The sequence below is a fragment of the Ambystoma mexicanum genome, chromosome 12, assembly GCF_040938575.1.
Source record: "Ambystoma mexicanum isolate Mex_15411 chromosome 12, UKY_AmexF1_1, whole genome shotgun sequence".
NCBI lineage: Eukaryota > Metazoa > Chordata > Amphibia > Caudata > Ambystomatidae > Ambystoma > Ambystoma mexicanum.
In genome coordinates this window covers 611,194,985-611,267,073 of record NC_090936.1, presented here as the reverse complement: position 1 = coordinate 611,267,073, position 72,089 = coordinate 611,194,985, and the positions used below count along the sequence as shown (strand labels likewise).

At 46.8% G+C, this 72,089-nt stretch overlaps 1 protein-coding gene across 1 annotated transcript; it reads right to left on the bottom strand.

Annotated features, from left to right (window-relative positions):
• Positions 1 to 24,062: 24,062 nt before the first annotated feature.
• On the bottom strand, positions 24,063 to 66,127 carry SELENOH (selenoprotein H). Its single transcript, XM_069630072.1, has 5 exons — positions 66,037 to 66,127; positions 42,123 to 42,194; positions 41,382 to 41,519; positions 40,864 to 40,994; positions 24,063 to 24,310 (listed from the first exon to the last, which is right to left on the bottom strand). Exons 1-4 carry the CDS (start codon positions 66,125 to 66,127, stop codon positions 40,894 to 40,896), a joined length of 402 nt encoding a protein of 133 aa, XP_069486173.1. The 3' UTR covers positions 24,063 to 24,310; positions 40,864 to 40,893.
• Positions 66,128 to 72,089: the final 5,962 nt, after the last annotated feature.

Genomic DNA, 72,089 nt, shown 5'->3' with positions numbered 1-72,089 from the left:
GATAGCCAAATGCTTCAGCAAGGTTGCGGACCTCAGAAAGACCCCAAGGGGGTTGCATCCGCCCTCTGAAAAAAGTTACTGTCCACCCACATCTATCCTTTACTTGTGCCTTGAAAAGCAGCACATGGCCACAATAAGGGAAACATAACTGCATCAGTCTACAGGATTGCAACCTCTCTTGCCACATCCTGGACTTGCTTGCCCTCTCATCTTTCCCCTCCTCAACCCCATGTTTGGCTTTCAACAATACTCTGCTTTTTTTTTTTTTTTTTTTTTTTGATTCAACTGTTTTCACAGTTTTTACAAATGGAGTGAACATGAAAAGGCTTCTTTTTTTTTTTCCCGCTTCATCGCCTGGTCGGATAGGGATTTTAGTTTTCCCGGTTGATCTCAGGTTGCTTCTTCTTTCTTCAGGTTTATATTCTGAAGGAACTGACCGACTGCAGATACTGATTTTACGTTTGCCCCTGACATCAGGATGTTCCACCAGTATTCTTCCTCTCCGCACCTGCTGTTTTTGGATAAATGTCCCATGTGTGTCACTCTTTTTGCGGCCAGTTCCGGGCATGACAGCAAAAGGTGCCTCAGGGTTTCCACTGTTTCTGGTTTGTTGCAGAATCTGCAGAGGTTGTTCAGGGCAAAACCCCTGATGAATAAGATTTCTTTCGTATGTAAGAGATTCAGCCTAGCCCTTAGAAATGTATTTCTAATTTGCTTACTAGGCCCTTGTAGTAGATAGCTCATGGGTTCGTTCTGTTTTTGTTGGTTCACTGGAAGGTCTGCAGTCAGTTTGTATTTAGCCGCTTCTTCCAGCGTTTTAATCCAATCCATTTGTTTGAATTTTTTTATTGTTCTGGTGGGGTTATTTTCCAATTCTTCCCATGAGCTTCCGATTTCATCGAGGGTTTCCGTGTTTCTTTGCTCCCAAGAGGCTAGAATGTTATTCTCTCCTTTATTGAGTTCTTCCTTTATTACCTTGAAGATCTTCTCAGAGGATAGCCTGATTTTCCTGCTCAGCATTAGAGTGTTTAGCTTAACTCTTCCTTTTAAAGAGATGACATTGATTTCTCTGCGGATTGAAGCCATCGGGGTTGAATTTGGGAGTGATAGAATTTTCCTCCAAAATAAGCCTTCCAGTTTCAGCCATATTCGCTCCGGAATGATGAGCATCGCCTCTACACCATAAGTGATGGCGGGTACCGCTTTCGCTGTGTAGAAGTTCAGCACTGGTTTTAGTGAGAATTTTCCATATTTTTTGTCCATCAATCGAGCTTGTGTCATCATGATTTTGGTCTTGGCGATCAAGGATTCCTGCATGGGAGCTTCAAAGCGGTCTGTATTGATCATGACTCCCAGATAACGGAATGATTTTACTTTCTCCAATCTCTCTCCCGCCAAAGACCATTTTGATTTTTCTTTTTGTATTGTGGTTTTTTCAAGAATCATTATTTTTGTTTTTGCTGAATTTAGAATCAGGTCGTTAACCTCAAGATATTCTGAGAGCGAGGTAAGTTTACGTTGTAGTCCTATGGCGGTTTGATCCAATAATAAAATGTCGTCAGCGTAGAGTAGTCTTCCAACCTTTTCATCTCCAATTTTGGGGGGGAATGTTCTGACAGTGAGGTCCCAGTTTTGATAGTCGCCGATGAACGCATTGTACAATGCGGGGGCAAGTGGGCACCCTTGTTTAACGCCTCTGTAAGTGCTGATCTCCTCTGAAAGTTGGCCGTTTCCGTTGAGTCTAACCCTCATAGATGTTCCGGAATACAGCTCGATGATTGGATTCAGGATTGGAGGCGGACAGTTCCGTGACCTCAGTTTTGTCCAAAGTCACTCTCTATTGACCGTATCAAATGCATGAGAGAGGTCTATAAAAGCCAGGTATATCTTTGGTCGTCCCTCTAACACCTTGGCTTTCAGAACACTCAGTAGCATTATGTTTGCCAATGTTCCGATTTTTTTTACAAATCCTGTCTGAAAGTCGTCGTGTAATTCAGAGGAGACGACCCATGTCTTGAAATTATCCAGAAGAAAAGTTCCGAATAATTTTCCAATGGTGTCCAATAAGGCGATTGGCCGATAGTTTGCTGGATTGGCTTTATCGCCTTTCTTGAAAATTGGGACCACATTTGATAGCTTCCAGGATTTCGGAATAGATTGGGAGTCGGCGCATTGTTGGAATATTCGCGATATTAGTGCTCCCCATGCTTCACTGTTATTTTTGAGGTCCACATTGGAGATTCCGTCGGGTCCAGGTGCCCGGGAGTTATTCAGTTTCCTTATTTTTTCGCAGATTTCCTTTTCGTCCTTTTCAATATCCCATTGATTTTTTTGAAACTGTATGGGTTCTTGGATGTTACCCTCTGGTAAGGCAAACATATCCGAGAAAAAGGATCTCCACTGCGTCTCTCCAATTGAATTTGCTAACGCGTTATTTGAATTGTCTCCTTTCGGGTCAATCAGTGCCCAGAAGTTTTTAGATTGTTTCCCACTTAGGATCCTTAACATGTTCTCAGAATCTTCTTGGTACAGAATTGCACGGTGTGATTTAAGCCAATTTTTGTAAGATTTTTTCGCGGATACTGCTGCCTCCTCTGTTAGTTTTGAGGGGCGAGATTTCGCTTTGCGTAAGATTCTTCTCAATTCTCTTCTTTTCTCCACCAATTGCTTGTTATATGTGTGGTGTGGCTTTTTGACTAGGGCTTGAACGTTCCTTTGTTGGTGGTAGGGGATCAGCAGGGGGTAATAGTCAGGTGTATTTAATTCCCCTGGAGCAACAGTAGTTCTTTCGTAGGTCTTTGTGATGTTTCTTATTGCTTCAGCAGTGAGTCTTAATCTAGTCCCTGCACCGTTAGTAAGAATAGACAAGGTCATTTTCTGTCTGTTTGCCTCCGATTTCCGTTCTGGGGCTGACCATATGGCCATCAGGAGGTTATGGTCACTGTTCTTGGTTCTTATGACTTCGAATACAGATGTCTTTGCGAGCAGGTTTCTGGATACGTATATGTGATCCAGAAAGGCCTTACAAGAACCTTGTTCCCAAGTTGGAATACAGTTTGCTGTGTGAGAGGTCAAGTAATGAAGGTTGTGAAGATCAAGTGCGTCCATAAGGAGTTCCCATCCTTTACCTCTCCGATCAGAGTCTCGAGTTGTCGAAGAGTCTTTGGGTACCACTGCGGAGTATGGATCCCAGTTTGGTGTAGTTTGGCCAATGTTGGGTAGTGTCAAGTTTAAGTCTCCGCATATTATGATGTGGTCTAGTGCCATCATGTTTAGGCAGGACTCTATTATTTGTCCAATGGTTTCAAGGAGTGTAGCTTCCTTCACGACTTTTGGATTCCAGTATGTATTTATCACTAAATACAATGTTGGTTTGTTCTCGTTCACCCCCTCTCCAGACTTCAGTTCTGATATCAAGGACGCTAGGATTGACGCATTCAATAGTATGGTTTGTTTAAGTTGTAGGCCACTGCAGACTCTGACTGCTGTCAGGAGGCCTGAGGTGGGCCTTCCAAATGTTCCTTGTGTGGCTGGAGAGAAGTCGATTTCGAAGCCGTCTAATGTTGGCTTCTTTAGGAGCCACGTCTCCTGTAGACAAAGGAGGTCGAATGACCCCAGTTGCACGTCTGATTTGAGTGTCAAGTGGGAGAATCCTCTTGTGTTCCATGACCCCATTTTTAATTTACTTGCGGTCTGATGAGGGTTGTCAGGATCCTCGTTGACTCCTTTCGTGGTCGATCGTGGCTATCTTCTTATTTCTAGTAAGAGGCTTTTCTGCGTCCCGAACCATCTTTTTTTTTCCGGATCTTGCCGATGGGCACGTGAATGATTGTATAGTTCACTTGTGCTGTTTCTGGAGTATGCTCGGTCCCTTGGTGACTTACAGTTCTGCAGGGATCCCTTCAGGTCACGATCTGAAACCCTGTTACTCTGTTTTTCGCTGTGTTCGCTCATGGACCCACTCAGCGTACTTTTATGCCATTGATGGGTTTTGATTGGTGTGAGCTGCATTTCCCGTCTGTCTCCGTAGTTGCCCGATTTTCTCGTCTCCCAGTTAGGGGCCCTTCCGTACTGTTTTCCAAGTGGGCTCTTCTCTTCTTGGTTCTCGATTCTATTTTCCTCGACGTTTTTATAAGGTCTGTATTGTGAGCCCCGGTGGCGTACATGATCGTCGTGGTTGGCCTCAAAAGTCTTCCTTTCGCTCCTGACTTGAGCTTTATTGCCTCGGTGAAAATTGGGCGAAGCATGATATGAAGCTCGGTCTCTTGGGGAAGTGTCTGTCTTATATGGGGGTACACGGCCTCTGATGTATGTGTGATCTCTGTCCTTTATTCCGATCGAGGTGTGGCTAGGAATCACTCTGTCTCTGTGTAATTCTTCCAAGTAGTAGCCTAGTTCTTTGAGGGCTTTGGCCTCCGCCTTGAGTTTAAGTCTTGTGCTTGTTGAAGATATGTGGATGTAGACACTGTCTATGCTGTGGGGACCCGAGAATTCAATTACGTCTAGACAGTCTGATGTTACTGATCTGAGCGCAGGGATTTGATGGAATAGGTCCAGTATTACGGTTCTGTTTAGAACCTGATTATACTTTGATTTATGGCTGGGCTGCAGGAAGAAAGAGCGCGTGTCAGTTGTTCTGTTGTTTCTCGTTAAACAGGTGCGTTTCCATTCTCTTTCACGAATTTTCGGGGGGGTCCGCCAGGCTCTTTCACTTGTTTGGCTACGCTCTATAGAGTCTCTTTTTTGTTTCGAGTGCACTCGCGTTTTCCACCTATTGGGAGAATGCTTGTTTTTCCTGTTAGTGGCTTCCTCTCCTTTTTTGGGGCTCGAATAGGGTCTATGTTTGGTTCCGGCCGAGGACGTATGTTTCACGTCTTCCGCCCTGTATGGTGCCGGGGATTTAGGCTCCAAATGTCTGATTTTCTTTGGAGGTGTGTCGTTGTCATAGCTTCGCTCAAAAGACACTGTTTTCCTTTTGGCTCCCCGGTTATTATCTGGTTTTGGTTCTTTGGCCCGCCATTGAGACGCGAGTTCCAGGGCGTCTTCCATTAGGTCGCTTTCGGTGCAGGAGGGCGATCTGTTGATGTTTTGATTGGCAATGGTTTGCTGGGGGGCTTTTGGAGTCGTCAATTTGGGGCAAATTTTGATATATTTTCTATCCGGAGACGAAAAAGATTTTTTCGAGCTCTGGGGTTGGGCCAGAGCCGATTTGAATTGCGCCGGTGATCCGCTTTTTACTTTCTTTGTTGGGGCCCGAAGCGTGGGTGGGTCAGCCAAAGAGACTCCGAGATCTTGGTCTTTCTCGTTGATGATGCAACCGTTGTTTTTCTTTTTAGTCTTGCTCGATGAGGGTTTTGCGAATTTAAGAGTGCTTTGATTTCCACTGATGTGGGTTCCATGTGCTTTCTTTGTTTGCTCAAGGTTAAGACTTAGGAGAGGTGTTTTTAAGCTCCATTTACCCGTGGTCGTGGGTACTGCTGGGGTGTTGTCGTGAGACTTCAGGCCCGGGTTGCTGGTCTTATCATCAGTGCCTGCTTTGAAGTGGAATATTTCCTCCGAAGCGAAATCCGTCTGGGACTGTAGTGCTTTCGTTTCTCGATGTTGTAGGTCCATTGTTTGAGTGCTGATGTGTTTTGCCGTCTTCCTATTTTCATGTTTTGAAGTGATGAATCCTTCTAGATACGTAAGTTTTGTTTGAGCCAGTGCCGCCAATGATACTTGGTCCTTTACAGAATCGTTCAATGATTCGTATAGTTTTGTGAATGGAGCTAAAGCTATGGTGATAGCAGACATTATCATCATTAAGTCTGGTTTTTTATTTGGTGTTTCTTTTGTTGAATTTCCCACAGTTTCGCTTTGTTTCCTGTTCCTTGGCGGAGGAGTTGACGTGCGCGGGTTAGGCGTTTGGGTTTCCGGTTGTCGACTGGTCGTAGGCGTTTTAAGCATTATCAAGTGCTCCGAATGGGCGGTGACTTGTATTTGCTTGCAAAGCGAGGGTTGCGTTGTAGGACCCATCGAGATGGAATTTGTTAGATCCAGATTTCTTGTTGGCAAACTGAGACTGTCTGATTTGGACACTGTGGGTGTTGATTCTGGTATCCCCTCGTGTAAGAAATTTTCTTTAGGCTGCTTTTCCTTGTTGAGGTTGTATGATGGAGTTGAGGGCAGCGCAGGAATGTCTGAGGCTGTGAGATCCTTGATCTTCACCGGCGGTTTCCCAAAATGCCATCTTTTGTTGGTGTGAAACTGGGGACTCGAGGTGTTGGGGTTTAGGGGGTATACGTTAAAAGTAGATTTCGATGGGATAGCAGGAGAGGTGAGTTGAGCTAATTCTACTTGGGACCCCTCCAGAAGGTCTGCGTCTGAGATCTCGCCTTTCACGTTCTGGTTTCTTTTTCCTTGTTTGCTAAAGAATTTGTCCAGAGTGCCCACTAGGGGCTTCAGGACCTCTTTGCTCCGCTTTGTGGGCGCTGGCAGCTGGTAATTCTCTATTGTCTTGTGCGAGAGGGGGTTTGTTATGGTCGTTTTGCCTGAGGTGGTTTCTTCCTCCTTCTCCTGCACTTGTTTGTGCTCTCTTGAGATTCGGACTTTTTGCGACCTTCTGTCGATAGTGAATGAGGGGTCCTTATCAAAGGGCTCCGGTGTAACTGACTGTAAGTTGATTGTCCGGAGTGCTGGGTCTTGATTTAGCGTGGGATCGTTTTCTGGATCCTCTATTGATGAGCACGAGCAGTCGTCCGACCAGACTGTTTCCAAGTTTCCCAAACTGGAGGGAGGGGTAGCTAAGTCCTCTCTTGCTACTATTGGATGAATCTCCAGTTCAATTTTTATTTTGTTGTCGCCGTTGTTGGGGGCATCTTTGTTAATCGCGTTTTTAGAGTCGTAACCCTTGTTGAGCTCGGGTGTAGTGGTGCACTCCAAGTTTTTGGATGGGACTTGTGGCGCCGCTGGATCTGGCACAGCACCCCTTCCCTCCCATCCCGGGCTCTGAAGACCCTTGCCAGCCCCTGTTGAGCCAGCCCACGGTGGGGAGGTCCCGCCCGCTGACCGCTCGCTGTGTGTTCCTTGGTCAGAGGGACCGCTCGTGGGGCGACTCACCGCACCGGGAGAGGCTTTATCCTCGTCGACTGCCTCCTTGAAGAGGACCCCGCCCCCATGGCCTGCCAGTGGCGGAGGGATCTGCCCGCGTCCCGCGGGTGGGCCCAGCTTGACCGCCTCAGCGATGATCGGGGGAGGTCGAGCCGGCGCATCCAGACTGATAGGTAGGTGCGGGTAGGGCTTTGGGGGTGGGCGATCCTCTCTGTCTTCCCTTTTGCCGGCCGCTGCGTTTGTCAGTAGAGCCGGCGCCCACAATCCATCTGTAGTGATTGTGGCGTCCGGCTGCGGCAGGGTTGCCTCCGCTGTCTCCTTGTCCAGCTCGTTATCTCCATGCAGTCGAGCTGAGGCGGCCAGACCGTCCGAGGGAAGGCTGTGAGCTATAGAGTTCATACCCTCCCCGGCTTGATTTGGATCCTCCGTCCTTAACGCACGAACCGCCACCCCCAGTCCCATCGAGGCATGTAGGTGGACCGTGCGGGAGTAGGTGGCGTCATCCTGAGACCCCACCTGAACGTCAGGTCCTGGCGGTCGAGCCGACGCTCCCAGACCGACCAGGAGTGTAGGGGAGGTCCCGGTCTGCCTATCTTTCTCCGTCAAGGCAGCTCCCTGCATCGCCGGCACTGTGTAGATGTCGGGCTTTTCCCGTCCTTCCCGCCCTTCCAGGTGAGGCTGAGTAGCTTGCGGGTGCGTTAGCGGGATAGTAGGCAAGCCGTAGGGCTCCGACTTGGGGTCCCCATTGGGTCGCACCGTTTGCTCCCCTTCCCCTTGACTTTGAAGGTTTGTCAAGTGTTTATTCATCTGTTGAGAGGGAAAGGGCAGCCTCACATCCTGTAATTTCTTGTTTCTTGGCAAATGTTCGTGAGGGCTGCGGTGTTCAAGCCCGCTATCTTCACTGCGGGTTCTCTGGCTTCTTAGCCAGTGTACTTCTACTTCTGGTATGCGAATCGCATGATTCATCTTGTCTGGACGTGAGGACCACCCCGGACTGCCACAGACTGCCTAGACTCTGCAGCCTCGACTCCGCAGCCGACTTCAAAAGTACACATACCATAATAAGGTACCCATTCAAATATATAAATCATTATGGCAATAGGTTAAGCAAAACATGTTCAATTGTAGCATTCCCCTCCCATCCGCCCCCCACCCCTCCTTGACTGAGAGGTTATCAATACCAGAATGCAATTCAGCAAGAAAATGGCCTTTGATTTTTGAAAAATGTACTTTCAAGAAGTGTAACACGTAATATGTGAACAGGTTACCCGTTTGACAAATGCAGGGTTCATATATGATGTGATGAAAATATCACAAACAGTCTACCAAAAAATGTGAAATCTGAAAATAATGTAGCCAATTTAAAACTGTTTAGATGGATTGTAATCGACCTGGAGAAGAGTATACGTTTAAGCAGCTCTGATGTTGTTACGTGACTGACATCGACATCATCATCATGACGCCAGTGTAATAAATGCGGATGAAAGCACGCAAAACGCACACAGTACGTGCATCCCAGCTACTGAGTATTTATTTTTGGTGCAACATGGGCTGCCATGCTGCACCGTCACACATATTGGCAACGAAGGTGGCTGCCAAGCCCACACAGCACGGCCACTACTGCTAGCCAGCTCTATGACGCAAGAGCCCTGAGGAGCTCAGTATGCCACAACCAGCGCTAACAGAGACAGGCCGACAGTGCGCTCCCTGCCTCAGGTAACCATGGTGGAGCGCAAACCAGCCCGCTGCCTTAAACAGGGGAAACCATTGCCGCGCAGGGGTGTCCACAGCGGCACAGCAAAACTTGCAGGGGGAAGGCGCAGGAGCGCCACCATAACCCCCAGCCCGCATCCAAGCAACACGCAGCCCAGAACAGGGCCTGCTATAAATAAAGCAGTGTGAAAGAAAAAAAAAAACTTTTGACACTGGAGAAAGAAACAAAAAATACAGAACCACTGCACATTGAGATAAGAGACCTGCTGCCGATTAACCAAAGCAAGCGGCAACAGACTGGCCTTGTGCCATTTCACCAGGCATGCTATGAAGCGTGCATACCCGTCTGATTGAAACGGTGATACAGAGCCACGGTGAAAGCGCAGGGCCACTACCACCACCGTAATGCCTAGAACCAGGCAGCTCGCAGAGTCCACACCAAGCATAAAACTGCCCCAACAGCAACACTACCCAACACACTCAAGTACCGCAGTCAACATGGTGGAAGACCACACAGTGTCACCAGCAAGGACGAACGCCCAAGGACTGCTTCCTGAGAACAACACATGGCTGTATTCGACCCAGGGGACATTCATGAAGTCCTTCAACCCATATCAGCCAGTAGCCAAGTTCAGGTGGGAGTTGTGGCTACAACAGTTTGAGCTGCGTTCAAAATCGAGGAAAGTCACAGACCTCTCCACTCTCCCCCCCCCAAGACAGGCAAACACTACTGATGAGCAACACCCTACCCAACAGGGGCACGGAGGAAGATTTGTACGACACAGCCAAAAGCAGTGTTAACTAACAAATTCAAGCCACAACTAAACCCTGATTTTGAGAGGTTTCAAATGAGAGAAGCATGCCAGCGGCCCAATTAAATGATTGATGACTTTCATAGCCACCTCAGAGAAAAGGCAGTAGGATGCAACGTTCTGGGTGAGTTCACAGTCTGCCAACAGGTCATCCACGGACTCATCAGGAAAACTGCGCCGTCATCCCACCAGAAGCCAATTTACCACTGGAATCTATACTCACCATGGGACACCAATGAGAGCGGACAGATGCGCAGGTGGCGGTAATGGTGACAATCAGTCATCTGCCATTAGACTCCAGGAACCCTGAAAAGACGGCAGCATCAGTGAATATCCTGCGGAAAGGATGTGATAAACATACCCCCAAGGCCGAGAAAGTCTGAGACCTGCATGTGGTGCGGAGGGCCCTGGCACAAAGAGGAGCCATGCCCAGCACTAGGTGTCATCTGCCACAAGTGCAGAAATATACACCACATTGGTTTGTCTCAGCTCAGCCCCCTGCAACCAACACAACAGATCCACAGGACCACCAGAAGCAGCAACTCTCACCGTGAGAGCAGGTTTGACAACAGTCACGCCAGCCAATACCCCACAAAACCACAGGGCAAGCCAGGGCGGTAGAAGCAGATGAGAGCAATGGTGACGAGTAGGATCAAACCAGAGGCGATTCGTCCTCCGAACGAACATCTCAATTCTGGAAGCCAAGGAGAGAGCGAGCGCATACGAGAACGGCCATAAAACCATGGCACAAGCAACATGCATAATCCTAGCTGATGGGACACCAAGAAAAATGAGAATTGACACAGGCGCCACAGTCAACGTGATGCCAGCATCGCGCAATGAGAGATTCTCCCCTGTCCAGCTGTATGGGTGCAAGAAGCCACTACTAGTGAGCAGTTCTTTCAAAACAGAACTGGCATACCACAGAGAAAGATGCAGTTCACACATCTACATGGTAAATGCGGGCATCTCTTCAGCTGCAAGATAGTTGAACAACTAAAGCTAATTCAGGATCCATACCCAAGGAAAAGAGCGGCTTCTAGAAAAAAACATGCAAAACTATTCCAGGGCATTGGCTGCCTCAGAAACCACACTGTCAAACTACCCATTGACCCCCAACTTGGAGAGGGTCCCATTCAACACGTGGGCAGCGGTTGAGGCAGAACTAAAGAAGCTGGAGGATCTCAACACAATAGAGAAGACAACAGGCCAGACACTGTGGGTGTCGCCCATGGTTGTGACCGCAAAACCCACACAACTGCAGGCAGTCCGCATTTGCATCAACATGCAACTGCCCAATGTTGCCATTGGGAGGGAGAGACATCACCCCACCATAGATGAACTCATTGTGCACCTAACCGGGGTAACAGCAAACTGGACATAAGGTCTGTATACCACCAGATTAGATTAAGCTGGTCAAAGAAGCGAAGTATTTACAACATTGGGCGCTTTGAAACACAATTTCTTGATGTAGAAGCACCTTACAAATGTACAATAAAAAACATTATCATTTCACCTCGGACTGCAGCGATATCGGCATCTCAATTTTGGGATCTCCTGAGCAGCAGAGGTATTTCAACACAAGATCAAGAACGTATTACAAGATCTCTCCCCAGCGTAATCAAGGTCAGTGACAATATTCTGGTCCATGGGAAAACAATGAGCAAGACTCCAGTCTACCCACACAACTCCAGCGCCTGTAGGAGTCAGGGCTAACTTTACATACAGAAAAATGCAAGTTTGGGAAGAAAGAGCTGTGGTGTGGTGTAGGCAAGCAAGCATGCCTTCCATGAACTATACACTAGCCCTGGATCAAAGAGGAATAATGACTACCCATTTGTTGCAGTGTCGTGCACCAAATTACAAATATCTTTCACATCTTGAAGTTACATTTCTGTGCATTTTGGTTTTCATGCCTCCCAGAAGGTTGCCATGCACTTGGATGGAAATTGCAAACGTCCTCAGGCACCATGCTGCCAAATGCATACAACGTGGATTGCTATTTGCCAGTGTGGTTGAGGACGCTGATCGTATGCGGGTTGAAGCTTGACTGGGTTTTACTGTTCTTCCCAACACATGGATGTACACCACTGACCATGCCCATGTTGGGGTACCTATTAAAGTCAGGTGTTCCACCAACAGTTTCTCTACCATCTTGTGTATTAAAAGTAGTGGGCGACTGGACAAGGTGTCTACCGATGCCACCAATAATGTGCAACAAAAAGCCCCTTTAAAAACTAAGAGCCAGGTCCGAGAGAAGACTGGCTGATATACAGCTATAGGTGGATTGCCAAGATCTACCCATTAATCAGAAAATCAGCTCGACCCCACTACAACACAGATAGTTGCTACTAGTGCATTAATATTAAACCGAGTGTATGGAATTACCTACGACTGATATAAGGGTAATAAAGATAATATTTGCATCAAATGTGAGTTCAAGCAACATACTCGCACCAATAGTGTCATAGATACGACAGACATTCAATCTGGGGTAAATGGTAAAAAAAAGAAACTCAGTTCAATCATCTACCAATAACACTATGGTGGTGAACTGGACTAGTAAAGATAAAGTAGGTTTACCCATTGCCCCTACTGTAACTACTCAGAACAGAGCGATTACCTGTGATTAAATGTGCTCTTCTCAACACACCATCTCCGGTAAACCATGCTACAGAGGTCGCTGGTCTCATTATTGAAGCCAGTATTGATAGTCTGTTTCTGACTGGGAATTGGCTCCATCCAGCTGCAGGACCCCCTTTCTCTCATCATACCAGGATCTCATCTTATTCTCTGTTAGGATTGTTTAGATCAAGTAGGGGTGGGTAGCTTATTTTCACAAAAGCTCTCAACATACATGCATTGGCAATCCAACCAATAGCTGGATATGAAATGTTACACATTAAACTCCAGGACAACCCACATACCACTTTTCATGTTTACATCATCTTCTTGATCATATGCCAAACTTCAAAAACGCTCTCATAGAAGAAGTTGTACCGTTCAGGACCATTACTTCAACTGTCATACTAGGAGATTTTTATTTAGGTTACTTGGATTCAGACAACAAAGAAGCGTTGGAATGTTTAGCCAACCATGAAGAACTTAATTTCGCTCAGCTAGTAAGGGGGTCCACACATGAAATGGGGCGGACTTGCCATTTGTGATGTTATCACCAAGACTGACTTTGTCCAATTGCCTATGGTCTGATCATTTTGTGCTTAGTTTCGAGTTAGTCATGCTTTTGGAAACAAAAACTCTGGTTGGCTCAACAAAGATCCTATGCCGGAACCATAACAGAATTTCCTGTCAGACCATGACCCTCATGCTTATGCCACTATACAAGGACACCTTCCTAGAAAAATCTCTGGAACAAAAGATCATACCTCTGGACATTTTTCCCCCACTTAGGTTATTCTGTGACTTGATCATTTTTGGCCTGACTGCTGACAGTCCTATTGTGAAAGATCTCAGCAGGGCTAAGCGGTGAGCTGAGAGGAACTGGCACAAGCCCAGCCTCATTGAACATAAGCAGGTGTGGGCTCTAGTACACACCCAATAAAAGGCTGCTGTTCTAGCCTCTAGGGAGATCTATAACAGCAAAATCCTCCACAGCTAATTTCCTCAGAGAATTGGTCAAGCTATTGCGTACTCTAGAGAAAGGGCATGTTGCCACTACTGTCACCCGAGTGGTGCGACTAACCTATGGATTATTTTGCAAATAAAATTTGCAAGATTTAAGTCAAATTGTCAATTTGCCAGTCTTGAAATTTCAAAACCTACTGCAAAATCCTTCATAACCGAATGGACCCCAATCCCTTTTTCCGGCCTGTGTCCACTACTGAAGTAGAAAAGATCGTTCAAGGGCTTAAAGCCACCAATTGCACAAGTGATATCTGCCATGGTAGAGTTAAAGAATGCTCGCTGTGCTTGCTGCGTGCAATCACTAATTAGACTTTTTCCACTAGTCTCATTCCAAGCTCATTGAATTATACATGCATTACACCCAGAAATAAAAAGGCCTCACTTGACCCAGATGATCCATTAAATTACCGTCCCATCATTAATGCGAGGTTCCTTTTGAAAACTATAGACACAATTGCATATTTACAGATACAGAAGTTTGTCACCTTGCACAATCTACTTGGGAAGTATCAATCAGGCCATCACCCTGTGCATAGCACAGAAACCTCCATGTTAGATAATCAAGCAGCTTGGACATACTTGATTAAGGCAAGGCTATTGATGTTTTTTGATCTTTCAGCCACCTTCATTGTCCTTGATCACAACATCCTCAGGACGCATCTTGCTTTTGACCTTAATCCGAGTCAGCAGTCATTTAACTAGATTGCCTCCTTTTTGCGAGGCAGATCTGCCTCGGTAGTGATGGGTCAGTCAGCATCTAAAGTTTATCCCATCACACAAGGTTCCACGGGTGCATGTCTATCCACCTTGTTATTTAATCTGTATATTAAGCCACTAATGGAAAGGAAAAACCTATGCCGAGAACACAACTGTTGTTCCCCTTGCCTGGAAATAAGCCTTTTGACACCTGCCCGATTAATGACATCTTCAATGTGGTCACTGGTTGGATGAAAGATAATTGGCTGTCTCAACCAGAAAACTGAACTATTACGGTTGGCAAATCAAAACATGACAAAGAAATGAATTGGGAAATGCCTATGACACTTTGGCACTAGGCTTTCACTCCATTCCAATAATGAAAGGCCAAATCGGCCATTGAATGCTCTTATCTCTGCCACAGTTCGTGCTTGCCACTATCTCTGGTTGCTCCGACAGATTACGCCTTTTATCTCAAATACCAACACTGCTACCCTTGCCAGAGCGATCATTGGCAGTAAATTAGATTACAGAAATGCCCTGTTGTCAGGTGCGCCAGCCTATGGAGTTGCCAGACTCAAGTAGTGCAAAAACTCAGCTGCAAGGTTTTAGGCAGAATTGCATGCAGTACCCTCTGGGACCACTAAACACAATCAGGACTACAGGTGTTAGCCAAACCAATCTTTGGTACAAGTCTGTACCACAGAGTTTTTGGTAGCGAGCTGAGCAGCCAGGCTTATCTCAAGAGTGAATGTGAGCAGTTCAAGTAATTATACAGAGGACATTCAATAACAGTGGTTCAAGTAAACACTTCTTGGTAAAACACGCATTAATTTATTTCACAATCATTTAGAATAAGACAACTTATTATATACCAATACACTTCAATACAAAACTCCAAGATTTAGAGACAGTTTGACCTCCTCTGAAATAGGAGCCAAATGGAAGTTCAGTTACTTAGAAGTGGGCAAAAAGGACAAAGTATGTAAAATAGATCACATTCTTGTTAGACAATGCAAATAGTTTCAGTGCACCAGAAGTTCAATTCAAGTCAATAGGCCAGGCCGAAATCAATGGGCTAGTGTTCTGTATAGGAAAGAGCAGTTCTGGTATCAAATGGTAAAGTCTTTGCAAAAGTTCTCAGAAGTAATTTAGGCAAAAAAAGAATCCTTTGTGGGGTCACAAGTTGATTAGGCCTGCAAGTTGGGAAAGTTTCACGAATTTTCACCATGAGAGTGACGTTCTCTCAATTTGGGTTGGCACAGTACCCTAGTATGAAGAACAAAATGCAGCTGAAGACGTTGGTTCCTGGCAGTTCCTGCAGATCTCACTGTTCCTGAGCCTCAGTCGCCGGGACAAGAGGGCATGACGTTGGGGGACTCCTGCACTGCACGGGATCGTCGAAAAAGCAAACGAGAGAGTCACTTTAGTTCCAGTAGCTGTAACTTCAAGCGCACGAGCTGGTATCCCTCTCCCTGGTTAATGCTAACCAGTCTTGAGAACGATATCCAGGTGGCTTACAAGTTGATTGGTCCCACCAACTCAAAGGAAGAAGTAATCCTTGAAGGGGCTTCTGTGTCGAGAAGAACTTGGCAATTCGGTCTTGCAGCAGGGCTTCACCGGGCAAACCAGCGATGCAGCAGTTGCAGCAGCCGTCCTCTTCCAGCTCTTCAGTTCTTTCGTTCCAGTGGTTGACTCTGCTTTCCAATCCAAGAGACTCGCCTTTTAAACCGTTTTCTTCCATTCATTCCAGCCTAGCTGTCACTCACCCAGCAGGGTGGCTGTCCTTGCCGGACATTCAGCCAGCCAATCACGCCAGAGTGCATTTGGGTCTCCTAGGAGACTAAGCACAGGGAATTTCGGGCACCTCTCTCACTTCTTGCCCACCCCAGCACGGTCTTCAGTCCTGAAGCCCACCAAAGGCACACAAACAAAGGGACCAAACATGGTTTGGCGTGCAGAGACAAACTCTAGAAGGACCTTTCCAAAAAGAAAGGGCAAAAAAACAAAGGGGCTTAAGGCGCCATCTTGAAAATCATGGCTCCCGTGATTGTTAGCTACCTGTGTTCACGGTCGGGAAAAATCATGGTAGTTTGTTGTAAAACCACTGCCACCAGCCTTTTCAATAGGAAAGGGTAGCATTTGACTGCTACATGAGTATTTAGATAGAGGGGATACTATGTAACCCCTCCAGCACTCCATTGTAATATGGTGTGTGATGGGTCTAGGAATTTGGAAAGAAGTCAATTTCACTTTACATTCTCTGGGAAACAGTAGTTTATCCCAGAGAAGGTATTTAAACCTTTGGGAAGTCTAAAAAGACATCCCTGTGTCACTGCACTGAGGGTGCTGTGTAACACATGAAAAGATGCCATAACACAAGAGTAAAACATACATCAAAATACATGAGTGGGGGGAAAAAAAGGCTCACTCTTTCCAGGTAAAAGTCATCAAGTCCTCAAAATCTAGCAAAGCTGCTGGGGGTCTCTAAGGTGAAGGGAATTAGCACATTTATGAGAATTCTCCCTAAAACAAGGATAGTGGCCAATGTTGCATTCCAGCTCACAGCAGCTACTTATGAACAAACACCTTCATTTCAATTTCTTGCTACTGTTCTATGGAACACACTACCTGTGTGCGTTAGATCTCACGCCACCCTCTTTTATATATAAAGTGTACGCAAATATCCAGGGCCTCCACAAGGCTTTGCCTAGCCACTGTAATTGTTGATACCATGCACAGGGGTGGGGGCAGGGGGCTTGCCAAAAAGAAAAAGCCCTCTATCAATATGAAGGCTACATGCCACTATTGCAGAGCTCTGAAAACGTTTGGATAACAATCGCTAGCTCTCCCTAACCCCCACCCCATTGCCTGTGACCATTTCGCACAGAGCCGATCCTGCACTGGTAGTACGTGATAACTGCAGGATGCCATAAGGGGTTCGAGGGCATCAAAAAAAAAAACACATCTCAGCAAAAATGGCTGCGACTACAAAATATTGCGCCAAAAAAAATGCAGTGATTTTTTGCGCCACAATCATGTAAAGGATACGGGGGGGACACCCCCGGCCCCTTAAATGCTATAATGGGGGTACACCTTCCCCAGGTTAAACCTTTTTGCTGTAATTTTTTTTAATGGCAACATTTTTGCTGCAATTTTATTACCCGATACCCCATAAGGCTCATCAATTTCATGGGTTTATGACTTTCCTGTTTGTGAAAGCTGATGGAGAAAACAATTATATGGAACACTTGAAATTACCATTACCCTTTTTGTCTCTCCCATCCAAAATAGTTAGTTAAACTGGATGGGGGGGAGGGGGCACTTATCAAGGAAGCCAAATGGATCTCGTTATCGTCTCCTGTGTATGCAGAGGGCACAGTTCCCCATTAATAGAACGTAGTCTAGAGCAGTACATAACCATATGCCTTTTTTGCACAAATGTGCAGCCACCATGGCATACCTTAGGAGTGCACCAAGGGATTAATGCTTCCATGTGCTCATGTTGACAGCCTTTGAAGTTGCTGGGGCCTCCATAGGAGGCATGCAATTGCTTTTGCAAAGACTTCGTAAGTGGAATATGTTGAGCTGCTGCTTACATTTCCGGTTGAGTCTATAAAGACTTTCTTCAAGCTCCTCTTGTATATTGACATAGAAGCCAGGTGCAGCCCTTTTGAGGAGGGCCCCATAAATGCACTCATTCTGGGTGGGCTACAGAGGCCAGGCACTCGGTGTCCTCAAGGGAATGAATGTGGAGTCCCAGTGGGTCGTCCTCATCAAATAGGACACACATGGCATCATAAACAGGCGCCTTGCGGAGGGCGGTTTCTCCAATCCCTCATCCGCTTATTTTCCCCTTCTCTAGCAGATTGACATAAGACAAGGGTTGAACAAAAGCAGTCTTGCCATGAAGCTCTCTTGTCAAATAATAATGCCCTCTTGTTCTTAGCTTCTAACCTCTTTGTGCAGTAGCCAGATGTAGGTCTTCCAGGCACTATTTTCAGCAGCACGTGTTAACACCCGTCCCTCAGCTGCTGACTTTTAAGAGCCATTTTTGCGTTGCCATTTATCAGCCCCCAATGTTTTGGTGCCAATTCGGTAAGATACAAAATGTGTTTTATGAAGGACAATTCCATGCAGAGCTCTTTATGTGTGATTAGGTCGCCTTTATGTTGGCTCTTGGACAGGGAGGGGGAATTGCTACATTTCATACATGCCAACCATCCTCATTTAATTAAAAATATGGCAATTTTGTTCCACCGAAAAAAAGTGTAAACCCAATGGGATAAATTCAAATCTCCCACTTTCCAGGACAAAATCTACCTCCCAGGCTCCAGAATGTTGTTTGGGCACTGGCTCCAGGCAGGTGCCCTTTGGTTTCATCAGCACAGATGTGGGTACTTTAGTCCCTCCAGCTTTCACACCACCAAGAGGAGCAGCCCCGAGTTTGCAGCATGGCGAGCTCTGCATAGACACCACCCGCTGGCTTGGAGCCTTAGAGGTTCCTTTTTTTTTTTTTTTTTTTAAATCAGAGCATTCCCCCCACCTGACCTACCAAGCTTTGCAGTGAGGCAGGCAGACGTGGGTGATTTATTGGTAATACAGGCAGAGTATTCTGTCTTGGAACCCCAATGCAACTCCTTTCTAATGGGAAGCAAGACATATTTCGGCCAACCCAATGTCGTCCCAGGCCAAGTGAGACCAGGTACATCACCAGTGATGAATGATTGTCCCGCCTGAACCACAGATGTGGGAAATTACCAGGGCCTGTACTGTGGTTCAAGGGTCTTAGGTGGAAGGCAGGGTTCTATCTTCAAGAGACGTGTTAGTTAGTAGACAATGTGAGCCATTTGCTAATAAAATTGCCAGAAGGAGAGCGCAGACTACAGTAAACCAGAATGATTTTGCCATCAGGTGAGGGGTGAATGCGACGTGCATATCCTTCACTGGTGGTGCGGGGGCCCCATACTGCCCATCCCCAGCAGGGGACCCACATTTTGTGTTACACCACTGATGTCCTTTAGCCACTCCTGAAGGGCACTAAACACATATGGCACTAGCCCAAATAAATATTTAAATAAAAACTAAACCAAGTCACAAAAGACAGATTAAAAAATATATGTACACATACACACGTTAAACAATTTCTGATCAGGATCATGCAAACGAATTCTTGCTTGGTTATAGAAAAGTTTACTCTTCTCTATGAAGGTGCAGATATTTGCTTTAAAAATATGCGTTCAAAAACTGCATATTGTTCCGTCAGGCTATCAAGATTGCGAAAATGAGCTATCTTCCAACATAGCAAGTTAACAGGCAGACTATTTTTGCCAGATAAACCATCCCACCACCCCATCCTGTTTCTCCATATAAGTATTATTGGTCCATCACCGATGTCACTCACGCCACCTGAATCGATTCATTGTTGGAGTTTTGCATTAACTTGTCAACCTAAACCTCTTCACTCTAATCACTGAATTCTTTTGACCTCAATATCCACCGTATCTCTTGAACTGTCTCTTCCCTCCTTATAGCACAGATCCTCCTAAGATTTCTGGAGGAGTTCGAGCCGCAAAACAATTGATTTCATGTTACTTCCCATTTGGAAAATTGCCATTCCCTAGTTAACAACACTTCCCTGTCCATGCCCCCCAACCCTCACTTCTCCACAGCTTTTCTGGGAGGACTATTATGCACATCTGATCTAGAAAGGTGGCATGGCAGTCCGGGGCGTCTAATTTCTCAACACCTAAATGCAAGGCAACATTGCACCTCCCACCCTTAGCTAGTTTATCCCTCCTACCACTTGAACCTGCATTCCGAATTCTCAAGTGCCACACTACAGCATTGGCTATCAAGTACCTAGATATTAATGAAACTACCCAAGGAATAAGTTCTTCCTAACACCAACATGAAGGCTGCAAACATAAGGAAAAACAAAAATCCCCACCTTGACAGATAAGCATATGATAATGCACCAGCCCATTTGGTGCAAACAGTTAAGCACTTAAATACCCTTCTAAGGATATCCCTTATTAGCCAAACATCCCCTTTGCAAGATATCAGACAAGTGCCACAAATATCATCACCCCCCTCCCTGCCCCCAGCAGGATATTCAATGTTGGCCAATCCAATCACCTTGCTTTCAGAAAGAACCTTTCTGCTGAACACAATCCAGACATCACGATGCTCAGCCTTTCCTCCGCTTCTCGTGATACAGGTTACTTATCACAAAACATGCGGCTACCTTTATTTCAGGCTTCACTGTTTTGCCCAATCATTCACTAATACCCACTTTCTTTAAGCCTAGGGCTTGACTAGCACAGCTACCGATACATTGCCAACACATTAAGAGCCAACATAAACCACTCCAAATTACAACAATGTACCGCCCTGTCCATCTAGCTTGCAACATTGCCAGATAAACTTCACTCATTGAAATCGGATAAAGCTAAAAACCATGTGGCTCCGACCCTTCGATTACTGGAGGCATTTGCTTGTTTCAACATTGCCACGTAATTCTTCAAAGGCTAGGCCTCAATGCACAGCGGTAACAAGGATGCACTCAACCCATTCAAATACTTCCTTCATTTCGAATTTATCTTGCACCACACAAACAAGGACTCGGCACCTTATAGGGATGCTTCGGAGTTGTACAAAGTTGCAGGAGGTGCAGCCACATTTCTCCATGTACATGTTAAAGTCTGGCCCAGTCTCCCATCACTTTCAATCCCATGCAGTGATCAACCAAAGTTACTTGTAGCTGACTCGAGCACAACGAGCACTGCAACCAGCTTTGGATCCAGGCAAGGATTGTATTTAAGAAAAACGGGTTGGCTCGGTTAAAGCAAAGCCAATCAGAAACAATGCTCAGCTTTCCTAGGTACATGAACCTCCTCGATTGCCCAGTTCACAGGAACGCTTGCAAGCCTCCCCAAACCTAAGACAGGTCAGTCTAAAATGAAGTACCCAGTTCATAAATCCATTCATGACCAGACCACAAAGGCCTCAGCTATGACCGGTTATAATCTCAGCTGAACCTAAATTCATTTCAACACATGTTCCTCATGCTGCCTCTGGGATTGGGCCTTCACCATGAATGGTGACAATCATCCGCTACCTACACCAACCAGCTCATGGCCTAACAACTCATGTTTACTTATTCAGTCTAACAGGCCTATGCTATGTCTCTCGTCAAGCACCCTGAAGGTGCCCGTTCCAGCATTGGTACTATACAAAACACCTTAAATGTATATGGCACCAAAGCCTGCAGGCGTCCAGGCACTGATCACTACAGAAGGAATAGGGCAACCTTCCAAAAAACAAAACAAAGTTTATCAAATAGCCTCTCGTTTTTAGAACATTTCTGAAAACTAGGTGATCTTTTCACATGGATTCTAGCAGTTCAGTCCATGTGTGGGCTGCTAAAACCGGGAAAGAGTGACCTCTTCCCTGGGCTCTTTTTACAGAGTCAAGTTTCAGAAGGAATGGTTTTGTGGATCGTAGGTTGGTATAATACCAACCTTTCTTTGATTATAAGGGGCAGTCCCCAAGATACAAGCGTCAGTATCTTAAAGGTTACTCTCGCCGCCCCCGGTAGCCATTGTAGCCCCTTCCTGGCTAGATACTGGATCTTTTCGTGGTAGTTGGTACACAATGCATACAGCTGCATTCTGTGATTTTTGAAGCTTTGGATGGACTTTTTGCTTGCTGCCTCTAAAACGGAATTGCAGTAGTTCAAACGTGAGAGAATAGCAGCCCCGCCAACTTGGTACAGTTCTCCTTCAAGATCATTCGTCTAATCCATCTTAAACTTCTAAGATAATAGTTTCCGCGTTAAGGTTTGCCTCCATATAGACCCTCCTCCCCCAGTTTTGACCTTAGACGCAACTGTTATCCAATTCTCGTCTATCAAGAAGTTTTCATAGGCCTGACAGCTTTTTCCTTGGTTGTCTCGAGCCATAAATCAATTAGCTCGGTTTTGGCTGCATTCAAACATAACCAGTTTGTGGACATCCAGTTGCACGTCAATAACATTGCCTCAGCTGCAGGTCTCCAATACACCTTTGATCTGCACCCCTCCAAAAACGATCTCACCAGGTTATTGCCTCCTCAGAGAGACCCCCTGTCACTCTCCACCCTTCCAGTAATATCTGATGGTCTAAGATATGAAAGACTGCTGAAAGATCTAAAAGGGTCTGCAGCCCTAATCCACTTCTTTCCAAGGTTTCCAATATTTGTGTTTGAAGAACACTCCATGCCATGAGCGCATCTAAAGAATCTAATTGATCCGGCCACGGCTGAATTTACCACGGCCGGAATGTTCGCATGACAAAGGTGCGAACTACCAAAAGTTTGCACCTTTCTCATGCGAACACACATACATATTCACACCCACAACACCCACCCACACCCAACATAAACTACTTACCTTCTTCACGCTGGTTTCCTGCGGCGCCAGTTCCATTTCACTTCTGTGATCGGGAACCAGCGCCACAGGGTCCTTTTCTTTAACGGGGCTGCAGCGGGAGGGGCTTCCTCGCAGTACCCCTTTTTTCGCAGGTGTGCTCTGGGGATGTCCCCCACAACGCCACACTCACTATACCACACAGTATAGTGAGTGGGGTGTTGCGGGGACACCCCTGCAGCTTTTTTTTTATACTTACCTATAATGCTACCACTAAAGGTTCGAACTTTTGGTGATAGCATTTTTTGGACTTTTAGTCCATGCAACCGTTTGGATGGGGTCCGTTCAACCGCATCCCATCTAAAACCAGATTGCTTCCTATGAAAGATTCCTGCCACTTCCATTTGTGTCTGAAGCCGCAACTTTGTCCACTAGTTTGAGAAGGAACAGGGTATTCGTAATTGGCTGCAGATTTGTATCCATTGGATAAAGCCCTTCTTTTTTTCCGCAAGGGAGTAACAGCCACACCTTTTATAAGTTGCAGGATGGTACTATGATACAAAGCATTGACAAATCTACAAAGAAACAGGATAAAAAGGGAAGAAGGTCTCCCAGACAATTAGTTGGATGCATATTTTTCAGATTTTTTTTAATTCAATTCCCTGCCCAGTAATCTCCTTGAAACTAACCCCATTAGCGGACATACCTTGATAAGATTACCTTTGACCAGGGCTAAACCCCCTCACCTTATCACGTTCTAAAGTGTCACAGATTTCATCTAGGCTCACCATACAGATTGCATTGGTCTCCCTCAAAGGAAATCACCTTTCAGCATCTTGCATAGTAAAATTGGGCACACCGCGTAAGATCTGCAAGTTGGTATGTATGGTATTTATAAAGCAACAATAATGGTGTGCTGTACAATGGGGACACACCCAGGGGCTACAAGTAAGATGCAGTGGTATTAGAGGAGCTGGTGTGGGTTGGGGCAAAAGCTCAAGAGGGACAAAGATGAAACACAACATTAGGGATTTGTAAGATGTTCTTTGAAGACTAGGTGGGGGTGGGGTGAAGAAGGTGATTAGCTTGAAAAGGCCAGTTAACTGGTCCCTGGTTACAGCCATCCCCTACACAGCAGTTTTTTGGTTTCCAGCCTGGCAATGTGGCTTCTGGTGGTGCACTGGCCTCTGGAGATGGGGACCTCAGCCAAGTAGTGGCATTTGTGGTTGCGACTGCTTCGTCGTTGGACAGTTTCACATATTCTATAGCAGTGTATATTAAATTTAGGATTGCAGCCTGTGTTCTATACCCTATTAATATTGTATAGCCTGCAACAGCATGCTGGGAACATAAAACAAATGCTACTACCAGATTTACGACATGTGTCCCGCTGCCACCCCTCCCCCCAACTTCTCAGGTCAATTATCTTGGCCAATACTGGCAAACCAGGTCAGCACTTCTCTTCTTACCAATATCACTTCTGTGCCATGTTCCCACACCAACACAACCATCAAATGTTCTTACTACTAAGAGCACCGGACAACCCCAGAATCACGGCCTTACTTTCCCATGACTATTGGCAGATCATTTTAGATCTTTTTTATCCTGAAAAGACTTGTGATCAGTCCACTCTATTGATCCAGTGTTGCAATTCCCCCTTCAGCTGCGATTAGATGTTTAGTGTAAAAAAACAATCGAAGAAAGGCTTACAATATTTTATTATCAAAATAAAGGCACATAATTTAATGGCATAATCTTATAGAACAGGGTTGCATGGCCCTTTGATGGGCTTTCTATTGGAGGCCAACATGCAGTGCTGTCCCAGATATCCTCTCCCGAAGTAACAGGCTGCAGGAAACATCAGAGGCACGACTGGGGATGGCACCCCATTGGTCGCTTCTCGTCATGGGCTGTCCTGACACTCATGTGAAAATACTGGTACAACCAGCTGAAAAAAAAGAGCATATACAATTGAATGAATTAGTTTCTAAATTGATTTACATAATTGTGCAACTGCTGGGGGCAAGAGAATGTCACACAAAGAACTAACAGCTAAAGGAAAGATGGACAACTGCTCCACTCACCGTAGAAGGGGATCATTCGAGACAGATCAGGTCATGCAGGTTTTCAAATAAGGTACTCAGGTTTTCAAATAAGGTACAGTTGTTAGGGGGTACAAAACCATGCAAGTTGAGACTAAATACTATGCACATTAGAACCCATGCAATGCAGTCAGTGGTGAAACTTATCAGCCAGGAAACAACCTGTAGAACAGTTCTACACTTCATGGATAAGACAGACAATACCTTTCAGTGATAAACTAAAAGCAGACCTGGATTTAGAGCTTGTGAAAGACGCTGAAGCATACAAACGTGCCTCCAGAGCACCTCCAGTATGCCCAAATCTCCATATTGCAAGTAGATCCCCACTCCCAAAGGCATATGCAAAACTGCTTTTAAACATACCCTCAACCCACATTTTGGCACTGGGAGGGGGTGGTCAGTGCAGAACAAAAAGCAAGCAATGATTTTCAGCAAGTGCAAGACCGTAGGTACTCACAGCATTTTGGCGTTTATGCAATTTTTAGCTTTGTATTCTAACAAGGTGCATAGTGCGCACATTCCAGAGAGCAGTCCTCTTCCCCCAAACGTTACCGATGAGTAATATTCTCCCCCCTCCCCAAAACAAGGGCTCTCCACAGCCGCTCCCCAAACATACAATTCAGAAAAAAAAGTTGCACCCCCCATGGATAAGGCAGGGACAGCTGTGCAGTGTCTAGGGCAGTAGCCAGTTCAGCATGTTATATGTACACATGGATGGTGACGGGAGGCTACCGCTAGTGCCCTCCCAATATCCCTTTCCAAGTGTAAGCATGCCACCTATCCACTTTCAGTTCAAGTCAAAGTCCTCTTCATACTAAGTGAATGATAAATATGGATCCCATGGATTGAACACTCAAGCCCCCCTAAAATAAAACTGCCCCTCTGGACTCACATTCCAGAATATCCACATAATGCTCTCCTCTTCCTCACCCCTCCACCCCAGCAGGATGGATCCCTCAGCCACATACAACTGCAAGACCAGTCTATTGCACCATTGTATGGTTAATCAATATAGTAAAACAGCACCACAAGCTGCATTTGACACAATAGCTCACATTATACGATAGATCGGCAAATACTAGTTATGCCCCTGCTACGGTTAAACCGGAACCGAGAAACCACAGCATTCAACAGTAAAGAGGGTGGCCTCAAAAACTGGTACAGTTCTAGTGAGACCAACCCGCTGTGTCATAATAACCCTCAACCACCAGCCACCATTGCCCGCAAGTTTCCTGAGGCAACTGATGGTGCGTGGGGTCAACTGAGGTAGCACCAACCCTCGGTACAAGAATAGGCCCCAGCACAGATGCATTGGCCACAAATCACATCAATAAAGGCATCGTTGAAGCCGCACCAATACAAGATCACGCATATCTCCAACAAAGTTGAGCAGCCAGCCATATTCTAGTGGATTTGCATACAGTTACCCATTGTCTCCAATTGCATCCTACTCCAGTGAAGATACTAGAAAGCCAGATTACCACCGAATATCCAATCCCGCCAGTCTGCCTGCTAAACAAATATATTCTCTCAATCCCAGCCTCTAAATTTCACTTCAGCACTTGGCTAGAAGAGAAAGGTTGGGATGGCAAATGAGGGGAGACTAGTTAAGGTCCAAACGAGAAGAACCTCAGCCTCAGAAACACTGCAGCACACTTAAGCCATACAGTGACAAGTTCATCCATAGAGAATACGGCATTCGTCATCATCCACACAACTACAAATCAGGCAATGGTCTTGCTGTTATTTGTACAGCCAAATCAAATGCTTACCCCTTCGCCTTACCTTCCTGCAGATCGGCCTTACTGTCAGCCCCTCCCCTGGCTACACAATGCAAGAAAGGGGGACATTTCAAAGGGGGTCAAGAAATTTCCACCAGCAGATGCCTTCTCAGGAGGGACACCAAGGCGGAGTCCCAGCTGCTCATTCTCTGGCATCCCGGGCAAATTGCACATACAAAGACAATGGCTACAGCCACCCCTTCCCCATTTTGAGCCAGGGACCTGCTCCGCTTCAGCACAGTCATGAGTAAGGCAATGTTTCTAAATTAAAGCCCACGCCCCCTAAAGCCCCGTCAGTTACCTACCAATTTCGGGTCTGCTACCAAGACAATGAAAGTGAGAAACACAAGACCTCTCCTTTTAATGATGTATTCATATCCATGATGCCGTTTTGATGCAGTTATATGCATAACAGCAAGCTATAAGTTTCAAGTGACCATATAACATTTTTTAGTTGCCAAAGTACATACAATGGTGTAAATTATAAAATGTAATTCTGGGACCTCTAGTTTTCCATTCAGGAAGTCCAAATAAAACCAAAAAGCATTTTCTTTTGGTATAACTCGTTTCTAGAAGGGTTCACACTTTACTATGCCTTTTGTAAGTAATCGCCATAAAACGGTACGTTTGTTGCCCCTGAAATTCAAAACCTAAATAGTTGCACCATGTAAAATACTTGGTGAAGTAAAATTATGGCTGAAAGTGTGAACTGGGGCCAATAATTTAATAGCACCAAATTATCTACATTGGAGCCCTTAGAAGTGATTATGTTCTAACTACTTGGAAAAAGCATCACACCTGCTGTTTTCACAGTTTCTTGGAGCGTCATGATTAGTAAGAGGGGAGAGGAGAGAGTGGGTTGCTTTGTTGCAAGGTTTATACTGTAAATCGTCGGCAGCAGTGGTCAATGTACTCTCCAGGTTGCCAGCATAAAGGTTGGAGAGACACTCAATACAACCACACAGAGCAGTATTTAAGGAGTATGGAGGGTTGCGTTGATCTACCTGTGTGGAGTTAGTGGTGTATAGGTAATTTTACTGTAGACCCGGATCTTCATGTGGTGAATGTTCCATTGTGTGTCATCTACTTTTCAGTGCTGGAGTTGTGTGACAAAATGGGTTGTTTTATGGGGTAGAATGAGGTGGTTATTCTCGTCATGTCCACTTGGTAAGACAACTAGCCCTTGTGTTAGGGAGATCATCAGTTTTATCCCTAGTGAGACCCCACCCCCAAATCCCCCCCCCCCCCCAAATCACTATCTGCTAGACCTCTTTCTTTCTCCTGGACAAGGGGAGCCCCCTCATTCATTTACTGTACTTATGGAACTCTGCATAGAATAAGGTAAAACCAAAATAGCAGTCTTGTTTTCTTCCATATCTCTGAAAGGCATCTGTGTTGCACTGCAGCACACAGCACCCTATGCACTGTGTTGCTGGGGACCCTTTGGGTTCTCTTTGGACTATCCTTAAAGTACTGTTGTAAGCATACTTTTCATTCTTCCCAAAACTTGCTAGGGGGATACCCGGTAACCCCCCCCACCCCTCCCCCCACTCAGATCCTGTGACTTTTTGTTCAGTGACAAGCCTAACGTTATGGCTGTGAACATGTTCTATCAACACGTCTGACTGGACAGCCAGCGACCCCTTTCTGGAAACTGCTGGGAGAGTTTGCAGAGGAGCGAATGGGATATCTGAACAAAAGGGGAGGTTCCTGAGGGAGCAGGTCAGTCAGTCAACCACTGACCAGAAGATCCAAAGCTGAAGATAACCAGAGACACCTGCAGACTCTTCCAGTACGCATGAAGCAACCGTTCTTATCGACAGGAGGTCCGAAGAGGACTCCTTACTTACCTTTGGCTGGTGGGACCAACCAGCCACAAGACAAAATGCAAAAGCCAAGCAAAAACACGAGCCAACCGAATTCCCCCCCCCCCCCCAAGATGATGCGACCTTACAGGGTTGTAAACTGCAACTACCAGGTGTCCTCCCACTTATTTACGTGGACAAACTGCCCAGAACCCGGTGAGTGGGATTGTGCCTAGCTCACCAGAGTGCAGGACTGCAGAAGCAAGGACGATAGCGCGATAACCATTCATGGAGCAGATCAAAGGCACCAAAACTGCAGACTGATGTGGGAGACCACAGAGATACTTGCTGAGGTGCTCTCTTGATGTGACATTCCATTCAGAGTTCTTCATGTTGGTCACCAGACCAAGGAGCCTGGAGACCAGGTTCATTGCTGCTGCACAGGAGATAATCCAGCTGAGTTTTCAACCACCCTTAAGTACTGTGGGGCTCAAGGTAGAACTTACCTCAAGCTGAAAAGTCGCTCTAGTGCGACTAGAGTGCGTTACAAGGTGTCCACCCATAACGCTGGTCCAGGCTGAACAGCTTGTGCTCTTAGGGAGAGTGTTGCAGGGTCTCTAGAATTGTGTTACCTTGCAAAAGTATTTTTATTTAAGTGAAAGTATCCTTAGGATCTTTGCCTTTTCTACAACTGCATAAGGCAGTTGATCCACTTCTACACTGACTGATGAACTCTTGATAGTTAGGGATGGGGTGTTACTAGATTACAGCAAACCCTTCTTTGTTCACAACTCTGCAGACCTGAGCAACTAGCAGCGCAAAGGACACACGGCAAACACCAAAGTAGGGGGACTGAGACAGTGCAAGATCCCATAGCAGCACCAGGAGGGCAGACACATGCCGGCACGCAGCAGCCAAAAGGGCAGCCGCCATTAAAGTGAAAGTTTGCAGCAGGCAGGTAAAGTAACAGCACACCTGAAGGCGGATTGCGGGACAAAGCATCGCCAGACCATCAGAGGTCGCCCAGTGAGGCTACCCCAGGAGCAGGCATATACACTGAAGTGCTGGTGGGCCAAACGGGGAATGCTGATCACACTGGCACGGGAGGGTCAGAGGCACAGCTGCCTGACAGAAGAAGCAGGAGGCACTCTCGAACCACACCCAGCTGGCTACGGTGTGGCGGGAGACCAGGTACAGATCACCAATCCCAACTTGGCGTTACATGATGAAGCATTACAAGATGACATTCAGGTACTATATAGCAGACAAGATAGAAGCGGTCGATCAAGTAAATAAGGTTAGTGTGGACGGTCGGAAATAAATTGGAAAGCTTAAAAAAAAAAAAAAAAGTTGCACAGAAGGAGAGAGGGGGAAATGATCCATGCCATTGAAGAAAGAGGCAGGAAAGTGCGTAGAACAAATGCAGTATTTGCTGAATTCTACGAGAAACTATTGCCAGGAAGAGGAGAGGCCTCCCCCAAATTGTGTTACCACGCCTAGACCCAGAAAGGGCAGAAATAGGAAATGCTCCACTTGCAATAGAAGAACTGCAGGAGGCTATTAGGGCACTTCAAGCCACCCGGTGCGGATGGGCTGCCTGGGGAATTAATACAGAATACTTGTAAGAGCTGGCGCCTAAACTACTAGAACTTTATGAAGAGGCCTATGAGAGAGGAGGCTTGCAAGAGAGCCTGCAGGGATCCATTATTGTACTGGTTCTGAAGCCTGGGAAGCCCCCCTCCCAGTATGGCTAATAGAAACCACAACGTAGATTGCAAAATCCTTACTGCGGTCCTGGCCCCACCATGATCAGACAGGCTATGTACCGAGTAGGAACACGCCCTGTACCCTGAGAAGACTTAACCACTTGAATGACAGTACTAATTCAATGGACGAGAGGTGCGCTGTGGCATCTCTGGACACTGTAAAGGCGTTCGATTCCATCAGGTGGGCCTGGCTGTATGAGACGCTGGGCCAATAGGCAAAGGGCTGGGCTTCCTGGGATGGGTATGGCTGATAAAACACAAGGCCCACAGCCAGAGTATGGACAGGAAGACATTTCTGGGAATTGGAGGGGCACACAACAGGGGTGCCCACTGTCCCCTAGGTTTGTTCTGGCCCTGGAACCACTGGCAGTGTTCCTGATGGCAGAATACGTAGACATAGGTATCTCTGTGAAGGACACTATACATGTCAGATCACTATACGCAGAGGACATGCTGCTTTACAAGAGTCCCCGAAGATAATCTCCCTTATGTGCTAGACAGGTACACAAGACTTGGGATAGGGATTAGCAGGGAGAAATCCTGCTCGTTCCCACTAGGCAACCTGCGAGGTAGAGAGGAACAAGAACTGCCGATACTAAACCTTAAGTGGTCACCACATACATGCAGATATCTGGGGGGTGAAAGTCCAGCATGACATTGCGGAAACGCACAAGGATAATACGCAGAAAGCAGTGGACGGTATTGGCAAATCTATGCCGTTCTGGAAGAGCCTGCCACGGTCAATGGCTGGAAGAACTGAGTAAAATGGTAGCCCTGCTGCATATACTGTACCATCTAAATGAACATCTCATATGAAATATGCCCAAGGAGGATCCCAGCACAGAACCCATAATATATGCAAGAAATGGCCAGAGGTGCATAATGGGATGGAAAATGATGCCACATTAGAAATCCCATTTGATATGTTGGAGGGAGGCCATGTAATTTCTAGAACATATGAACTGCTGTCGAGACGGCAAGAACCTGCCAATCTGAGAGCACATGGGAACTGGGAGCTAGGGAGAAAATAGAGCTAGGGAGAAAGTTCACTGATGCAGAATGGACTAAGTAGGTCTCGGGAACTACTAGGTTTAAACTCATGCAACTGTACCTAATACACATGACTCCACATAGGATTTTGTTGCTTCAAGGAGCAGAGACAGGGTTGCCCTAGATGCGATGAACAGAGGGAGGAATGTTACAAACGTTTTGGACCTGTCCGGTGAGTAAACTATTCTGGTCATCAATTGCAGATAGTGGCTAAAGGACGGGGGGAATTCAGGATGCGTAGTTAGCCGCCGGAGGCCTGCTTACGAGGCATGTTCCGTCAGAAAAAGCGCACTACCTCCCTGACGTGGTATTGTTAAATGTAAAAAACAAAATACAACTGAAGTGTTGAATAACCCTCCTTTTCACAGACTGTCTGAAGAAACTTTAGTAAATGAAACCAATTTCTCTGCAACAAATACAAGTGCGCCGCACTACTAGTAACACGGTACTGCCATTTTCTGTAACCATTGTAAGCGCAAGCAACTACTATTAGTTAGTAGTTATTCAGAATTCCTGACCCGTCAATAACCCAGAACTTTTTGCTGGGACTTGGTAACTAACCATGTCCCTAGATGAAGGAAAATCTCCTCCACCCCGAAACGCCCCCCCTCCTCCTCCTCCTCCTCCTCCTCCACCACCACCACCACCACCACCTGCATCCTCCTCACCTAGTATTTTACTCTTTTGTCTCTCCATAGAGAATGGTTGAAGTTATAGTTTCCTACAACTTTTGGACTTGAGGTGGATTGCTCCTTTGGGCTCCCCTGTTAATTTCTCCTTCATACCCTTGGGTGCACTACTGTTCCCAAGTAGTAAAGAGGGATTTTCATCCCCTTTACAATTTGTATTAAGTGAGCCAGCACCCCCACGTTATGTGGTGTGCAGGGGGCGAGGGAGGACACAATGTATCCTCTTCCTTACCCGTTTAACACGTTACACTAGCAAATTTGCTTGAATTGCTGGTGACAGTGTAACTACTTTGACTAGTCACAATTACAACAGGCTGATTCAGCCTCAGTAATACACAAAAGGGCTCCTTTTTCACCATGTCCTGCTGTTTGAGGTCTTCACCTGCCATTCTAGGTGGGAACGACCTCATTGGAATGGTCTTCCTTTGTATTCCCCACTCAGGTTCCAGAGTGTCTGGGAAGGCAAGAAGCGAGGGAAGAGTCCAAAACTTTTAAGCCCTTTGTCCTTCACCTTGCCTGAAAGGAACCAACTCCCATTGGAGGGCTTGTTGTTCCAATTAAACAGCCAGATTGCCCCTTTCTGTAAAATGCAAGGGGGAAGATTGCAGAAGTTGTGCTGTAGTTCCTGTTAAATACTCTCAACCTTGAAGCTGACAAGTCTACCAATGAAGCTTAAACCTTAGAGGAAAAAGAGAAGACTGTAGTGATTTCCAGTAACCGGAGAGCCGGCTGAAACCCTTCCTCCTAATTGACCAGGGTGTCCCGAAAACAACGACCCCAGGCCCGGTGAGATCCACTAGACTCAAGACCTGCATTTTGAGCCATCCACGGCGTGCCCGACCTTGCAGGGCTGCAATACACCTGGACCGCGAGCCATTTTGTGGTGCATGGTCTTTCAAGTCTGAATCCATCCAAAACGTTGGTGGCCTTCTCCTGGCCCTTCAGCGACACAAGTGGAGTTCTTGAAGTCCCCTCACCAGAGTGCTGGATCAGATTAGCAACGAGAATCCCAGCAATATTCAGTCTCCTCTTGGCTCCTGAAAATGACGCCCAAACCACAGAAATGCATCCAGCTGTGAAGAAACCCTTGCCCGGAGTCTTCCCCATTGATCTCGGCTGCTAATTCCTGATCGTGAAGACAGTGCACTGGAAGGGAATTAGACTGGGTTTTTGGCTGCAGATCCTGAAGGCATCTTACTGCAAACTTACCTTCTGTGCCGGGGACTGTGTTGGCTGGGGTATTACTTACCTTAAGCCATTTGAGATTCCTGTGATTGGGAGTACTTATCCAGTTCACCCAGGCCCACTGCTGAAATCCCTCTGGGGTGTCTTTGCTTAAGTCCCTGAAACCCTTTTGCAACTCCAGTACAATACGAACAACTTTCCCCAGGAACTCTGACTTTCTATAACTGTGCCGGTCCTGACCAGTCTGTTGGCCACCAGAGACTAGCGATTCCCCCCCCTAACACACCTCACTGCCACCTGAGAACACTCATGTTCCAAGAATAGGTAAGGACTTCTAAGGTTTGGGCCTTTTACCTAGTAAATGCAACAAGTGGGTTACTTAATTGTAATACAGTTGGTTTGTTAACAGTCCCTCTGAAATATTAAGTTACAAATGTTTTTACTAACCTTTGTATGCGTTTTGCCTTTCTGAAGTATATACAAGGTCATTTTACTCACTTGTGAATTGGTTCCCCCAATTCCCAAAAGTAATGCTGTTGGCTTCACCCAACGCTTTCTGAAAATAAGTGCACAAGTTTACAAAATGGGTCTTGCTTCCCCGGACCTGGTGTATAGTCCGTCTAGAATAAGTCTGCCTAGGGTTGTACCAACCTTTTTTTTTTTTACTTTTCTTTATTGGCAATCAGTGGCGACAGGAATACAACAGAGTGCATACACAGTTACAATCATACATTTGAGTTTGGCAGTACATATTTATGGGTGTTCGGTGGAGGTGGGCAGAAGGTCTAGATGCAACCTGTACCCCTGGCAGGGGGAGGCGGGAGAGGTTTTCTATATCATCTTTATTGTGCAGATAGCTACAGACCCATTTTTAGGGCAGGAATTTATAGGGAGGGAACTGATATATTCCTCCTCGCACATCTGTGTCCAGGTGAGAGCCTTCAACCACATCTCAAATGAGGGGAGGGGGGGCAGGGCGAGCAGCACTTCCAGCACTGCAGTATACATTTTTTTGGCCACCATAGTACTGACATTCAAAAATGTTGACATTTTCTTCACCTCAACCCCAGCCCACAGCCCGAACAGAATAGCTAACGGATCGAGGCCCACTGGGGTCCCAACTATCTCCGATAGGGCTTCAGTTACAGCTTCCCAGAATGTGCCAAGCACGTTACAGGACCAAAACATGTGCGTGTGGTCCGCTGCATCGGATTTGCATCTCGGGCATGTATGGGTCTGGTTATGTGCAAATTGCCCCATCCTGTGGGGTTTGTAATTCGATCGAGGAGCTTATATTGCATGCATCTAAATATAGATTTGAGGGAGACTTTGCGTAAGCAAATTTCTCTCCACATATCTGTGATTGCTAGACCCAGTTCCACGCTCCACTTGTCCCGCAGTTTTGAAGATGGATCCTCCAATTTTCCCAGCAGCATCTTGTACAGAGAGGACGTTATACCCCTACTGAGTTGGCTATGTAGTAGATCTCTGATGAGTCAGGAGGGGGAGGGGGAATGGGGGGGGGAATACGTCTTGGTAAGTGTGCCACATGACGTAAACTGCCGCTCTTAGTCTGAAGTATTGCAGCAGCCGCCGAACCCGAGTGACCAGGCCGCCATGTCTGCGGGGTAATGAATTTACCTTCAGGATATAGGTCTGTTAGAACCCGATACCCCAGGTCTAGCCAATGACACATGAGGAGTTTATCGTGGGTGGGGGCGAGGCTTGGGAGTGCAGTAGTCGCTTCCATGCCATAGTCGTGGTGGCCACGGGATCCACCAGGGCATCCGTGTGATATGTGCAGCAGAAGATTAGGGACACGTTTACTTCATCACTTGCTAGCTTTTCAAGTTTCACATGAGGGGGGGCGCCTCCAGGTGTTTGTACCAATGTGTAGCATGTTGGGCCTGTGCAGCAATCCAGTACCGGGTTAGATCAGGAGCCGTGAAGCCCCCTCTCTCGTAGGGGAGGGTTATACGTTGCTATTTCTTGCAAACAGCACCGGAATGCCACAGGAATTGGGCGCACGCAGAGTGTAGTTTCCTGAAGTATTGCTTCCTGGCCCATATTGAAACGTTTGTGAAGATATAGAGGAGCTTGGGGACCGCTATCATTTTAATTAGGGACAGTTTACCCAATAAGGAGAGCGGGAGGTTGCGCCACCTTGCCATTTTGGACTCTACGAATTGCACTGTGGCAGTACAGTTGTCAGCGAGTAAGGAGAATCTAGATAATGATATCTGAACCCCCAGATATTTGATGCCACCTGGGGACCAACAGAGCGGGAATTCGCATGTCAGCTGTTGGGTCGCCGCAGTGAGTGGAGTAGTTAATGGTGAAGCCCGAGAATGTGCCTATTTTCATTATGTCGCAGATAATTGGGTCTAGATGTGCAGACGGGTCCCTGATGTACCATCAGCGCATAGTGATATTATTTCCGGTGCGTCTCGGAATCGTATGGCCTTTGCGGGTGCGTCGACCTCTGACGTTATCGGCCATGGACTCAATGGCTAGCGCGAATAGGATAGAGGAAAATGGGCAACAATGGCGTGTGCCCCTGTGGAGCGTGAAGGGTGAAGACGTTAGGGAGTTGACCAGGACTTTGGCCACAGGGTCTGTATATAGTAGTTTAATGTAGGATTTCATACCTGGTCGGATCCCCATTTTCTACAATACTGCCCACATGTATTACCAGGACACCATGTCAAATGCCTTCAGAGCATCTTATGTAACCGCAACGGCTTTTGGATCAATACTGGACATTAAAGAGCCGGCGGATATTGAGGGATGTTAAGCGACCGGGGACAAAGCCACTTTGGTCTGGGTGAACCAGGGGTGACATTATGGGGGAGAAATCTGCTTGCTATTACCATGGCAAATATTTTGGTATCTGTATTTATAAGTGATAGGGGCTTGTAGGATCCACATTCATCTCAAGGCTTACCCGGCTTGGGAAGAACAGTTATGAGAGCTTCCCGAAGGGTTTGAGGGAGAACGGCCAGACAACTCCATGTAGTTTCGGTGCCAAAATGGCCACATGTTCTTGGTAGAATTCTGAGGTGAGCCCATCCCGTCCCGGGGCCTTGCCCTTTGGGAGGTCTGAGATGGCCTCAACTATCTCATCAGGAGTGATCAGGGCATCCAGCTGCTCCCTGGCGGCCCAGGAGATGTAGGTGATGGGGATATGGTCAAATAGATCATTTATGTCCTGGGCAGTGTGCTCCCGCTGGTGACGGTGTCCAGGATATGCTGGTCGACCAGTGTTGGGTGCCTTTTGCATCTCTGATGCTATCAATGCGCGGCTTAACCTATCCCCCCACACCCCCTCTGTGCGCACCAGTCCAAGGTTCTCCCTGGTCTATCCCCCCTCCCTATACTTCCGCGTGTAATACTGTACCTCTCTAAAGGCATGAGATTCGAAGATTTCCAGCTCCAATCTTATCTGTGCTAGTTGGTTGGGATAGGTGCAGTCATGTATTCACACTCTAGCTCCTTGAGTTTAGTTTCCGAGCGTTGTAGATCATGCTTTATGACCCTCAGTACCCCCGCCTCCTCCCTCGAGATACACATGCCTCTGATAAAGACCTTGAATGCCTCCCAGCAGGTCCTCTCGGTTGCGTCGTGTTGTTTGTTGCAGTCGGGGTGTGGGGGGGGGGGGGGGGGTCTAGTGCGCAGTGTGCTCCTTCAGCTGCGAAGAACGGGGAGAGTTGAGGATTATCAAGTAGGTCCTTGAGGAGATTCGACTGCCAGTTCCTTCCGGCCCTTAAGTGCAGCCTCAGGAACATCCACAATGCGGATATTGTTCCGCGTGATCTGGACTCTAGGTCGTCGCACTTGGCCTTGACGTGCATCACGTCGCACACTAGTTCCATGACTGGTTTGTAGGGCGTGGACCCCATCCTCTTTGGCCACAATTCTGATCTCCGCTTCAGTTATCCTAGCCCGCGTGCTGGTCTAGTTTGGTTCTCAGCAAGGCCACATTTACATTTATGTCATCAAGCTTCTCATGGAAGGATGCAAAGTTCTTAGCCATGGACTCCATCATCACAGTTAGGTCAGGTTGAGGGGGAAATCGAGTGATATCTTCGTGGCCTGAGGAAGACCCCACCCCCCAAACCCCCCCCCCCGCTTGGGTCTTGTCTTTGGCTCAGACCTTGTTGGCCCCACGAGATCTGTTGGACATCCTGGAGGTGGACGGTTATGTAGGCTGGAATGGTCGACTGCCGCCTATGCATCTAGGGGACCAAGCCTTCTCGGCAGTTGTGCCGTGGACCAGGTGGTGCGGTAACAGCCGTGTGGATGATCGCGGCGCTCGTGAGGTGATGTCCCCGAGAGACCAATCGAGCGAGGATCACCTGTGCTCAGCCGTCAGGTCCCCACTGCTTCCCCCGGGCCTCGCCCCTGGGATCAGGACAACCAAGGCAGAGTGCGGTTTTGCAGCAGGACCAAGAGCGGGCTATGATGTCTGCAATTCCCAGCGGTCCCGATAATGAAGCCGGGTATGGGGTCACGGGGTAGATGTGTGCCTGCTGGGCCGCAGTCTAGCAGTTAAGGAGCAGCGCTTAGATTTTCTGGCTCGTCGTGGATATTTAGCCAGTCCGCCGACAGAGCAGGAGTGTCAAAGAAAAGCCTGGGGGACCAGGTGTGTCCAGTATAGTGTAACACTCACCTGGCATCCACGGGGACGTCACTCAGCCTGTTCTGACCTCTTACGACCTCGAACCCTTCCCTGGAGTCTACTCGACTGGAGACTGGGCCTGAAACACAGGGTTGGTAGAGTTTAACTCCCTATTGTCTGTGTGCTTGAACCCCTTCTTCCCCGGGGTCCAACCCTTCCCTTTGATCCACAGCTCACCTCGTTTTCTTGGAAAGTGTGCTCTCCGTCCTGCTTTCAGTGCAGGGCGCGTTGATTGATGCAGGCTCGTTGCTGCCTAGTTACTTCACTGGCAAGAGTCCGACCGGTAAGTAGAATGAATCTTTTGAACAGTTCTCTAACTTCGTTCCTTTCCTTCCTTAGATGATGGCTGGCATCCGGGGATGGCGACGTGCTGCTGCGAGGAGTAGCGCTGAAGGTGAGTGAGAGCGTGATGCGACCCTTTCGTATTGAACCGAGTTCTTTTCCTGTGTCTTTTAGGTGCCGCGACATTTTCAGCGTGGATGCCGGTTATGAAGAAGAAATGCGGTGAGTAAATGCGGTATGCGGCGCCTCTAGATGTTTCCACGCTAACCTGGAGTGTCTTTTCCCTCTTGCAGATGGATGAGAAGTTCCAGAGAAAGAGTTCCCCCAGAGCGGCTGGGATTCAGGTAAGCGTTTGAAGCTCGTACAGTCTTTATAAATAAGCGAAGATTTGCAGAATGCTTACTAATGCCCCTTTTCCTTAGGAAGCGGCGTGCCGGGAATGGAATGACACCACCGAAGATGCCTGCAGAACAGAAGAAGCGATGAATGATGGGCAGAAGCGCTGCAAGATAAAGCTGTTCCTAACGGTGTTCTTGCAGGAGCTGAGCGCAGAAGAAAGATGCAGGCCTACGAAAACACAAAGCATGTTTCTCAGCCAGGGTGTGGCTTAAATAGTCTCTGGGTATCCCAGGTGTCTCTGGGATAAACCACACCCAAAAGACTAGATTGCACATGCAGTTCTGGCATCCATCTTGCACTACAAGTCCAATTCCCCAATATTATCCTATGGGAGTGAGTGACTCTGGTGCCACAAGCGCCAAGTCTGACTCCAAGTGGGTCTTTGGAGGGATGGAGAGGCCCATGTAGGTGATCGTGGCCTGGCTCCAGCCTAACATCTTGGAGGGCTGGGGACATGTGGGGCAGGAATCCTGACAGATAGCCACTGCAGCAGCTACATGCGAGAACAATGTTCGCTTTCAGTACCGCAGTGCAGCAGGTGTATAGACCCTGTGTGTAATGTTGTCGGATGGGGTGGCAGGTAGGGACCAGTAGAGCAGGCCAGTTCCCGCTGGGGGGGGGGGGGGGGGGAATTCGTCCAGCAGCTGAGTGGTGGGCAGAGAGGTATGGATGGTGCCCAGGCGGCAGTCAAAGGCAGAGGATGTATGGTGTCGCTGCAGCTCGCGGAGGAGCAGGATGGTGTATAGCGCAGTGTGCAGCTTGGCCGCGTGGAGAGAGTGCAGTGTTACAGGGCCGCAGCCAACTCAGAGCGTTCTTGGTCGCACCTGTGGCCGGCTCCAACCAGCGAGGCAACTGCAGCAGTGGAGAGCAAGGCCGCCCAGCAATCAAGGTCTTTGTCTGGGCGCCTGGGTAAGGGGGAGCGGGGGGCCGCGACCGGCCGGCAGCAGGGGAGCGGGCAAGTGTTGGTGATCCTGCCCAAAGGCTTCCCCAATCCAGGGCTTCCACGCGCCCTGTTGCTAGTTGCTACCCTCATGGGGCACAGGCCAGTCAGCTCCAGTCCGCCTCGCACCGGGCCGCTCATCGCAGGCCGCTCCACCAGGGACACCTCCACCGCTCCTCTACAGCTGCCCCCCTCGCCCCCCACCGAGCACCACCCCAGCAGGCACCAGGCGTGGTCCCGGGCTGGCCGGCGGCAGTCACAGATACCTTGGATGAGGTTCGCCCACATACGTCAGGGGTTATTAGCAGGATCGTGTACAGGCCCAGGTCCTCACGCCCCGTGCCGGCGGGCTGAACGCCGTATATGGCCATCCCCGAGTAGCTGTATCTCGGCCCTGGCGCTACGGATTTTCCCGAGATCAGAGCTGGACGCTCCCTGCACTCAAGGCAATGCCTTCACACAGTTTCGGGGGTCCAGCATAAGAGATTCCGCCGTTGTTGTCGGAGGTACACGGAGCACCCAAGCTAGGCAGCCATTTTGCAGGATGCTCAACAGCACCCCCATCGTACCTACCTTAAATAGCTGTGTGCCATTCTTAATAAGCATATTGTGGATTTTACTAACCTTGGTCTATACAAATGCAAGATAACCAATGAAAACCGACACAAAGCCCTCTGCCTGTTGGTACACAGGCACACAAAATGAAGAGGATTTGCACACAAATCCAGACAAGCCCTCAAACTTATCAGCAATATGGATCATCCAAGTGAAAGCAAACCCCCTCCCTTAATTCCTTAAACAGAAGCCAGAGACTCCAAAGCCATATAGAAAACCATATGCCAATTACGTGCCAGTTAAGTGAGGATTCAAACAGAAATCCCTTCATCCCGAGCACCATTAACCCTGCCCAACCCCAGAGACTGGCACTTCAGTCCTTGAGGTAGTCTATGGTCTTGTCAGAAGGCAGGGCTCTGCAACCTGTGGCTCTCCAGATTTGGACTGTAGCGCCAATGATTCCTCACCATTGACTTTCCTTGCTGTGGCCAAAGGATGCTGGGGATGGAGACTGCAATACTACACCCCCACCCCAATCGTCTAAGGGGCCTCCAATCTATCAGCCACTTTTGATACTGTAGATGACAAAATCCTGTTTAGATGACAAAATCCTGTTTACAAATGCTTCAATGGGTATCAAAGGAAGTACATTAGAGAAGTCCTCCATATTCCCACTTTGGCTCAATGATCCCTTCTTTTTATGGAACCCCAATGCTAAATCGAATTTCCATTCACCATTTAGTGGAATAAAAACTATACCCCTGTATAATCTTCTGAAAAAGAACTGATGCAACAGGCATCTTATTTCCTACAAGGCAGTTTTCAGAAAGGTGTGCTTGGTGTCCCCAAAAGAGTTTACCGTTTGAGGACAGCCAACCTTAACCCTTAAGACAAATTTGTTACTCTGCCCCCTCTCCCTCCAGCCATCTACCTCCCAATGGTTCCGAAAAATTGTAGGCGTCATAGGCTCTATAGAAATTGTGTGAAAACTGTCAAAGAATGGAACATCCGAGGTGGAGTGGTTCACCCCATCGTGCGCAGCAATACAGAGTTCAGGTTTCTAATGAAGTCAGCAGAGTTTTATCTAGTGAACCAAACATTCATTACCAATCTTTGATCAGAAACAATAGAGTAAACATGGGTAGCAGAATGCGTTAGAATTGTTGAGTAGTAGCATCAAAGCACAACAGCAAGCTGCAATAGCAGGGGGTAATAATAAAGTAGTACATCAGACAATGTAAAAACCAACTGGGGTGTGTGTTATCTCACCGTCTCTGGCTCCTCCCAGATTGCTGTATTTTACTGGGCATGCTTTTTAAAATCCTCAACGAGGACCTCGGGCTCTGGAAACTTCAATTTGCGTGGAGGGCCTTTCTTAATGCCACTCCACAACTCCACTTCTGAGAACAGAGAACACAATCCTTCAATTAGTCCTTGAGTTTGCTTCCCGATCATCCATAAATCAATTTTTCCTACCCACCCCTTTGAAGTCCTGACCGAATCAGACTTCGTATTTTCAAATAAATTATCCTTTGCTGCAATCCTGCGAGCACCCCCTCTAAAATACTTTCAGCTACCTCCACTTGAGCAACACTCCATCTCGTTGCATTATCTCCCTCAATGCAAGAGAGGAAAAAAAAAAAAAAAAAAAAAAAAAAAAAAAAAATTAAAAATCGTCCGAGGGTCAGTGTTCATCCTGCATCCCTACATCACACCACCATTGGTTTTCATGGCAAACACTTACTTAACCCACACCCCATGTCCAACATTTGTGCAAGTTCACTTACTGCTTCCACCTTCCTTCACCAGAGTCACCTCAAAGCTATTCCTCCTGGGCTTCTCTGGATTCAACTCCACCTGGAGGTCAGGGAATACTTGGCGCAGTGCCTGACTCACAGAGTCGGCTTGCCGCCCATACACTCGTCAGCTTTTGCTATGTTAAAATGTACAAAAAGAATAAGTCACATAAAAAAAGCCTAAAAAATAAATACCCAGTGTGTTACACATTACTTTTCAAATGAGAACACTGAAGCACCCCAGATGGCTCTACTGGCACTTAGATATCATTGACAGAAGGAATTATTTCCCTTATTTCCCCTTGTTTAAGCACTATTGTTCGTGTACCCCATGTTGACAAACCCCCCACCCCATCCCCCATAACGTACATTAAAGAATCAGATGACCGCCTCCCACAGCCGAACTTAAGTCCTGTCCATCATCATTGGAAGAGAGAGAGACAGACAAGAGATATTGATTTAATGCCTCAACCTCAGGTGGAAAGACTACTCAATTTTGGGGTCTCGCTCTCAGCTGCTGTGTAGTTATTTTTAAGGCTGTCAAGAAGCAATACGCACGTGGATCCATGACACCCTGCCCAGACCAATTCCCCCAAATTGAAGCCCTATGAGAGAATGCCCAGCCAATCATTGCCCCATTAAGTACGAGAGCCCCTCACCAATGCTCAATCAAAACACGCAAAGAGGCGACATCACAAAGCATCTTAGTTTTCTTCTCGTGTCCCGCTGTACCAATTATCTCTGCCTGCCCTACAGATTCTGCTACCTTCCTCTTCCGTGCTTTGGGAGCCATTTTAACTTTATCTGGAAGACAAAAACACAAACAGAATTTCGAGACGTGGAAGAAAATACAAACTAGCGGTCATGGGGTAGAAGGAAGAGGGGAAGAGATGGTCTGACAATTCCTTCTCTGGGAACAAGCAACATTTAAAATACACAGGTTTGTCTCTCTAGCCCTTGAAACCAATTTCACGGGGATTTGAATTTAGTCCTTTACCTGCCAAAACCACTTCTCGGAGCAGAGATGAAGGGTACTTTACTTAGAAAGTAACAGATGCACCAAATGAAATACAATAGAACAAAGAGTCGTCATGGGGGTTGGGCTAGTCTGACCTTTTAAACATTATGTACTTTGTACTAAACGCCTGCTAACTGAATGAATGCGAGCATACAAACGTGACAAACACATCTGGGGGGGGGGGGGGGGGTATATTTTTCTACTGTTTGGCCAGGCCTAGCAGCCTCCATCTTTCCTGCTCGTCAGTCAAAACACCAGTTTGCCCCATAGAACCAGTGTGACGCCTCCATGGGATATTTTTGAGTTTAGACTAGAACATAGTCGCTTAACATATGGGCGTGACCATACAAGTACAGCATTTGATTCCCTCTACACAGCATTCCATAAACTCAGGGCATCAGACTAGTCTTGCTCAAGCCGATGTCCCTTTCCCCATGATGCTAGATCTACCGAGCTGTTGAAGCAGTGAGTAAGCAGACAATATAGCCATTTTGAGTAGTGTGTGTAGGGGGGGGGGGGGGGTTACATTTCAGATATTTTCCGCCTTTCAGAAAGCCTTGGAGGTGTTGTAAGCCGTGTCGGATTTGGAGGCATCTCCAAAACTCTGTTCAGGGTATAACCCCTTGTGGCCTAGCTGCCACAAAGCACCGTTTTTACTGCCCATTTGAATATTGTCGTTTTGCCATACATAGCGGGGCGATAGCCCTGTGAATAGCTGTGGCCAAAGTGGAAAAATAACTGAACTATATTTTAAGTCTGTGCGGTGTTGGCGCAGAAAGACAAATGAGAATCCTTGTAGGGGACACAGAAAGACCCCTCGACTCCCATTATGTTAACATGCACTAATTGTGCCATTTGTGATGCCTGGTAATAGTTTTAATATCGGGGAAACCTGTTCCCAAGAGACTTCTTTGGGCACAAGGTACTCAGTTTCCCTCCGAGCCAAAGGAAGTTGATAAGGGATCTGGTCATTTTATTAAAATATATGGTAGGGAGGAGGGATATGAGAAACGCAGTATTTGGGGTTAAGGAGACATCTTAAAAAGTGATATCCTGCCAGTTAGTAATTGAGGGAAGAGCTACCAAGGTATGGAAGTTATTTCTATTTACTTCTATAGGGCTACAAGGTTGTAAAAATGCACTTTATTTTTCAGACCATAAAAATAATAATAATACATCCCACAAAATTAACAGCTTTTATACACATCTCCCCTCGTCCCTCCCACCCAATGCAGAGTGACAATCAGAAGGTCCTACCAACCATTTCCTCGTGCATCACATAAGCAGTTTCATGAACAGTAAGGGCCCAATACTGGGATACATTCCCCTGTGGATGTTCGGGGGCACTCCCTATGCAAAATAGACTACCCCTTGGGGCCGAATTTCCCCAGAAAGGGGTCACATTCTGTCTCTCTGGAAGGAATGGCATCATGCTGGTAATGTTTTTCCATGTCAATAGCTCCATTCCCTTTGGTAAAGGTTTCCTTTTTCCAAATAGATAATTAACATGCTCTTGCAGTGAACAAGGCAAAGTGTACCATGTGTGGCAGAGCCCTCAACGCCGATTCCTCCTCCATTTCCAGGCAGACTAGGATAAGCAGGGGGGTGGGGGGTTCCCAATTCCATCTAGGCCACTAAGCCATCCCAGGAGTGCCAAAAAAAATAAATAAACACACGCTGGACTTCACTGCATGTGCCACATTAATGGTAAAGGATATTTGTACCGCACACCATCACCACCAGAGTGGTCACCTGGAAAGGGGGAGGGGAAGTGCAAGAGAGCAGTGATGTTGGCAGCTTCAGTTTGGTTAGCACCGTTTGCTGAGCTTAGGTGTGCTTTTCGGTTGGTAGACATTGTGTTCTGTGAAGCTTTGTGTGATTTGTTTTGTTGTTGCGGTGAAGTTTGTGCGTGTGGTTGTTTTTTAGGTTAGAGTTTGAGGTGTATGTATGCAGAAGGGTGAGATTGTTAGGGGGGGGGGATTGGTTAGTGGCCTCGCTATCTAGATGTGAAGTTCCAAATTCTTTCTAGATGTAGCACGGCCACATCTATCTAGATGTGGTACTAATATTCACAATCCTGTCTAGATGCGGTGCAAGCCAACATTCAAAATTCCATCTAGTTGTTAAGCTGGTTAGTATTAACAGCCTGGCGTGCTAGGTTTTGAGGGTAGAGTGGCAGGGCTTTCGGAGTAGTGATTGCTCTACTCCCACCCAGGCCACAGATGGACTCGCCTCCCCTGCCCTCTCCCTTCACCCCGGCCCAACACACGCTTCTGTGACGCAATTTTCTATGAGATGTTGGCTATTCGTGGAAATAGCCGAGGCTACGGAAAGCTCACTGTTGCAAACTCAGTCCCTGTACCCCGTCCAACTCCCAAATTTCACTCAGTGCCCTCTAGCCACCCCCACCACAGTGCATTTTATGTTTTTTGACCTGCAAATAGATTTTTACTGCTATAGACACGTTATCTCTCGCAGCGAGAGAAACAAGATGGCGGTCGTTTCATTTCTGAAATCCATGATCCTGCAGTGCACCATGGGAGACGTAACTCATTTTTTGGGGAAGGGGGCACCCCCTTCTCCATCAAATTTTAAAATAACAAATGCACGGAATAACTCCAAACCATGCATAGAACGCAAGTCAACCTTTTGTGCCCAAGTCCAGAGGTTTTGGGCTGTGCGCTTCAGGAAAATTAAAAAAGATAAAAAACTACGAAGCACAATATTGAAATACAACAGATGATGCAAGGGGAGGAGAGCAACTGTTCACAGCAGAGTGCACTGCAGAAATTCATCTGGGTATGGCATTCCATGGTGTCACACAAGGTCATTAATGAGGATACAGGGAATCTCTGTATTCAATGACAGAAAGGAGGCAGGGGGAATCCGAGTGTCGAGCAGAGAGATTGGTAGGGGTCAACAAGGAGGTGGTAGCAAAAATAACGCCGGCAGCATGGAATACATACATATACTAAGCACTGTGCTCAGAGAGACAAAGCTTCACCTCACTGATTAGGCCCAACAAGGCTGAAACACATGTATGGGGTTGTTTTTGGTACTCTTGTTCAGAGAGGAATTGCCATAGCATTTCTGTGCTGGACTGCCCATGTGGGCGGGACAAAGACTTGTATGCAAATGGATATTTCCCATCTGGGAAAGGTACAGTGAGCAAAAAGCGTGTGCTGCAAACTCATCTCAGAACAGGTTATCATGCCATGTTCTTTCTGGAGAGGAGCGCCTGCTACCTTTTTTTGAAATAAGATGTTATGGTGGTCTGAATAGCATGGGGGTGAGTTGTAGTGCAATGCACAAAGGGTTAAAGCTGCAGAATTGCAGTGACCAACAGTTGCTATGTGGCTACTAGTCTGGTACCATAAGCTTTGTGGTCATTCTTGTACAACTGTTACAAAAGTTAACTGATCCATCTCCCACTCATGTCCTCGCCTCTCTAGATCCGAATAAAGTGAAATAAGATGCCTGCAATTTGTAGCGACTAATGGTCAAAGCATGTAACTAAAATTAACAGATTAAGTGTTCACCTAAATGCCCCAATTGAAAAGGTTTCAGGAAATGCATAAACTACTCCCAACCTCCAAAGGTTGGGTGTAAAATTCACCCACGTGAAAATGATGGCACCTCGGGCAAGAAAATAGCAACGCTCCTTTTTGGCACAGGCTGTAGACACAGAACTCAACAAATCATCTGAACAGTACAGGAGCAAATCTGCATACTGATTGTCCCAACCCCATTTAGTTTGGGCATTAAGTGGAGCACCACCTACATGCTAAACTATTGCATTAGAGTACAAGCTGTTGTGGGCGGGACGAGGCCGGGGCGGTGGAGGGGACGTGACATGAGGGGTACAGCTTCTGGGCATTCACCCGTTGGCTGCCCAAGCCCAGGGACCATTATCTATTCAGCTGTATTCTCTCACTGGCTCCCATTTGCTGCAAGGATCAAATTCCTCTGCATCATCCATAAGGCTGTTGGGACCAAGGACCACGCCATTTACAACTGGCACTCACCAAATACTCCCTCTCCAGATCTTTACGCTACTACAGCAACAACTCTGTCAAGCGCTTCTCTAAACAGCGAGCTGGTGGTCAATCTCTTTCCTCAGCTGGCTCCCTCCTCAGGAACAGCCTCCCCTTACTCTCATTCTTGAGCTGGATCTCCTCAAGACATTCCTTTTCATCTCCTCCTTCCCCGTCTCCCTCCCGTGATAAACCCCACAGACCTTGAGATTGGTGAGCAGGGCCCTTGTGTGTTCTTCTGGGCCCTGACCTCCCACCCTCGGCCCCCTCCAATCACCTTCAGCCTCCACCCACTCCCAGCACTTGCCTTTGGGCACCCACTGGCCTGTGCCGTCTCACAGGCCTGCACTAATGTATCGGCAGGAGAACACTCATCTCTGCCAGGCACTTAATAGTTTCTTGCAACCGACTTTCTTTCATTTCCCCTCTAACTCCCAGCACTTAACCCCCCCCCCCTCTCTGCACTTGCACGTTCTGAATGCTCAGAAGGCCTAGTAGGACGGCGCTGTCCTTTTACCTCATTGTTATTATATTTACCTTTCACTCCCATGTTCCCTCCCCGTTGCTCTGTTGGCCCTTTGATACAATTCCTTGTTGTACAAGTGCCTTACAAATGCACAACGAATGAAATAAATGTCCAGGTTGTAGCACCAAGGCTCTGAATGTTCACAAGGCCTAGTGGGACTGCCTTTGTATTTTTACTAATCATGGTCATATTCCATTGTTTTGCCATTTCCGGTTCCCCTTACACTGTGGGCGCTAATATCTTGATCTATAAGCACCTTCTTAACGCTCTAAATACAAACAGTCTGCAGTTAAAAATAAAAAAAAAAAAAGAAAAGAAAAAACTCCTTAACAGTAGAAAGTAAGGATAAAGAAAGAATCTGAAATGAGAACCGAAAGGGTTTCCAGCAACACTGAACATAAAGAGCTGTGTGTTGCAAAAGTAAAATAGAGATGCCTTCAAAGAGATATGGAGGAAAGTAGAATCCATAGTAAAGGTGAAACAAAGAACAGAGTTCCAAAAGACAAGAGCCCATAAGAATGAATTAAAAAAGCCTACACTCATTCAGGATAGAAGGAAAAAGGTACAGAAGTCCAGCAAAAGAAGTGCTGGGGGGTCTCAGTAGGAAAGGATGAAGCATACAAAATGATACATTTCCCCTAACAGTATGCCCCCCCCAAAGCAGAGATTGAATTCTTTAACACAGCTTGATGAACACCATCCAAGCTCCCCTCTGAGCGCTCGCCTGTGGATTAGAGGGACGTCTTCTAGAACATGTTATTTTTTAGAGCCTCTATTCAAATGCTGGATTAACTTTTTTCCATCCTACTGCCGGGCCCTCCTCCCCTCACACTTCCCTGGAATTACCAGTATGTTTGAACACTAGTGTCTGTAAACTTTTGTTTTGGAAAACGCCTCTGAGCAAAAAGATCCAACCCCAGAAATCTGCTGCACCTCCAAGAAACAAAAAGGTCTGTAAATCCCCACAAAGCAAGCATAAAAGCTCATTTACCGACAGCATGCATGGAAAAATCGCTGCCTGCAATGTTCTTCGCTTGCCAGGACATCACTGTGCTATTTGGGCGGTGCTGGATTTCTTTTGTTTCATTCAATAGACTCCTTGCCACAGAAGGCCCGGTTAAAGGCTTCTTGTGGCAAGCAGTCTATTGAAAAGAATTCCACCACTTAACGGATATCCGCAGCACAGGAAAAGTCTTGCTTTTGGGAATGGCGGCTGATTTAACATGCATTTAAATTACCACCATTAGTGTTTTGTCTGCCACAACATGCAGTTTTATGCAGTCCACCCTTCGGAGGGTGAGTAAAACTGCATGCTTTGTGGGGGGTATGATGACACTAATGGTCGCCATTTAAAGGCATTTTCTCTCAGATCTTTCCACTACATGCACAGCACACACCAGGCCATGCTCATCCTTGATGACACACCCCTGTATTGCAGCCGCCCCCCCCCGATTTCTCAACGCACTTAATGTACTGGATAGTGGCACTGCATGGACAACCAATAACTATGGTGCCCGTTTAATACGGACAGCGTGAAATGTGGGTGGTTGTATGCACTCTTACAGGGGGAAATGCAAAGCAGTGGCATTGCTCCACATTGTAAGGCAGTGCATTGCCAAGCGTGCGGGCTCTTGGAACTTCTTGTAAAAGGGGTGGAGAAGTGCTGAGGCTTGACAATACCCGAGATAACATTGTTGGAAAATGATACAGGAATATGGGCAAGTGTAGGCGGCTGTTAAATGCACGACGCCTTGTCCATGTGCAAGCTTAAACAAAGGACATGTGAAATGCTTGCCTTGTGCCATTTACATGTGGCCTTGCAGGACATATCCACCTCCGGCGGCATCTTTGGCACTTCTCATTTAGAAACAGAATATACAAACGCCACTGAGGTTATACCTCTATCCCCACCAAACTAGCAGCATGCTCCAGACTAAGTTCAGAGCCAGAAATCTAGCTATAGAACACAGTGCCAGTGGTGCCCATTACATACACAACCAATATTGCAATCTGGACATTCACAGCCAATGTCAAACAATTGATAACAGGTCTCATAGTAACGAGAACCACTCACACAATGTTAATGTTAAAGGACATTTGTACCGCGCACTATCACCACCGGAGTGGTCCCTTGGCGCTCTGGCGGCTCTGAAACGGGAGGGGAGGTTGAGTTAGTGGGAGGAAGCACCAGGGCAGTGATGTGCTGTTGGCGGCCTCAGCCCAGTGGGTCCGTTGGCTGGGCCTGGGGTGTTTGCGGCCGGTAGTCGTCGCGTACTGTTGTGCAAGGCTATGTGTGTTTTTGCGGTTTGTTGTGCTGTAGGTTTTGGTTGTGTTTGGTTTGGAGTTTGAGAGGTGTATGCAGAAAGGGGAATAGTTAGTAGGGGTTGGTTAGTTTGCGTCTCTATCCTGAATTGATGCGCTCTGTTTGCATAGTCTCCCCTGTTGCGGCTCTGTCCTGAACTGGGTCTGACTGGCCTACAGGTTCCTTACTCCTCTGGCCCCCGCCTCTGACATGCTTTTTCATAGCTCCCCTTATCTTCCATTCATCCTCCTGTGGTCATTGCACCTGCCAATGACAACCTCTCAGGTAGTGGGCGATTGCCAATATCTCGATAATTCCACACCCATATGGTACCTGGCGGTAGTTAATTAAGGGGCGGACGAAAGTGTTGGTGGGATTGTCTGGGGCAGTTGACTCGCCGTGCGTATCGCCTGTGTTCCAGTCTAGCTGGTGCCACCCGTCCAGGTGCCGTGGGCGTTACTCTCTCAGGTCCGGGATGTCCGTGTCTTTTGGTTTAGTCATCCTTTTCCAGTTTCCTGGTTTAATCTGTGGTGTTGTAGAGCCAGGTTTTTAGTGATTTCCTGAATTTTAGGTGATCTTCATTGTTTATTTCTTTTGGGATGTTGTTCCACGTTTTTGCGGCTAGGTGGTAGAAGGAGGTGCCGCCAAGTTTTTTCTTATGGTATGGTTTGAGTTCCAGGCCGTTTTCGTTGCTTGATCAGAGGGGTCTCGTTGGTTTGTAGACTTATTTTCTTTTGTAGGAATTCTGCTCCTTGTCCGCCGATTGCCCTGTGCGTTATGCACAGGGTTTTGAAGGTGATGCGATGTTTTACTGGGAGCCAGTGTAATGTTTTTAGGGCTGGAGTGACGTGGTCTCTTCTGGATAGTTTGAGGAGTAGTCTTGCTGCTGCATTTTGGATCCATTGCAGTTTCTTAAGGAGGTATTCTGTTATTCCGAGGTAGAGGCTGTTTGCATAGTCGATTTTAGACATGATTAGGGCGACGATAGCGAGTGTTTTGTGCGCGAAGGAGAGGAAAGGTAGAATTCTTCTTGCCGTGCGGAGGATGAAAAAGCATTTCTTCACTGTTGCATTTATTTGTGGTTCCAGGGTTAGGTTGTTGTCCATTAGGACTCCCAGATTTTTTACTACCTTCGATGGTGTTGGTGCGTTTCCCCATTTCTGTTGGCCATGGGACGGTTGTTTCGTTCTCTTGGTCTTTGGATACGATCATGATTTCTGTCTTTCCTGGGTTGATTTTCAGGTTGTTGGCATCCATCCAGTTGAAGACTTCTTTTAGACAGTCGGTTAGGGTTGGATGGTCGGCATCAGTGTCTTTGATTTTGTAGATGATCTGAGTGTCATCTGCGTAGTTGTAACATGTAATGTATTTTTTGAAGATTCTGATGACTGGAGTCTGATAGATGTTGAAACATAGTGGAGATAGTGAGGATTCTTGTGGTACTCCGCAATCGTTGACTCGTGGAGAGGATTTGAACGTTTTTATCCATACAGTCTCTGTTCTGTCTGCTAGGAATGATTTGGTCCAGCGTAGTGCTGTGTCTGTTATGCCTATGTCTTCTAGTCTTTTGGTCAGAGTGCCGTGGCTAACTGTGTCAAAGGCTGCGGAGAGGTCGAGCAGAATAAGGGCTGATGCAGTGTTCGAGTCTGCTTTAGTTTTGAGGTTGTCCCAGATGGATATTAATGCTGTTTCCGTTCCTCTCGCTGGTCTGAAACCAATTTGGGCTTGGTCCAGCAGATGGTGTTTTTCTACGTGTTCTTGGGTTAGTTTATATACGTACGTTTCTAGAGGTTTTGCTGGGTAGGGGATGTTGGAGTTCGGCCTGTAGTTGGAAAGGTTATCTACGTCACCACTTGTGTTTTTTAAGAGTGGCTTGATGTATGCTGATTTGAAGATCTTCGGTACAGTCCCTGTTGAAAGTGATAGATTAAGAAGGTTTCTGTAGTTTTCTGCTGGTGATCCTTGCGCGAGGATTGATTTGTAGATGTCTGGGGGACATGGGTCCATGGGTAATCGCGCTTTCTTGCTTCGTTTAACCAGCATTGCGAATGACTCTGCTGATATTTCAGGAAAGCTTCGGAGTTGTGGTTCCGAGTTGGGTTGTATGTTGTGGTTGGTCGCTTTTGTATGGTTTGACGGATGTCATTGATTTTTTTTTTTTAAAGTGATCTGCCAGGTCGTTGCATAGTTTTTCTGAGGGGGTTGGGGTGTTATCACAGCCTGGTGGGTTTCTCATTTCTTCAATGATGTTAAACATTTGTCTTTTTTGTGTGTTGGTGGCATTATTGATTCTGTCATCATAATGTCTTTTCTTTGCCTTTTGAATTTCCTTCTTGTATGCACAGATTTGTTTCTAGTACAGTGTTTTTTTCCCTGGGTTATATTCTTTCCTCCATTCCAATTCCATCTTTCCGTTTTCATGTCGTTTAATTGTGGGGTGAACCATTTTGCCATTGCTCTTTTTTTTTGATGGGGTGAACGGTTTTTCGGGGGCGATCTCGTCTATAGTATCTGCGATCCATTTGTGCAGTATCTCTGCTTTTCCGTCTAGGTCAGCTAGCTCCAGTTCTGTAGTTGAGGGTTTCTTTAATTCCAGTTGTTCAAATAGGTTGCTTTCTTTGACGTGTTTCCAGTTTCTTTTGGTGGTGGTTGCGAGTTTTGGATGTAGGCTTGGGTAGGCAGAGTAATCACGAATGGGATGATGAGATGCTCCATAGTATTTGTATCGGAGGTGCTGTGGCGAGTTTTTCTTTGGCTAAAATTGTGTCTATGGTGTGTCCTGTCGAGTGTGTTGCTCCTTTGACTAGTTGTCGTAGTTTCATGGCGCTGAGTTGATCAATTAGTGAGTTTTGGGAGTTGGCGTGGATGTGGCTGTCTTCAAACCAGATGTTGAAGTCCCCCAGGATGATTAGGTGTTCGTGGTTGATGGCTAAATTGGCGGTGGCTTCTATGAAGTTATCGACGAATGTTGCATCATATGTTGGTGGTCTGTATATCAGGATGAATGGGATGTTGGTTTTTGGGCTCGCTGTTAGGTGCATTACCATGGTTTTGTAGTTGAGGATGTTGAGTGGTTCGTCAGTTTTTATTTTCAGGTGTTCTTTGAATGCTATGGCGATGCCGCCTCCTTTTTTGTTTATTTGCAGGCATTTCAAGTCGGTCGGAAGGCAGCTTTGGAGTGCGATTTTGTAGTCGTCCAGCCATGTTTCTGTGATGAACAGGATGTCAATGCCATTGTCGTCGAGTAGGTCGAGGATCTCTGTTGAGTGTTTTGACATGGATCTTGCGTTTATTAGATTGCAGTGAAGTTTGGGTTTTGTTGAGGTCGTCTTCCGCTCGGTGTTGAGGTTTCCTTCTTGGTCGGCCACTTGTTGGGCTGTGGGGTTCGTGGCGTTAGCAAAGAGTTCTTCTAGGTTTTGTCTTGGGTTTTTAGTGTTTTCATCGGGTTCGTCTTCCGGGAGTTGTGGTTGTTGATTGAAGTTCCTCTTGCTTTGGTGATGTAGGGGCTTATTGGGTCAGTCGTCTGTTTGTTGTTTGTTTTGGCCATCCTTCTAATTGCTTGTGTTAGGTTGATTGATGTTACCGTTTCTAATGTTGGGTTGGATTGCCGTGGTGGCCAGTTGTCTGCAAGGTATGGAGTTAGGTAGAGGAATTTTGCTCTTCTCTCAGAGTTCCTTTGGTTTGTGTTCCTGCCTGTGGGGATCCAGTCTGTGGTTGTTCCAGGTTGCTGTTCTTTCATCTCTTTGTCTTCTCCTCGGAATTGGTCGTTTGCGCGGCATTGTAGGACAGAGTTGTTTGGTGACGTCTAGATGGTCCTGCTTAGGTCGGGTTGCCTTGTGGTGTAGTGGTTGGTGAGGGGGTGTCCGCGGGTGGTTTGGGCTCTGTCTGTGTGGAAGGGGGGAGTTAAGGTTTATTAAGTTGGGTGTTATCGGTGGCTCTCTTTACTGTCCGTCTCCCTAAGCGCAGTTCGCTGTGGTGAGCAGGCTGTGTGGGTTAGGAAGGGTATCCGCTGGTTAGGTGGCTTGGATGGGCGTAGCTTGGACTTTCGCCTTGTGATGCGAGAGGCCCTGGTTAGAGTGACCCACCACCGTAATTCGTTGGTGGTTTCTGTCTCACTTGAGAGTTTGCTGAATGTGCGAGTGAGCTAGATTTGAGACACCCGTTTAGTGGGAGAGAGGCCTATCAATGCAGTCTGGAGGTCACACAATGCAATATGGGTGCAGAGGCCCTGCTATCAATGTAGTTTGGGGAAACTAAAACTAATGTGCCAGTTTGGGCAGGAATTACAATACGCATTTAGTACTTCCATTTGTTCCAGTGCACTTCAAAATTGAGCAGCACACACTTCAACAGCTGCTAGAGTGCCTCACACAGGATTGAGCAGTATAAGCAAAAGTAACACTTATAACAGTATGTGTCCATCACATTATGTCCCTCTGATTGCTGTTCGAGCTGGATCCCTTTTACTCAGTTCCAGAAAAAGCAGATTCTATGCACTCGGCAGAAACCTCAGCAGATCTGTTCCCCAATCAAAATAATGGGAACCAACTCCAAAGGACACCCTATCCTTGGTTAATATACCAGCACCCCTTTATTTTCCAAAGTGCATTACCCATTTGTAATCACACTGTCTGGTCTGGTTTTGTACCTAGGACAAAAGTGTGGGGGGTGATGCGCTCTGCAAGACATTTGGGTTGGCCAATTAGCCCATTAACAATTGTCCAAAAAGGCCATACTACAAGTTTGAAACACCTGCCTCCACAACTGGAGGACTTTTGAGAGGACTGCTCTCAGCATTGTCCAACAAAATCTTAATGGATGATCCAAAGAAAGAAGTGGTGGGGGACCCCTTATTTTATAGGTAAAAACCCTCAGGTGATTGGACTAATGCTAGCTTGCTCTAGGGGTCCAAAACCCACTCTTGAAGTCTGTGTGGACTTTGCCCATATGATGCCACACCCAAAGTGCTTTGCCCCTGCGGCAGTGGCGTCGCTGGGGGTAGGGTCCCCCACTCTGAAATCCTGTGTTCCCCTACCTAAAGCGAGCAGTCACAATGTTCTCTGTTCGTGGTGTTATTTTTGTCACTCACTGAGGAAAATGTCTGCATATCACACAGCAATACTACTTTTGTCTCAAAGCTAGTAGTGATGGAGCAGCTTGCAGCCCCTCCCATCAGAATGTAGCCTTGAAACTGCTGATGGGCCATTAGTCACGGAATTGTTTTGAGCCTGCATTCTAATGGGAGGGGAGGTGCAGCGGGTGTGGATAGTTGGTGTGCACAAAAGCCTCCCTGCAGGAGTGCTTGGGGTCACAATACCCTTCATGGGTGGCCCCCCTACTTTTGTCTGTCCCCCCTACTTTTGTCTTTGGCCCCCCTCTGTGCCCCTACTAAATTTGATTCCTGGCGACGCCACTGGGAAAAGGCACTTCACCCTTATTTTTGATGAAGTTTAGAATAATTTGACTTTGCAAACCAAATCCGGCGTTTCGGGCTGTACAAAACAACTGGGCACCGTTATAATTCAATTGAAGGAGCATACAAACGACAACGACGGATGCAGTCAAGAGTAAAAACCACACAGAACAGCAAGGAAAGTCACGAGGACAAAGCAGACGGGACATACACGTGCAGAATCGAGCATGCACGTCTAACAAAAAGGCAAGCGCACATTCACACCGAAACGTACGTAAAAGTGGACTAAAAAGGCAATATCAGAATACGTGGGCAAATCGCGGTGTGCCTAAAATGGACACGAAATGCGAGCACATACAGTGGAAATACAACAGGTAATGCATGCAGTCCGCATGGTGCGGGCAACAAGAGAATAAAATCGACATTAACACCGCAATGCAAACGCAGACATTGACAAAACACACCCGATGAACACGTACCTTTAGTGTTGTTTCGAGAATAGAAACCCTGATCACATGACCAGGAAAGCCCGCGAAAGAAGCATTTATCCTCTGGACCGTACCATTCCCTGTAGCAACAGGTGGGTTCTTCTGTCTCCACTTGCCACCACGTCTATCCAACTCGGCACGAAAAGACAGTCCACACTGACCCCCTACTTTAAATCAGCCTTCCCGGCTCTTTCCCCCATGTTCTCTGTTTGGTTCCTTCCAATCTTACACAACGTGCGTTTTTCTCTAAATATCAGTATTGGCTGAGGTATGAACATAGACAAGGGACTACAGTCGTAGCGGCCACCTTACAAAGAGAGCTGCCCCTGTCATGTTAGTAGAAAAAGGAAACGTGTAATGGTGGCATTGCATTGTGCATGTTGCATCACCCAGGGTATCCAGTGATACACACCATTGTGTATCACTAGCTCTCAAGGTTGCATAAGATGAATTTCTTTCCATTCATTTCCTCATGGTGTGACTTGGCATGTTTTGGCCCGCTGCCGGGGCACCGGAGCAGGTTGCACAGGACACCAGGGTCAACCGGTACAGCAAATGGAGCTGCGCTCACGCAGCGGCCGACCGCAGGGGCCACCCTGCAGAATCCTGATCACCTGACTCAGACACATGTGCTGGGGGCACCCAGCCAACATTAGCCTTGGCTATGGGGGCACCCAGGCCGGGGCTACCACACAGGCCGTCAGCACATGGTGGACCAGGACACAGTAAGACACAGAGTCAAAGTTGCCACTTCCTGGCGCTCTGCTGGAGTGTCCCTCGCATGCCAGCAGAGCCCCTTTTATTGGGACGAGTCATGACAGCTTCTTAAAGGGGCAATACGAAGTGCTCCAAAGTGACTGTTGGGCTGTAGTGGACGGAGGGTCGCCCTGACCTGCTTCTCTACTTTACTGCAGGCTATTAAACTCGCCATCAGCGAGAGGAAGAACGGCCGTTGCCGCAAATTGGACTTGAGAAATTAACATCAACTTGCTTTGACCCGCCCTCTTGCCGCCTCCCAGCCCGCCCCCGTCCGCATCACCCTATATCTTCTACGGTGTGCGTGCATCGTGCACGCACATCAGAAGTGCTCAAATTGATTGTTGGGCTGTAGTGGACAGAGGATCGCCCTGATCTGCTTCTCTACTTTACTGCAGGCTATTAAACTCGCCGTCCGCGAGAGGAAGAACGGCCATTGCCGCAACTTGGACTTGGGAAATTAACATCAAGTAAACCTTTTTTGGACTCAGTTATTGCAACTGCTACTTATTCATTGTTATCTCGAGAGCCGCGGTGAAGCCGCGGCTCTCAGTAGTGCATATGCACGCTCCGCCCCAACGTTACCAGAGCGTAATTCTTCTTTTTCTTTTGTAGCTTGGTTTGACCCGCCCTCTTGCTCGCGTCCCAGCCCGCCCCCCTCTGCATCACCTCCTATATCTTCTATGGTGCACGCAAATCGCGCGCGCGCGGATCCAAAGTGCCCCAAAGTGACTGTTGGGCTGTTCGGCTGGGGAGGAGTGGGTGAGTGGGCCAAATTGGATAACGTGTGTATGTTCTAAAAAAGTGTATAACCTACCATTATACTGTTGGCTGGTGAGTGGCTGGAGCTAGCAGAGTAAATTGTTAAAGTTGCCCATATTCATATTCATTATGTTAGTTTGAACCAGTTCCTGTAGTAGCATTACACTCTCCACCCTAGATCAGTGCAGGTTCTGGTGGTATAATAGAAGTTATAGTTGTGTGTTATAGTTGTGTAAGGCTGATTCTATAAGTGCCGCCCGATATAATGGTTAACGGTCTGCGTAGCGGGAGAAAGCTGACAGGAATAATGAAATCTCCTGTCAATGAATGCTTGGTGCCCACACCACTTGTCAATGGAGTGGAAGTTTCCTCCTCCAATTTAATGGAAAATGAAATTAATATCTCTCCATCTGCAAACTTAGTCTCTTCTTTGACAGAAGAGGAGCTTAATGCTTTAGCCCTTCCTCTGTCTTCGGCTATTTTGTCACCCTCACACTCCTTATATAAGCAAGAAGAGGCATTGGTTCCTTTCGATGTACAGAACTTCCCTCCCCTAGTTAACAATGATGTTGTCTGCAAATTAATTATAAAGTCACCAGCGGCTGTGGAAATAGCCCCTCCTCAAGAGCTAAGAGAAACCATGGTGTCCTTAAATAATCCACTATCACTTCCACAAAAAGCATTCTCTATCCATCAAAGATGCAAATAAACTTTCTCCAAAAGGATGGGAATCCGAGTATAAACAGTTGGATTTAAGTCCAGACAGAAAAAAAAAAATGGGTGTTGAAAGTTTCAAAACCCAAATTGCAGATTTTTCAATGCTAGCTCCTGCAATTGAAACTGAAGCGCATGAGCCCTCTACTCCTGTTACTCACAGGAAATATGGTGTAGATAATGTTTTTCTGTTTAACAATCAGCCTAATAACTCATATTCTGTGCCCCCCCTCTACCCTGCATTTAAAGAAAACAGAGAAATTGGTAGTATATTTACACCAAGAATTGCACCTATTGCTGCTACTCACACACAAAATTGCAGTTCTCCTATTTCAGAGAAATCTGTTAGCGAGTCTAACCAACGTCCAAACAGATCTGACGGCACGCTGCATTCAGAAGCTGCTTCAAAAACTCCAGAGAAATTAAATTTAGGACCAACCTTGGATCCCAATCCTGCGAATGAATAGCCCTGAGGCTTATCCTGTAATTACAAGGATCCTTAATCTGCTTGATAAGGGTCATGAACAGACACACGAGGAAGTGAGATATCTCCAAATGTCTGAGATGATTGCCAAATTAAGCAGAATTGAGGGTCTTCTTTTTACTTGTGATGCAATTTCCATTTTGTCACAGTATCAGGGCCCTAGGACAAACACCATCTCTACCGCCACCCAAACAAAAACATTTGCGGAGGTGGTGAGTGTAGACTTAACCCAAAAATTCCATCCTGTCTCGAGCGACGAGGTCTCATTGCCGCAATTGGTGGCTATAAATGTGACAAAGATTGAAGGACTGATCTCAACATTAAACAAAATGACGAGGCAATTCAATCAAGAGATGAAGTCGCAGATTTTTCGGTACCGCAGATTACTTCGGAGTTGTTAACTTCTGATAGTCCCTTTGCGCTAACTGATCTTATTGACCCGATTGGCCAAACAAATGAGTTGAGACCACCCATCAACACAACTGAAGAGGCCATCTGCCCTGTAGATGTTCCTACTATAAACCTTACTAGAAAACAAAAACGAACCCTAGCCAGAACAGAAAAGCGAAAGGCCTTTGTAAAAAAAATGAAAGGAAAGGCAGAAAAAAAAAATCATCCCTCCGATAATCTGGATAAACACAACACAGATATAAAAGATATGTGTAATCTATCAGATGGGGACAATATGATTGATCTAAACCAAATAAATGAGGAATCAAAAGTAATGTTAAACCTTTCAGAGCCAAATCAGCAGGCCCAAAAAGAGAAAGGGCCTCTAAAGGCGGCAAATGTTTCATTAGGCAACAAAGAGATGGCTGTTGCTAATTTGAGTCTCAAGAATAAAGTAGACAAAAATAAGCATCAAATCAAACAATATAACCACACTGCCCATGGGAGAACAAGATCCAGTTAGAACTGTTCCAGTCCCGGTGACTGCTCAAATTGTGCATAAACAATACCTAATCCCCACACTAGCGAGAGAAGGGGGTTTAGATTCTATAAAAGACCAGGAGGCGAGTATTATGCATTCACAGTCTTTACTCTGAACCACAGCAGCAAAGAATAAAAACTTTGTGAAACAAATTTTTTTTGTAAATAAACAAAATGTTATGTGAAACAATGCAAGGGAAACATCCCAGTCGAACATGGTGGGCAGGTCATGCCCTGGAGGTAGCCAATGGGCTGCGAGCCAGTCCCATATAGGTCCATTCCTCTAATAACACCTCCTCTTTCTAATGCTGATCCTCTTCTCACGCCCACCGAACATTTTCTCCACGCAGAATGAAGAACAAATTCCCCTGGAAACGGCGGCAGCTGAAACCTTCTGCAATTTGGAGCTGAACATCCCGCTTCTTCCTGAGTCAAAGCCCTCAACCGAAAGCTGAAACAACAATCAAACACCAGTAAGGGTGGGTGGGTGGGATAATACTCGCCTCCTTGTCTTTTATAGAATCTAAACCCCCTTCTCACGCTAGTGCGGGGGATTAGATATTCTATGGCAAGACAGGAGGCTCATATTATGCAAGTTCAAAGCCCTTGCATTACATTCACAGCCACATGAGCAATACGTTTATGATAAAACGTCTTAAAAGTTGACTCCCTTGACCAGTCAGCTGCTTTTAAAATCTTTTCCAAACTACCCCCCAGAAAGGCTGCTTAGAGGCCATACCGCCTCGGACTGAGTGGGGACCAAAAGAGGACGTGTCAACCCCCGCCTCCCGCATAACCCACTTAATCCATCTGGCCAAAGAAGAAAGGGAGACTGGTTTATGGGGTTTCCTGTAGGAAATCAGCAGCTCAGAGGTATTTGGAGGCCTAAAACCTTCAGTTTTAAACTCAAAACATTTTAAACAGTTAACCACACAGTTTACAATCTTCAGGAAAAGCAGGATAGGATATTGAGGAAGTCAAGCATTTAGTCCTTGAGATAAAGAAAGTAACCCCTTGAGGGGTGAACATTTTATTGTCCACATCCAGAGCTCTGATATCAGACACCCTCTTAATAGACACCAGGCATAGCAACATCGCCAGTTTGGAAAATAACTGCTGCAAGGACAAAACGTCATTAGGAGGCCAGGAGCGGAAGAGCTGAAGTACCATATTACCATCCCAAAGCACCGAATACTTTGGTTTTGGTGGAACCTTAATACGAATAGATTTAAGGGCTCTACGCACCAAAAAGTGTCTACCCACCGGTTCCCCTTTAACCAAAAATTGACCCGCTGAAATAGCTGACCTAAACCCATTAATGGTCCTGTAAGCTTTCCCTTCTTTAAACAATTCTACTAGAAAATTAACCACCTCTACTGGAGGGGCAGAAACGGGATTGAGGTGCCTAGCCACACACCAGCTAACCCAGCGGTTCCATGCTGAGGAATACCCAGACTTAGTAGAGGGTGCTCATGAGTCCCTGATGACCGACAGAGTCTTGCGAAAGTCCTCTGAAGCACCAGGAAGAGCTGAAATCTTCCAAGCCATAAGGGCAAGGTGTCCCTGCAGGACCAACTTGTGAGGGAGACCCCCGGATCCACCAGCAACTGGGGATCGAGGGGGAGAAGACGGGGAACATCTACTGCCAATTCCAGAAGGGCTGGGAACCAAACCTGAGAAGGCCAAAAGGGGGTCACCAGAACCAGAGACACCGCCTGTCTGCGAACCTGAACCAGTACCCGAGGTATCATGGCAAAAGGAGGGAAGGCATACCCCCATTTTCTCCACGCAGAATGAAGAACAAATTCCCCTGGAAACGGCGGCAGCTGAAACCTTCTGCAACTTGGAGCTGAACATCCCGCTTCTTCCTGAGTCAAAGCCCTCAACCGAAAGCTCAAACAACAATCAAACACCAGTAAGGGTGGGTGGGTGGGATAATACTCGCCTCCTTGTCTTTTATAGAATCTAAACCCCCTTCTCACGCTAGTGTGGGGGATTAGATATTCTATGGCAAGACAGGAGGCTCATATTATGCAAGTTCAAAGCCCTTGCATTACATTCACAGCCACATGAGCAATACGTTTATGATAAAACGTCTTAAAAGTTGACTCCCTTGACCAGTCAGCTGCTTTTAAAATCTTTTCCAAACTACCCCCCAGAAAGGCTGCTTAGAGGCCATACCGCCTCGGACTGAGTGGGGACCAAAAGAGGACGTGTCAACCCCTGCCTCCCGCATAACCCACTTAATCCATCTGGCCAAAGAAGAAGGGGAGACTGGTTTATGGGGTTTCCTGTAGGAAATCAGCAGCTGAGAGGTATTTGGAGGCCTAAAACCTTCAGTTTTAAACTCAAAACATTTTAAACAGTTAACCACACAGTTTACAATCTTCAGGAAAAGCAGGATAGGATATTGAGGAAGTCAAGCATTTAGTCCTTGAGATAAAGAAAGTAACCCCTTGAGGGGTGAACATTTTATTGTCCACATCCAGAGCTCTGATATCAGACACCCTCTTAATAGACACCAGGCATAGCAACATCGCCAGTTTGGAAAATAACTGCTGCAAGGACAAAACGTCATTAGGAGGCCAGGAGCGGATGAGCTGAAGTACCATAGTACCATCCCAAAGCACCAAATACTTTGGTTTTGGTGGAACTTTAATACGAATAGATTTAAGGGCTCTACGCACCAAAAAGTGTCTACCCACCGGTTCCCCTTTAACCAAAAATTGACTCGCTGAAATAGCTGACCTAAACCCATTAATGGTCCTGTAAGCTTTCCCTTCTTTAAACAATTCTACTAGAAAATTAACCACCTCTACTGGAGGGGCAGAAACGGGATTGAGGTGCCTAGCCACACACCAGCTAACCCAGCGGTTCCATGCTGAGGAATACCCGGACTTAGTAGAGGGTGCTCATGAGTCCCTGATGACTGACAGAGTCTTGCGAAAGTCCTCTGAAGCACCAGGAAAAGCTGAAATCTTCCAAGCCATAAGGGCAAGGTGTCCCTGCAGGACCAACTTGTGAGGGAGACCCCCGGATCCACCAGCAACTGGGGATCGAGGGGGAGAAGACGGGGAACATCTACTGCCAATTCCAGAAGGGCTGGGAACCAAACCTGAGAAGGCCAAAAGGGGGTCACCAGAACCAGAGACACTGCCTGTCTGCGAACCTGAACCAGTACCCGAGGTATCATGGCAAAAGGAGGGAAGGCATACCCCAACTGACCCGACCAATCCTGGAGGAAGGCGTCGGTGGCCAGGGCTGAAGGATCTGGCCTCCAACTGTAAAACCTGGGAACCTGACAATTCAGTCTGGAGGCAAACTGGTCTATTGCAAAGGGACCCCAGAGGGACGCTATGCGGGCAAAGAGAACCCTGTTCAACATCCAATCGCTCCTGTCCTGTAGGTGCCTGGAGTTCCAATCTGCAACCTCGTTGCTGATTCCCGGGAGAAATTCTGCTTTCAACAGAATGTCCCGGTTGAGGCAAAAATGCCAAAACTCTATTGCCAAATCCGCCACGGCTTTGGACCTGGTGCCCCCCAGATGATTGATGTATCGCACCGCAGAGATGTTGTCCATGCGGAGGAGAACACAACAATTTCCCTGATCTTTGAGGAGGCTTCGGACTGCAAAGGACCCCGCTAACAACTCTAGACAATTGATATGTAGCTGTTTCTCTGAATCCGACCACTTCCCCCCCAGTGGAAACCTGACCCAATCTGGCTCCCCAGCCCGCTCTGCTTGCATCTGACTCCAGAATGACGTCCGGAGATGTACCAAATATTGCTCTGCCATTCCAGGCCTCCATGTGCCTGAGCCACCACAGGAGTTCTAACCGGGCCTCGGGAGACAATTCCACCATCTGTGAGTAAGAGAGACACTTGCGCAGGTGCTTGGCCTTCAGACGCTGAAGAGCTCTGTAATGTAGGGGGCAGGAAAGATAGCCTGAATGGATGCCGACAGCATTCCCACAACCCTGGCTAGCTGCCTGAGGGAGATCCTCCCTCTCCTGAGGAGCAGACAAATCTCCTTCTTTATTTTGGAAAGTCTGCTGTCCGGGAGCTTTGAAACTATATTGAAGCCGAGAAACTGGATACATTGCGTAGGCTTCAATATGGATTTTTTTGACATTTATCACAAAACCTAAGTCCTGTAAAAGGGTCACAGTGAAATTCAGATGAGAGCACAGTTTGATAATTCTGGGCTAGCAGAAGCATGTCGTCCAGATAAATTATGATCCGAACCCCTCTGGATCTGAGCAGAGCCATCACAGGTCTCATGAGCTTGGTGAAACACCATGGGGCTGAGGACAGGCCAAACGGAAGGGATGCAAACTGCCACACTCGACCCCTCCACTGAAACCGAAGAAACTCTTGATGCGGGGGAAACACAGGAACCACCAGGTAAGCGTCCTTGAGGTCCAATTTGACCATCCAGTCTGGCGGGAGAAGGGTGTCCCTGAGCAAATGGATTCCTTCCATCTTGAAGTGGTGATATACCACAAAAGAGTTGAGGGCTTTTCGATTGATTACGGGGCGAAAACCCTGTAAGAGGCCGGGACTACCACACCCTTGGAAATGAGGTCCCTGACTTCCACATCTATGAGGGACTGCTTGACCTCGTCGAACACCAAAGGAAGGGGATAAGACAACTGGCAAGGAGGGGCGTAAAATTCTATCCGATAACCTTGAACAGTTTGTAACACCCAAGGATCCGAAGTGAGGGCTTCCCACTGTGGAAGAAACCTGGCTAGTCTGCCCCCTAGACTTTTGTGGGAAAAAACTTTTAACACCTGAGAAAGTACCTGATGCCCCTCTTGATATTCCGGCGCCTCTGCCGGCACGTCCTCTCCAACTGGAGCTTTGTTGAGGGTAAAACTGGTTGTGCGCTCCTCGAGCAGAGGAGGGATTGTAAGCGCCTCGAGGCGCAAACTGGCAGGGACGGGAGGAACCCTGGGCAAACCGGCCAGAGGAGCGGGCCCTACCTCGTCCAGCCTTGTTAAAAACCTTTGGGGCAAATACCTTTTTTTAATTAGCTTGCGCGTTGTCCAGCGCTGTAAAAGTATGGACGTATGCTGACAGGTCCTTGAGGAAAGTATCCCCAAACAAATTACCTTGAGCCGAAGGGCCCCCTTCCCTTTCTGACATGTCTGCCAGTTTTGAATCCAGCCTCACTAATAAAGATTTTCTCCTTTCCCTGGATATGGAGGCATTAGCGTCGCCGAGCAGGCAAACCGTGCATTGGATCCACCCCCTTAATGCGGTAACATCCACCGGGGTATTAGAGGACACCGCCTCTTCTGCCATTTAAAAAATCTGCGTGACTGGACCTAAGATGTCCAACAGTCTATCTTGACAACTACGCCACGCTTTGTCGACCCCCTTCTTGGGGTCCTTTCCCTTCTGGGAAAGAAAGGCTGCCATCGACTGGTCTATTTCCGGCCTTAAAGCCACCTTGTCGGCGAGCATAGGCCTAGGACATTCCGACCTTAATTTATTACGCTCCTCTCTGTGCATGGGGCGTCTGATCCAGAACTTAAGGAAAGAGGAAACCTCTTCAGAAGGTTGCCACTCAGCTGACCTGGGGTGTTGTATCAGGGCAGGATCAAAGAATGGAACCCCACTAACATCAAGAAGTGGACACTCCTGAGGGGTAACTGGGGTGACCTTCCTTTTTTGCCTCTTAGGGGGCGAATCAGAATCATTTGAACTGTCTGAGGATGTGACAGCAATAGGGGGGGTTCAACCGCAGGGAAAGGTGCAGGGGCAGGCCACGGGGTAGAAGAGATAGGTTGTCTGGGCTCTTCCCACCCGCACTTTAGGTTTCTCCTAGGGTAAGACACAGGTGATATGGCAAGGGGAGGACTGAGTTGTCCTTGGATATGTTTAGTTTTGCTTGTAAACTTTCTAGGGGCCTGAACTGAAACAGATGAGCCAGCATCTTGTGAGGGATGAAAGTATGCAATACAGGTGATTAATCTGTCAAACGCAGAAGCCAAGGTGTTATTTAACCCAGTTAAGGCTGTGTCCAAAGAGGACTGAATAGCTTGCGCCACTGAAGGCTGGGCATGACAGGACTGATCCCCCATACTATCCCCCAACTTATCACTTTTTTTTAGCAGTGCGCACCTGAGTAATGGCATCTGCTGAGGAGGGAAGTGTACTCCTCTCCATGGCAGCACTGAAACCAAATATTTCAATATATTTTCAAAATATATAATTCACAATTTTTACCATCAGCAGGCTCAGCTGCAGTAGGACAGACTTAGAGCCGAGCAGGCTCACACCCTTCCACCTTAGTAGGGTGAAATACAGCAGGGAAGGACCGCAAAGGCAATGAAACAGGCTGTGCCTGTAACCGAGCATGTAATCACGCGAGCAGCGTGTGTGCAAATGACATTTTTTTGCTAAATACTCATATAATGAAACAAGTAAAATTATATAAATTCAAACGTGTATAGAATTATGACGGCGGAGAGCTGGCTCGAACCGCCAAGCTCCCCGGTGCAAGGCACGACTCCTACTGAGTGTGCTAACACGCCATTATATCAACAAGCACACGCGCGGCCAGTCAGAAGCTAGTCTTCCACACGGCCGCGTGCGCCTAACAGAAAAAAGAAACGCCGGCGGCCCGAACAGGGTCGCGCGTCTCTGTGGAATGCTGGAAGCGTTCTAACAAGATAAAGCAAATTGAAACAAATAAAGCGTGACGCCCTCAGGCGACGCGCTCAGTGAATCACCTCAGCAGGCGGACGCGGGCTAAAACAAACAAACGCTCCGCTCACCTGCTTGAGGAAATTATGTTCAAAGAAACTTATCACTAATGAATGAAAAAGAAACACGTTTCCCGCGAACGTTGCTTCCTGCACACCACACTACCAATACAGTCTAAGGAAGAACAAGAGGTGTGACTTAGCTGTGGGTCAGCAGTAAAGAAAGAGGAGGTGTTACTAGAGGAATGGACCTATATGGGACTGGCTCGCAACCCATTGGCTACCTCCAGGGCATGACCTGCCCACCATGTTGGACTGGGATGTTTCCCTTGCATTGTTTCACATAACGTTTTGTTTATTTACAAAATACTCTTCTTTTCCACACCTCCCGCATGTGTGTCCATTGGCTGGGCACTCATGCGCATGCAGGAGGCCCCATCCACACTGAGGGCATAGCGTGGCACCTGGTTCTCTCCGTGGCCACTCCCCTTTTCTTGATGGCCTACCTCCTTGCCATTTGCCCACGGCTGACACCTCCTCCAACTTCACCCGTTGCATGGGGGCTTCCAATTTGAGCTGCTGCCTGGAGATGTCCATAGCCGAGGCACGCACCTCCGCCAGCTCATGTGCGCGGCATAGTTCTAGGATTTGGTCGATACCCAGCCATGGCTCCCTGAGGACCTGCTTCCGCAGTTTGGCAAGCTACAGCCATAGATTATCTGAGCCCTGATCTCGTCATCCTCAAAGTTGCTCAGAGCGCAGGATAATGCAATGCCCCTTAGCTTGCCATGAAATGCATCGAGGCTCTCCCCTTCCTCTTGTCTTGCGCATCTCATCCTGAACCATTCATAATCCTGGTTGATCATGGGCAAGAAGTATTCGTTCAGTACATCAATGGCTGAGTCATAGTGGGTCAAGTGGCACAGCGAGTAGAGCGCTCGCTTTGACACCCGTGCAGAGCCTGTTAACGCAGGTTCGAATCCCGGCGGGGCCAAACTCAGCCTTTCATCCTTCCGAGGTCGATAAATGAGCACCACACACCGTGGGTAATAATAAGCAGCGCTCGGATACCTGAGGGTTTGTAGCGCTATATAAAAGCCTAATTATTATTATTATTATTATACGATTGGTCCCTGGGCCGCAATGTCTTGAACAGTCTGTGGACTGCCGGACCGGCTGAATACAAGAGGGATGGCCGTTTCAACCTGTCCTTAATCTCGACGGCCTCGAAGTATAGCTCAAGGTTTTCCACCCATGCCGTCCACCGGGGTCGCAGGCTGGCAGGTGCTCCCTTTCCACCCATGCCGTCCACCGGGGTCGCAGGCTGGCAGGTGCTCCTACCACATTGAAGGGATACAGGGACGCAAGCTGTTCATTCTGTCGATACGTCCCTTCATTTTCCTCATCCCCCATGATGGGTACTTAATGTCGGCCCACTCCTTACAACCAGGACGCACAAGCACTCACTTGGACCCGCTACCCTGTGGCGTCCCCTCGGGTGGTCTGTGTTGCTTGATGCGGAATGCGGCCCTCCACTGCCCTGAACCAGGCCTGTAGGTGCTCTTCTGGCCACACACCCTCCCGGAAAGACCAAATGTCCGCTCTGCCTCTCCGATCAGGGAAGTAGGGGTGGGCTCTTCTCCCCTTCAGGCGTTGGCCCAGCGCACTCACCGCCAGGCAGCAGCCGCTCCATGGCTGAATGTTGAGTCCTCTTTTGTTTTAATATTTTTTGACCCCTTTCTCCAGGGGACAGCAGGGTGGCTCCTCTATGTGGTGATTGATGGGCTTTCTGGGGTTGTCCTTGTGCCCCGGCGCCACGCCCACCAACTGATGAGTGCAGAAGGGAAATATGGGCCTTCACTTCCGGGGACTGCTGGCAGTGTACACGCCCATTCTGGTGCGGCCCACGGTCATATGGGGGATGGGTGCCCACACCCACGGCCTGCCCGCTATCTTAATAGAATGGGTGCCGCACACTGCCTCTCTTGTGAGAGACACCAGGTACTGCCCGCCAGGCCACCACGTTCCTTTGTTTCACTGCCGTGGGCCCGGTCGTTCCCAGGCCAAGCCCCCTCATCTCATGGCCGCCGCAGGCCTCAACGTTCCTTTGTTCTCTCTATCCATGGCACCCGCAGCCTCCTCCTCCACACCTCTCACCACGGGGCACCCTGCAGCCCAGGCCTCCCCTGAGAATAGCGGATGCCACGGTCACTGCATTGCACAGGGGCCCAACAGCCTCGTCGCCAATGTGGCGAGCCGCTCCCGGGGCACCGGAGTGGGTCGCACAGGACACCAGGGTCACCCAGTACAACAAATGGAGCTGCGCTCATGCAGCAGGCAGACCGCAGGGGGCACCCTGCAGATTCCAGATAACCGGACTCGGATACATGTGCTGGGGGCACATGTGTGACAATTGCCTCAGCTTTTGGGGGCACCCAGGCTGGGGCTAGCACACAGGCCGTGAGCACACGGCGGACCAGCACACAATAAGACACAGAGTTGCCACTTCCTGGGGCTCTGCTGCAGTGTCCCTCCCATGCCAGCAGAACCCCTTTAATTGGGACGAGTCATGTCGAGCTAAACAAAACACAACCGGTTGTTGCCAATCGGTAACCCTAAACCTACGAGGACAAGTAGTCCCCAAATACCTTGAGGTCTAGAGGTGGAGAGTACCCTCCCAGGGATTCTCCTAGTAGATCTATGTAGTTAGTAGTTCAGACACTCATTTAATGACAGTAGTGTCAGGATAAGAAACAATTGTATAGAAATAAAGTTTGCAGCCTGACAAAGCTGGCACTTGGCGATTCCACAAAAAGTGTTTAGTTTTGCTGGTTATCAAGCAGAGGTTGTTCCCGTAATGTGTAGCTGCCACACGGACAAATAGTTATATTAGATAAAAAGGAGGGTGATCCTCAAATTTGCCAACCATTAAGTGCAGTGTTCATTGTGATATTCTGGTGAGTCAAGATTCAATTGACATGCTGACACAAAGTTCTTTTTCCAAATTATGTCTCTAAATTTTATTTAGATGTTGTTACTTCACACCAATTTTCAAAAGATGATGCATGCAATCTCTGTTATCTCTATTTTTCTCATTTGTACAAGTCTCTCAACACTTGTTTCCCCATTTTTATTTTCAATGGTTCATCAGGAGAGAAAGGTTTTCTAAAAACAAAAAATGAAAACTCAAATAAATTTATCTCTGTGGGTCTAGGTGATTGATTGATATAATAACACAAAAATATTGATTGATTTTTCAAATGACATGCACGTGAAAGCATATTCCATCATTGTTTTTCAATGAAAGATTAGCTAGACATCACATTCTATTCAAGGGGTACATAATAAAGCAAGATAACTCACCCGGGTTTCACAATTCCAGAAATGATATATCTAATGTCTTGATTCAATTCACAATAATTGCAAAGAGTCCCTGTTGGGTAACTCCTAAAGCTGTCGGGATACAAGCGGGTGCCCCAGAAGATTTGGAGGAGAAAAAATAGATTTTTTTTGTGCGTAAATATTTAGGTTGAAAGGTTAGAGAGGATGAAGAAATTCCACATTTAGTTGTGGAGCCTCATCTAGCTTTAAAAGCAGAAAAGAGAGGGATAATCTTACCTTGTAGCTCTTAGTATTGTTGTGCCATGATAATCCAGGTGTCCCGTAGTTTCCATTAGGAGATACAGGGTTAAAGTGATTCTTCGCGCTGTTCATTTCGTGAGATCAGCGTTATGCGCGATGATGTCATGCACAGCAGTGCGTTTTACGTGCAGCTGCGTTGTGACATTATCACTTATATCCCGCAGCCATTTTAGAAAGGGATGCGAGATATGTCTGTTTTGGAACCATGATTTTGAAACAAAAAAGGAAGGAAAGACAAAAGTGATGATAGCCGATGTTCTAAAAGAAAGGAAAGCTAGAAAAATATGGAGAATGCACTTATGCCTATTTTAGGTGCTGATAATATTGTGATAAATCATATATTGATGTGTGGATTGCTGTGATATAGAGGATTGTTATGTAAATATTGTTACGTAATTACTGGGGAGAAAAGTTAGCATGACAATTATGTATACAATTTGTGAAAAAGAGGAGTATGAGGTGACAATTGAAAAATGGAAAGGAGAAAAGGGTTAAGAAGTTTTAGAAACTGCAAAGTAATGAGCCCATCCCCTACATTGCCTGAGTAAAAAAGAAAGTTGTTGACAAATTGAACAAAAAGGGCGACATAGTTAAAGTATCTAATGGCTTGCTCTTTCATTTTCCTTTATAGCTAGTTGTACATCGCTGAATCATAATTTAATCCAGAGATACAGGTATCCAAAGTACAAATCAATTTGGATTCTTTCTGTCGTAGGAGGATCTCTTTGTTTCCTCCTCTTGGCGGCTGTTTCACTTTTTCCAGGCCGAATACTTTGAGATCCTCAATGATAAAGCTTTGGTGGTCTGTTATTACGTGCACTCATATGGGATATCTAAGGTCGTTGTTTCGAATGGCTCTAAGATGTTCAAAGATTCTGGTCTTTTGTGCCCTATATCGTGCTGCCTATGTACATTTTTCCACAGGTGCATTCTATCCCATATATAACATTCTTGGTATTGCAGTTGATGAATTGATTGATATGTTTTGATTGTCCATTTGGGAGAAGGATTTCTTTCTTTCCCTGATGTATGAACGGGCAAAGTTTACAATTTACACATTTATAGTTGCCCAAGATAGGGCTTTGATTGAAGATTTCTTTTAGAGTTTGGCTAGAGATGGGGCTAAGAAAGCTGAGGCTAATTAAATTCCCAATGGTTGGTGCGCAACGTTAACTGATGCTGGGATGATTTTCCAGATATTTGTTTAGACTAGGATCCGTTTGTAGGATGTTCCAGTGTTTATTAAGAATTCTCTTGATTTTAGATACTGTATGTTGTGATACATTTAGGAACAGTTTCTGTGGTAGTTTGTTTGGGCTTGTCTGTCAAGATATAATCTCTTGAGATGTATTCTGCTTTCCGCACTGCTTCTTTCACAATCTTAGGCTCATATCCTCTTTGTTCAAATTTGGTCACTGTTTTCGCAAAATTTTCCTGATAAGTAGTTGATGTGCTGCAGTTTCTTTTTAATCTGAGGATCTCACCATATGGAATATTGTTGATGATGTGTCTTGGATGGTGAGATGTAGCATAGAGGAGACTATTGCCAGCTGATAGTTTAGTGTAAAGTTTGGTGTGAATCTGAGAGTTTTCCACAAACAGTTCCATATATAAGAATGTAAAACTATTAGCGCTTACTTGTTTTAGTGAATGAAAGATTGTATTCATTTGTATTTAGATGACATATATATGTGTCCAGGAGTTTAGTGTCTCTTTCCCAAATAATTAAAATGTTATTGATAAATCGACCCCAAAATTTGATGTTGTTTGAGAATAATTTGTGGTTCCAGGCATGTTTTAGTTCAAAGAACCCCATGAAGAGGCTTGCGTATGATGGGGCAAACTTAGACCCCGTAGCTGTACATTGGAGCTGTCTGAAGATGTCTTTGTCAAAGCAAAACATATTTTTGAGTGAGAAATTTAACATGGAAAGAATCCTTTCATTCTGCTGTTTATTCGAAACTGATCTTGTTTTCAAGAAATATTTGGTGCTTTCCATACCTTTGTCATGCTGGGTGCTCGTATATAACGAGACTACGTCAAGGGTTACAAATTGATAGTTTGATTCCCATGGTATTTGATTGAGCTGTTGGATGATGTGTCTGTTGTCTTTTTACAAATGAGGCAAGTCCTAATGCAAGCGGCTGAAGATTTGTATCTATGTATTGTGATATTTTCTCAGTGACTTCCAGCTCCGACCCCTCGCTGTGTAAACCTAGGTAAGTGCGCTCCCCTGACAAGGGATTGTCTAGCAGTGCATTTTGGTATCTATATGAAGTCGGCTGCGAAACCGACATATAGACGTAGAAGCCACCGCTTTAAACATTATTAGAACTGTAGGACGCTGCTCGCTCACCTCCAGGGTGTTTCGTTCTACGCTGCTTGAAACACTGCGCTCCAATTATTGGATGTGTGGCGTCTCTGTAACCTATACTCTTTTAGAAATTTCATGCACACAGAGATCTGTAATAAACTGAGACTATGTGGCCTTTGATATGCATTTCACTGGAGATTTCTGATGATTTCTTTAAAAATTCATGTGTAGCACTGGGTATGGATGCTGACACCCACGCTATATGTATCCAGCCATCCGTAATACGGATTATTGAAATATATATTAAAATATATCTACAAAAAGCTATTTACTGGCCAGATTGTGCTGTTAATCGCTGCTGTTTGTTTAAGCTGACATATAGACACTGCGCAAGTGAATTGATACTTACACCGCTGCTCTCTCAATCTCTACCAGAGTATACAGCATTTCAGCAGCTAGACTGCACTCCTACAACCCGGCACTTGCCTTCCTCGCAGAAGCCGGGTGAGTTACTTATCTGTCTTCACTGTCTCGCGACTTTCCATGTAATCTCCATCTCAGTGAGCCTCTTTTGTATTTAGTGACACTAATCTCTTCCTAAAC

What these genes read in the sequence shown, in the direction of transcription:
- SELENOH (XM_069630072.1), bottom strand. Translation starts at nt 66,127, where the DNA reads ATGGACATCTCCAGGCAGCAGCTCAAATTGGAAGCCCCCATGCAACGG. An exon ending in CGTGGGCAAATGGCAAGGAG is followed by an intron (nt 42,195 to 66,036) that starts GTAGGCCATCAA and finishes TTTGTCTTCCAG; the next exon opens with ATAAAGTTAAAATGGCTCCC. An exon ending in GGTGAAGGAAGGTGGAAGCA is followed by an intron (nt 40,995 to 41,381) that starts GTAAGTGAACTT and finishes CTCTGTTCTCAG; the next exon opens with AAGTGGAGTTGTGGAGTGGC.